This window comes from Lissotriton helveticus, chromosome 3_1 (genome assembly GCF_964261635.1).
Source record: "Lissotriton helveticus chromosome 3_1, aLisHel1.1, whole genome shotgun sequence".
Classification (NCBI taxonomy): Eukaryota; Metazoa; Chordata; class Amphibia; order Caudata; family Salamandridae; genus Lissotriton; species Lissotriton helveticus.
This window is the reverse complement of record NC_136061.1, coordinates 872,303,018-872,375,106: the sequence shown is the minus strand read 5'-3', so window position 1 is coordinate 872,375,106 and position 72,089 is coordinate 872,303,018.

Sequence of the window (72,089 nt, the reverse complement as noted above, 5' to 3'; positions counted from 1 at the left end):
TGGTGGTAGACCTTTGGGGAACAGGTCAGAATGCAGTATAAACATGATAACATCTGGTTTGTAGATCCACAGTTGGACTGACATGAACACCCACAGGCTACCTTTTTCCGGTGGTAATTAGACCGTCTTGCACTTTAAAAGCAGACATTTCATGGGACCCCCAAACGATTCTGTCCATGAAGGCACTAAACCTCCACTGCCACAGATCTAGTAAACAGGCAGCTATTTGTTTGGTGAGCTCTTACATAGCACCAATGGAATTCTCTCTTTTATATTGGGCTCACCTTATTCAAAAAAGGAAATTTCAACAATCGAATGTAAATGTTTTAATTTACCAGAGCCCTTTCATTCCATATTGCATAACATTATTATGACCAAAATATTAATCTACATCCTCTGCCGTGTAAACAGTCTGCAGCTGCACTTGTAAAGCCAGGACATATTTGATAATCACTTGAGTATCTACTGGATTTAGTAAAGACTTTCATTTTTGCAAAACATTCAAATCCACGTTGTGCTTGTTTGATGTTATTTTTAAGGTGTCTAGACACTATGTCTAGGCCACAGCAGGTCTCCAGATAATCACACCCATTTTCCAAAATGGGGATACGTTGAAATATCTGAAGGCTGTGCAGGGGGAAGAAGTGTCTGAAATCAGCATATTTCCATTTTCTGATGGCTTCTCTGGAAGGTATTTTCAGAGTGTACCTCCGAGCTATTGGAACGGATTCATTATTTTCAGGCAGATCCTCTTAATACTTGCTCACCCTGTGGCTCTTAACCAGTCCGCAACACCATATTTTAGCTTCCGCTACTCAAATAAAAAAATATAGCACCCTAATAAAACCAGGAAGTGTTACCTAATACAGAAACGTGCCAAGAATGGATCGCTAAGTATTCCTTTATGGTTCAGCCAATCAGAGCAAGACTTCTCACTGCATACTTGAGGTGCCAGTTGACAGCTTAAGTTGAATACTTAGTTCCAGAAAATTGGCATGGCCAAATAAAATGTTGTTCAGTGACGAATTCACTACACAATCAAAACATCTACTCAAGGGCATTTCCGGTTCAGTAAATATTCCCACCGAAATACCTGCCAATGTCGCAGGAGCTTTCTTTGTGCATCCGGAGAATGCCCTTGGGTCATTCCACTGAACAGGCTTCCCAGAAAATACTCGAACGAGCAAAACACTTCTGCTATTTTATGAGGTCTGGTTTTGATTTCAATACATTGTTGTTCTGTGACCTCCTTGGAAAAAGGAACAACTGAACCCATCTTTTCGGAAAGAAAGATGCTTGACAATTACCATCAAAAGGTTGGCAACAAAAGATCTGCTCTTTGGAAGATTCTCGTAAATGAGGCATTGAAGGGTTAGCAGACCAATAAAATACTGAATGACAGGAAAGAGTTACTTGGGTGGAATAAACCTCTGCATCGTAAAATGGCTGATTTCATCAGACTAATGTATTTGGGATTGTGAATTAAAACAGCCCACCAACCTGCTGTATTTTTATAGCAGGCGTGAGAGTTGAGGAATACTAAGAAATCCGGACTTGTTAAGGGAGAAGATTCATGCGCCTGCGCCTCTACTGCTCACATTTATCACTCACGCATTGTGTGGTGCTTCCTGCTAGGAATTCTTGGTTGTACCCCGAACTGATATTGCTATGTTACGACCAGAAAAGTAATTTCTTAAAAAATATGTCTTTTCTGGCATAAAAATATAAATGAGAATTTTTGGGGTTCAATTAACATTTTTATATATTTAAGATCTCTCATGCTAGGCTGCTATATCTTCCTGCATTTTTAAAGTCGACCAGATTATAAAACCTAGTCGGTGCAAAAATGCTTTTTGATTAACCCACAACTCTTCTACGACTTCAACTTCCTAAACGTATTTGATACCTAGATTATTTCACTTTTACGCAGCCAGTGCTCAAGAAATTAGGGATGTTGCTGATTTGTGCTTTACTGTTTCCATCAAGGAGATGGCCCAGAGAAACATTGCAAAATCTTGTCTCCCGATAGTGACATGGAATACATTGAAGAGCTGTTTTGAGAATTTAGAGAAGTAAACCTCTTCTTTTCTATCCGGATTTTAAAATAATTCATTTTGTTTAAATCATTGTTCGGCAGGGGATTAGCAACCTAATGCATTTTTAAAACATTGGTTGCGTCCTTCTTGAATGTCCAATTATATAATAAGAGACGATGCCCCATCTTTGCAGAGCCAATGTTCACACTTAGCTAATAATGCATGCTTGCCTGTGGGTTGCAATTGTAATTGTTTATTGTGCTTCTGTGCAGCCTCCTTTTTCACCCAGCTTTTTGTTTAGAATGATGACGCAAATTTGATATTTTTTCACTCAAAAAATCTTGAAAATGCATAAAAACGCCCTAAAACTAGTGAAAACAATGTGTTAGTTAGGCTGTGGATGACAAAAATTGCTCATGTAAGTTTCTTAAAATCCTCTGTCATTGCTGGCGAATAGAAAAAAAAGGACAGACGCTATTTCAAAGACATTCAAACTGTATAGTGCATATAGCGATCTGTCTGCTTTCTGTCGCCAGACAGGTACCGATTCACTGGAGTCCAGGACGTCATTTCATGTGTAGGTGCTATTTAGCGCACCCGAAAAATAACCTTTTACGAGTTTCTGGGAATTAACCTGCGGATTTTGATGTTTAGTGCACCAAAATTCGAATCATACGGTACATACCGTATGCTTTCCCTTGTTAAATATCGTCAGGATTGACCTGCATAAATTTAACGAAGGGTGAGGTATTTACAACATTCAATAATTATATGATGGGTTAAATGACACTACACTCATAATTCGCACCCTTGCGCAAACATGGGTATATGCAGGGGTCAGAAAATAATGACCCACTGTGAATCAAGCCCTAGGTGTTTAGAATTAATAGCACATTGTTCTCTTCTATTAAGGAGGTCTCCAGGGAAAAGAACATGCATTCAGCTTCAGCCGGATGTCACAAGGGATACTAGAAATAATAGAGGCCATATACTCCCAGAATCAAAAACACAATAGAATGAGCTGGAGGTAAGATGCCTTGCCCATATTTATTCTTATTTGTATACCAATGTAAACTATATATGCAGATGCACAGAGTTTTATAGGTTATTTATCACCTTTGTTGAGTAGGAGGTAATATCACAAATTTTGAAGTTTGCACTATAGTTATAAATGAGGTTAAGTGTGCGCATACGTTCCTTACTTTTAGATAGATGGTTTATTAATATAGCACGGATAAATCCTTTTTATCTTTGTATTGTGATGGCAGAATCTGTTACTGCATTTTTCATTCATTCATCTCTTAATTAGTCCATTTCACTCTTGTTGTAGATTTGTAAAACTTTATTGAACAAAGAACAAGGACAGCCGACACGTGGTTCACCCTGTATGGCGAATAGCGCCAGGGCTGTCTCAAGGCTGTCTAAAACTTTGATAAGGCTTTTTTACCATTTAGAGCCACCGTCTTTTCGTTCTTTTAACAATACAGAAGATTAGACATGGCACATTTCTCGTAGAAGCTCCAGCCACGAGCCAATGTCGCAAAACGTTATAGGCGTTTGAAATTCACGTCACAGGGCATATTATAATACCGGTTAGAAGACAAGTTGATTTAACTCGGATCGGATGTGCATCAACTGTATTGCAACAATTTCTATAGCAAAAAGCAAAAGAATGATGTGATAAAATTGCTTAGGTATCAAATTTTTTTTATTCAGGACCTTTTGTCCTTTTCTGGCAATTTTGAGGACAACTACATACAAAATTTCACCAACCCCTTCCTTTCAATTGTACGGTTTTGGAAGCTTTAGATAGATGACGTCATCGTGATCTGGGAAGGCACCCAGGAAAGCTTACAAAGCATTCACAGGTGGATCAACACTAGAAACCAGTGTCTACAATTTACCTACATTGCAGACAACAAGAAACTGAACTTTATAGATGTGACTATTTATATTGAAGACAACACAATCAAGACCAAGTAATTCTTTAAACCAATGTCCAAGAACAGTCTACTCTCGTAAAAATAAGGTTCCACCCCGCCCATTCAGAGACAACCTCCCGTACAGCCAATTTCTCCACCTGAAACACAACTACATCGATCTTAAAGAATACAAAACTCAAGCAAAAGATCTATGTGGAACCTTATGAAAAGAGACTACCCAGAGAAGACGATAAATAAATGCCAAAAGAGGGCAAGGAACCAAGCATAGATAGAGTCGAATAGCTACCACGCCCAAAGAACCACAACTAGACATTGTAACCAGTGTTACTACATACAGCATAGTCACCAATAAAGTCAAGAATATCATAAATAAAAATTGGAGAAACCTAACCTTAGGCTCACTCAACTGGCCCAAACCTAGGTTTGCTAATAAAAGAACAAAAAACTTCAAAGACATCCTAGTCCACACAAAACCACCACAACGGCCCACAAGAAATTTAACAACCACATTATGGAATATGCCACCCATAACTGGACATTATCCTTGTGGTTCAGTGTGCAAACTGACAACTGCAACAAAAACAATCCAACTCATGCCAGAACTAAAATGGACTATCAGACACCACACCAACTGCAACTCCACACACGTGATCAACCTCATCACGTGTCCATGCACCTTGAGATACATTGGAATGATGTTGTGCAAGGTAAAACAAAGAATATGTGGGCACAGAAGCAATGTGAAATACAAGAGTGGTAAGACTAAGATGAGTACCCATAACATTGAACTACAGCACACTCTGGATGACCTGAACTGGGTGATCCTAGAGACTCTAAAAAGGAAAAACCAAGATGCTGAACAAATACTCTTTGAAAAGGAACACCGTCTTATGACGAACACTATAGATTTGAATGACAACATTCCCTGGCTGAGTTAGCACATACGGGTTAATGGCAGAATCCACAACACTAGGGATATGTGAGCACTACTCACCCTATCTCCAGAGACATATTGTATGAAAAACTACCAAAGCAAGCCTCCACACAGTAATTACACTGAAAACCTACCCTCCTCTGTTAGAAATAATAAGATGCACTGTAACTAATAACAACGTTACTAGAGTTTAAGACCATAGTTTTTCTTAACCACCACAGTGTTCCTCATTTATAATTACCAGTGTAATTGACTTTTATTTGCAGAATGATCAAAAATAACACCAAGATAAGTATTAATATTTTCCTAACTCTTTTATAACCATGGTAAATTTCTTCTAAGATCAGTGCCGTTTACATAGTCTGTTTTCCGTGGCCACTCCCCCACGAGTATATCATGACAGTTCCAAACATGCCTGCGTCACCCGGGGCACTGAAAGGAGAGCAATCACAAGTCATGCACTGCATCCAAAATAGGTACAATACAAGGAGAATGCGTAAGTCCTTCAGCACCATCGGGAAGACACGTATCCTATAATTTTCACCCATTCATTATGACTAATGGTAACTTTTGTCCAGCAGGCCAAAACGCCCGCCGGCACCCCAACGGAGTCAGAACTTGGAGACTGAAAGGTATGCCGCCTCAGCCCGCCCGCACTTACTCACTGACCATTCCCTCTTGATACACCACAGAGGTGCGTCTAATTGAAATAACGTTGATAACTTTTAAATGTACTACACAGTCTCCAAATGTGCTGAATAATTTTTGCGCCAAACATGCGCGTACAAATATCCTTCAAATTCCCAATACAGTACGGGGGCACAGAGAGCAAAATCGTACGATCCCCACAGATATGAGATAGGCGTAACTATACAGAGCTGTTTGGCACAATATAGTGACTGCATCTCAACCACACATGGGCGCTCTCCATTCTCAGCCTACAGTGCTTTACTTTTGATAATGAGACCAAGATGTGCTCGAATCCCTATTAACATTGTCAAAACCTATGAGGGGGCATTCAACTATGTGCAACCCTTACATCTTGACTAACCAGCATACTTGGGGACCATATATGCGCCAGAATCGCCATAACAAGACTGTATACCACAATTTCAAGTCAATTTGTACACAGCTTTTAACACAGGGATGCTGACTCAGTGGCACCCCTGAGAATACTAGTAATAATAGGGGTAAAGAATTGTCATTTGTTTAGTTGTTTATCGTTTTAAATTGCACAACTCTATTAGGATTACTTTTCTTTGTATATATCTTTCTCTTGCAGACATCTTGAGCATTGTGATGGCACACATCATTCTGAGAAGTTCTTTGAAAGCAAAACAAAACTTTCTTTACCTTTGTTGTTTCTTTTTTTAACATTTACAGGTACTTATTGACCTCAACTATTTAGGTGAACAAATATCGTACCCACCGTGGTTGCAACAACCCGCAATTTCCACTTTTTTAAGGTCCTGAAGAAGGCGCCTGATCCTTCTGGGCAATTTATGGGGCTGAAACATGTTGACTCTTCACATAGACACTCCAGTGCATTAGACCGATAAGCCGTCTTCCTACGCACAACACTGTTTTTAACTGCCTACATTTGAAACTGAATAAAGGTACAGTTCAGTGAATGTGCGGCCTCCCATAAAAAAATGCACCTCACTTGATCACTTCCACTTTTTTCATCACTGATCACTACTGCAATAACGAGTGGTTACTTCTCCTGGTGGAGGATAGCATACAACATAAAGAAACCCAACGGTGATGCTGTCAAGTTTTTAACAGGGTGGAGAACCAAGATATACCGTATACTTGAATGAGAGTTTCATTGAAAGACGGCAAAAACTTTGAACTCTGGTTACTCAGGTACAAGTGATCCATTCCCCTTTGATATTTTGCATTATGACAGGGAAGCTGAATGGATCACAGCTTCTTCTTCCCCCCTCCTTCCTTATCAGATGTGATGATTCTACCTCACCTGTGCAGGTCACTGATTCTTCGATTGCAAGCTCCTGTTTTCCAATGACTCGATCAGGACGTGTGATTCAGGCACCATATCTAAGATCATCTGCGTGTTTATTCATGTATTTGTTTGCTTATTATTCTGATTTTGAAAAGTTGTAACTTTTTATTTAACAAAGCAGGAGATGTAGTGTCTTGTAAATAAAGAACGCTGGAATACTTTTCGATCCCACTGTTCACCGTAGGACTGTGTCATAAGCCATGGAGGAGCTGAAAGCAGCCTTAGAGTGTTGAGTTCTCACTTACACACAAATGAATAAAGATGTGTAAAAGTACTCTCTGTGTGTGGCATCATTATTGGCGAGTACCTAGGCTGGTAAGACACTACAGACACTGCCCTTCAAGATGAAGGGATTTTTTGAGTACAAGAACAATATTCGAAAGCAGTCTCGGAAACATATCCCTGGATACAGCCTCATTTTTAATACCTGCAATAGGAATCTCATTGGGCCCCATAGCTCCAGATGTTCAGTTTTTTATAAAACAAATAATCTTGCCTACGGAAGGAGCACCATACACTGCACACATCTCTTCATCTATACTGATTGCAACAGGATCAACTTCATCAGCATTGCTAAAATACGGCTTAGAAATATAACCCACCGAGAAAATTTCAGTGATAGAAATTGTATGCCTTGTCACCCTAGAATCACATTTTCCACAACTAAATGCCAATATTTCTTTGGGTTCCTAGTGTTAGCAGTCTGCCTTAGATTAATCCACTTGGAATCACTTTCCCACCTACTCTCTTGTTCTTTTAATCTAGATCTTATTCATTTGAGACTATCAATTTCATGATGTCTTGAAAAGGAAAAAACAGATGCTGTCTCCTTATCAGGTAGTTTGTTTCCTGGTTTAACACCTTTGAGTTTGGATTACACTTTTTCTGCTGCCAAGGGCCTTCATCCATAGAACCTAGTTTACAATACACATTCATGTGGGATTTATAAAAGGATATAGGGTTGTCCCCTAAAGGCTCATTAGAACTGATACAAACACCTTTGATTTTGGAACTTAAGATCTCAATATTGCCAGCTGTCCAAAAGATATGCCCATTTGCATTTTTAAAGCCAACATTGCCAGTTGCTAAGTTCCCAGGAACTAATTCCTGGAGTTTAAAGTACACCGTAGTACTTACTTAGCTGTGATCACTCATATCAGTTGCAGGCACAGTCAATTTCTCACAAGCCCCAAATATTTGAAATTATACTAACACATAATCAAGTAAGCTCCACATGAAAGTTGAATGGAAGGTTTAGGAGGCAGAGTTGCCAGCTGGAGATTTATTTCCATTCAAAATGAACAAATCATACTTCCTCGTGGTTTCCAATAAAAGAAAGCCATGTTTATCTGTCCTAATTATTTCTGGTGAATAGATCTCCAGAACAGACCACACTTCTTCTTTTTCAACATTAGCAAAAGTCAAGAATGCAGAATTAGAAACCTTTACATTTTTTTTAATTACCCGTGATGTTTACCAAGGAACAGTCTTCAGCCATACTAATATCATGGACAAAAGCAAATAATGAACTCTCCAAGTAGTAAGAAGATTTCCCTGGAGGTATATACATATTTACCAAAAGGAAAAAAGAAGGACAGCCTCTCAAATCTTGGAATACCAATTTTAAACAAAAGGCATACATTTGAGGGATGAATAAAAACTTTTTGATTCCAATGTATCTTGTTCTTAAGTATGGTTGCTACCCCTCCCGCTGGCATGGCCCTCTTCAAAGTGCCTTACATTACAGGAATTTAGCAAATGTACATTCTGTTCATGTCCAGGGTTCTTGTCAAAATACAATTAATGGGTTCTATAGACTCCAGAAAATTCAATTTGTTTCATCATGTCCCAGCCAAGCCATATTCCAAGGAAGAAGTAGCCCACAGGTGCTATCTCGGAGGCTCATCATTCTTTAACATGGGGCATGCACAATTCAGGTATCACCAGATTTTTAACACTCCACCTACCTGCCCTAGAGACAACTATATCCTTAGGATTCCCCTGTCCCTTGCAAAGATCATGCTTCCCCATCACAAGATCACCATGCATCACCACCAGCACCTCAAAGTCCCCGACGGCAGCTGGAACAAAGATACACAAACCCAATGGCCAGACACCCTCAACACCACCCAACCTGACCCCGCAACCGACCTGGAACAATCAGTCCAGAACTTCACCACCTGGATTACCAATGCCGCCTACTGAGTAACCCCCATCAAACGTGCCAAGACCCACAGATCCACCAAACAAGTCAGTTGGTACACGACAGAACTCAGGATAATGAAACACAGCTGCAAATAACTGGAGAGAAGATGGCGCACCAGCACAGACACCACAGACCGAGCCACTATCAAGTCGGCACTCAACAACCAGCAGAAACACCACAGACCAAGCCAATTTCAAGTCAGCACTCAACAAATACCACCAACAACTCAAAGATGAGAAAAAAGATGCTTCAGCAATCTGCATCGAAGCAAGCACCAATCAGGTGGGGGCAGTGAACTCTGCTACGCTTTTGGAGTTCGCAGAGTTTTCTGCAACTTGTGCTCAATGGAGGACACTGAGTTCCGCAAGCAGAGCAAAAAATGTTCCTCACTGATGCTCACCAACTTTAAGTTGGCGAGTGTGAGTGAGGAAACCCCAATGCTTGACTACCTCCTAGCGAGATTTCTCAATACCGGCAGTCAAAGATGGTCACGACCGCTCGCATTGAGGAAGTTACCACTTGAGTTGTACATTTATTCGAGCAGCAGAAAGAAGCAACTCCCTCTTGCACTGCACATGGTGCCATTTACACTCACTTTTCAGCGTGGGACAAACACCCTGTGTGAAAAATCTGCTTGAATGGGGTGAAATAACACACTCCGCCGCTTCATTAACTCCACGTAGAGCAGTGGAGTTTTTCAGTCACTCAGTGAACTCCGCCCAGACCTAGTGCCAATCACACAAAGGAACTCTTCAGCATCATCAGAGAATTTTCTTGTCGTATGGCCACTTAGAACACAAGCCCTCCCTCACAGGAACTCTGCGACGCTCTAGTGGACCATTTTCACAACAAGACCCACCATCTACAAGAGCTTTGGGCCCTAACCCACTGACCTCCATACCTTCCTCACTGCAACAGAAGCCTCCCTCGATCAGCCACTCATGCATGGGAACAGCTCACCACACAGAAAACCACCGCCATCATAAAGCCCACCTACTCTGGAGCACCCATGAACCCCTGCCCTCACCACCTCTTCAACCTCAGCGGCAAAGACATTAGACGCCAACTCAACATTAAAACAATTTATGCATCCATCGCCTGAATGTTTCCCGGTGCATGAAAACATGCAGAAGTCAGACCACTCTTCAAGAAATCCTCAGCTGAACCCAGCACACCACCCCATCTCACTGATCCCCTTTCCTGCCAAAATCTTTGAAAGCCCATCAACCAGCAGCTCACCAAACACCTGTGGAGAAATAGCCTTCTCAGTGCCTCGCAATCCATTATCCACACCAACCACAGCACTGAGATCATGCTGACCGCTGCCACTAACAATATACACACCCTCCTCAACAGAGGAAAATCAGCGGCCCTGATCCTCCTCGACCTCTCTGCAGCGTTCAACATCGTATCCAACCACACAATCATCAAGAGATTGCACCACAATGGAATTCAGGGAGAAGCCCTCAGATGGATTGCATCGTTCCTCACAGGACAAACTCTGAGAATCCACCTACCTCTCTTCCCCTCGGAACCCAAGAGCACCATCTAGTTCATCCCTCAGCCCTGACTCTTCAACACCTACATGACAACTCTAGACGATATTGTCAAAGCCCACATACTCAACATCCTATCCTATGCCGATGACACCCAGCTCATCCTCTCACTCTCAGCAGACCCCAACACCATGAAGGTCACATTCCACAACTGCATGAAGAACATCGCTGACTGGATGAAGCTCAATACTGACAAGATTGAAGAGCTGATCTTTGGTAACAACTCCTCTCTTTGAAATGACACATGGTGGCCTGCTGAACTAGGACCCACTCCCACATTGACAGACCACACCCGCAACCTCCGCATCATACTGGACAGCAAGCTTACCATGAAACAACAGATCAACGGAGTCTCCTCTGCCAGCTTCCACACTCTCCTCATGCTCCGAAGAAAGTTCAAATGGCTCCCCATCGGCAAGAGGAAAACTGTCACAAAAGCCCTAGTTATCAGCCGGCTGGACAATGGAAATGCACTGTATGCAGGAAACACCACCAAACTCATGAGGAGACCACAGATGATACAGAACTCAGATAAACCTGCCCAAATAGACCCACATCACCCCTCATCTTATGAACCTCCACTGCCTCCCTGTCCAGAAAAGATGCCAATTTAAGATATTGACACATGCCTAACAATACCTCCATGACCCAGGACCAGCATAAATCAACCTCCGCCTGAACTTTTACCACCCATCCAAAGACCTTCACTCCGCCTCCCTTGCTCAAACCCTGCACATCCGCTGAAGCCAGAGTAGAGGCTGTTCCTTCTCCTACCTTGTCGCCAAGACCTGGAACAACCTTCCCCTCCACCTCCAGACATCACCCTCACTGGCAAAATTCAGGAAGAGACTCAAGAACTGGCTTTTCAACTGAGCCATGCAATCCAGCATCTGGATATCCCCATGGGTGATTAGTAGTGCTATACAAATACTGTTTGATTGATTAATATCATTAGTAGAACAAGGGGAGCTTGGCCCTTAGAGGACAAGTGGGGAGGCTGGGCCTAAATATAGTAATCAAACAAGAGTGCCTCTCACTTTTCAATTACAGCCAAAATTCAGGGCAGGTTGAAGACGCTATATGTCATTTTCAACACGGTATTTTTATTTATACCAGTTACTTTTGTAGTTTGTTGAATATTTGTCGTACACAACATATGATAAGCAGAAAAAGACCTGTACAAAGCATCAATTTTAAACAGAGTTTAAATTATTCATTGTGACAAATTGCCAAAATTACACGTGGACCTAAATGTGGTCAACAGATAGAAACATTAAACATATGTGACAAAGTACATAGTGCAACACATATTTACATCAGTGCAAAATTTGATTAAAGCAAAGAACTAGCAAAAAAGGGAAAGATTAGAAAAAAGGAGCGCGAAAATGAATTCGAGACTCTATTTTATCGTCAGCAATGGCTTGAATTTGAATTGTCCTTTTCTAATTCGCCGACGCGTTTCGAATCCAGAGATTAACTGTCAGGATTCTCATCAGGGCATAGTTAATCTATCGCTTTTAGAAAAAACTGATTCCAGCAGGGAAATAAAGTGCAGACTTGCAAGTGGGTCCAAGTGTGGAGCGCCGTCATTAGTTTCAAAGTCGATCAGAACGGCTGCTTGTTGCGGGATGAAGGATCCGCTGCGTGCTCGCAGTCGAGGAGGGGGCAGTGGCGCTTTTGCGCTTGCCGCTGTGTAGGTCCACAAGGGGATCCTGTTGTCTGAGGGGACGTCTTGGCGAAGTCGACGTGTTAAGGTTTGGTGGACGGGCTCCAATTCCGCTCGTAGTGATTCTGTTGGCGGCTCACAGCATTCTGTCTGGTCTCTCCACCAAACTCATGAGGAGACCACAGATGATACAGAACTCAGATAAACCTGCCCAAATAGACCCACATCACCCCTCATCTTATGAACCTCCACTGCCTCCCTGTCCAGAAAAGATGCCAATTTAAGATATTGACACATGCCTAACAATACCTCCATGACCCAGGACCAGCATAAATCAACCTCCGCCTGAACTTTTACCACCCATCCAAAGACCTTCACTCCGCCTCCCTTGCTCAAACCCTGCACATCCGCTGAAGCCAGAGTAGAGGCTGTTCCTTCTCCTACCTTGTCGCCAAGACCTGGAACAACCTTCCCCTCCACCTCCAGACATCACCCTCACTGGCAAAATTCAGGAAGAGACTCAAGAACTGGCTTTTCAACTGAGCCATGCAATCCAGCATCTGGATATCCCCATGGGTGATTAGTAGTGCTATACAAATACTGTTTGATTGATTAATATCATTGGCAGGTCCCACTGTAGCTGCCATCATTGACTTATTTACTTTAATGTATTATTTTATTGTACGGAGGTCTGTAAGCACTCCACAACAGGTACAACATCAATCCCCCTTTTAGAAAATAATAACAGTTTTGCTAGACCAGATTTGCAAAAACCAATGAGCCAAAAGTGATTCTAGAATTTTTGATGTCTCTACTTTTTACCACCCCTAGTGCTTCTATCTCCAAAAATTAGTTAAGAATAGAACTTTTATTCACAGGAAGAGACTCACAATGTAATAATAAAATCTGTGGAGGTTGACTTTAAGTTCTGCTCCAGCTACCCTCCTTGAGAGTAACAAACTGTGCACTCCATCACAGGCTCAATGTTCGTAAAAGAAAAAGCTCATGCCCTATGATTGATGATTATCAGGAGCTGTTGTGGTTCATTGTTCTTCTTCATTTCGAATATGCAATGGTTCTTTAACTTGGCTACCTGGATTTGCCTTTACTATTAGAATACTACCCTCTTTTTGCAATTTGACAGAATTTATATGACACAAAACTTTATATTTTTATGTTTTTTTATACCGCCCATTTGAACTATCAAAGAGGACTCTTTTTTCGACTCCGTTTATCAACAACTTGCAACAGGGCCAGGATTTTTCTTTTCTAAAGAATTAATATCAACATTAGCTTCGCACCAATCTCCGCTCCTATGTGTGACATTAACCCATTCTCCTTACCGGATTTCTTGCTTCCTTTTGTAGGACCGTTTTTGAACATGGAGGAAATCTCAAGCAATGGTGCCTTTAAGGGGAATTTCTGACTATCGACTATGGTCGCCAAACAACAACCTTAAGCAAAGGTCCTCGTCAACCAGTGTATAACAATATTTTAAACGGGCACCTCATACCTCATTAGTTTGCCAACTTGCACAAAAGCGTTTCTATCCCCTCCAGGGGGCTCAGCTATTCCTGAGCCTCACAAAGACTTTACTTAATCAATAATAAAATTAGTATTAGTGTTAGTAAAGTCTCTCCTATTAATATTCTGTACCTCAAATAAAATTAATGACAGTGTTTCCAATGCATGATTAGAACCTGACACAGATTTATCTAATAAGGACAATATAGAAGATAACAATTTTCAACACAACACAAAATAAAGGATGGCATGCTACCTCCTCCTCTTCCATTATTATATATATATCATCCTGATATACATTCCGCTGTGTATTTGGTAATAGAATATGATCATGTTCTGGTCAGAAGGGGGCCCCCTAGGGGTAACGAAACTGCAGTATTGTGTCGATAGAGATGGGCAAGAAGGGCAGGTAGATGGATATATATTAGATTTACCCAAATAACAATGAGCAATCACTGGTGAAAAGCATGCAAAAGTCCTGCATCCCTGCCCCACTGGAAAGTCAAGATCAATATCTAGCAGGGTAAAAAACTCCAAAAAAGAACCTCCTCCTCGTCATTAACACAATTAGCTGTTAAGAGGATAACTTTCAAATCTACAAGTGAACATCCTTCCTGATGTGATAGTGGTGATGACATAAAACAATCTCCATTCCCCTTATCAGAGTTTTGACTCCCAAATGACTGAATGGAAGGAAAATATAACTCCTCCAGACCCTCAGGTATACCTGCATCCATCAAAAGCCCAGGGAGGTTAACATTCCCCTCCACTCCTATTTTAGCAATCCCTGGAAACTCATTTACAGATGAAGAGGAACACGTATGATTAGAACCCTTTGTACTTAACTGAACTAAAGGTGTGGAAATCACAGTCAAAGATGAAGCTGCTGGATAAGAAGATTAAAAAAAACATCTGCTTCCTCAGAAAAAACTAACAATTTTTGGAAATAGATTAATGAGATTTATAAAAGTGCTGCTGAGAGCCTCTGTTTTCATTGGCAGATTTCTTTGTTTTTAGAGTTAAGTTAGAGGAGTTAGAGGAGATTACAAACCCATCGCATAACTTCTTCAGTGTAATCTCAACCGGAGGACTCCAAGGCCACCCTCAATAGAAGGAGGAGCTAATCCAAAAAAACAACCTGCGCTGAGGACTGCTCAGAGCCAATGGGGCCCACTGCAAAACGTCCATGGGAAAAAAAAATGTACTAGGAATGCACTGGCATAATGGCACTTCAAGCCTCAGTCAGTCCTAGCTTGCTGATGCAAGAGCTCACTTTATGCTATGGACGCTAATCCACAGTTGTCCCACAGGCCACGCAGCTCACAAGGCCCTCCTTACCGGCCAATCCCCCACAGAACTTGGTTTGAGGTGTTCTTACACCTCTCACACCGCTTGCGCCTCCTACCAACCGCTCTGCCTCAGCAGAACTCAGCAAAACTCAACTCTGATATGAGAGGGCACTTCCCTTGTGCCATTGGGCATTCTATGCACCTCAGGTGACCTCTCTGTATGAGGGGGGCCCAGCAGGGTGTACTCTGCAGAGGTGTGTGGAATTTGCGTAGTCATGCTACGCAAAACTCTGCAAAACAGTAAAAAATCTCCGCAAGCACACAGAGTTCCGTGAACACGCGGAATTGCTTGTTCCGCCAGTTCATGATGCTTTTTTCCTGTTCACGAATGCTGTTTGCATGCTCTGGGGAAATATGTTGCGAACACATATTTTGAAAGCGCGAAGAAGCAAAAAATTCAGCGCAGGCACGGATCGCGGAATTTTTGGTAATGCCGCGTTCTCCGCGGAATGCAAAATGACCCTAATTCCGCAAGCGGAATGACATTTACCACCCAGACCTAGTACTCTGGGCCTTATTTATGAGGCCCTTATGCCTCGATTGTGTCCCTTTTTGTGACGCTGTGGTAAAAAATGTGCCACACTGCACCATATTTACCAAGTGAGGCATCTAGACAGTTGTGTTACTTTGTAAACCCCAGTGCTACAGTATACCTGCAACAGGTATAATGTATGCAGGGTGGGCGTTCCAGCACAGAAAGGGCTTGTCGAAGTGTCACTCTGAAATCTTACAGTTTTCACTGTAACACTTCTAGGACACCACTGCATCAAATCCTTATGCCTGCCTCACAGCAGGCGAAAGGAGTGATGCAGGCCCTTCACGTGGTGCTTTCCCCATGTAAAAGAACACATTGCTGGAGATGTGTTTGTTTTCAGACACACTCCGGTAATGCACCTCTTTTGCTCCTACAGATACATCAAGAATACTGACGTATCTGTAAATCCTTGCGACATGGAGCGCCGTTCAGCAAATAAGGTGCATCCATGGTATCGCAAGAAGGGCACATTGAAAAATGTTACATCGCTGATTTCACAGAGCTGTGCAACACTTTTAATAAACTAGGCCCTCTGTCTCTTTTGTTCATGCTCTCCACAGCACTACTGCATCACTCTGTGGGCTGCATCACTGGTGGCAGCACAGCTTAGCAGCCTCCAGCCCCTCCCTGCCACTGGCCTTGAAGCTGGAGCTCTAGCTCTCCACTTGCTCATTCATTTTGCTGTTCAGGCAGGGCTGTCCTTAGCTCACCACAGCCCCTGGGCAGCTGAACCTCAGCATGCCACTTCACTCTCATCCATCAGCTGCTCTGCCGGTTGCTCGCAGCCGGCATCGCATAACATTGACATCATCATCCTTCCTATCAGTTTCGGTGTACATTTTTTATGTATATTTCCTGCACCCTTTTCTTTGACAGCTCCCTTCCCCCTAATCCAGCCATGTGTGACCATTGTTCTGCAACTGCCATTCCCGCCTGCCCTGCATAGTTAGCTTGCTGATCCTACACACCTCCTCCCTGCCGTCTGTTGCCTGAGTTTGCACCTGACCACTCCCTTCTGCCCTGCATGTTCTGATGTGCTGCCACTGCCCACCAGTTAGCTTAATGTCCCTGCCCAATCCTCCTGCCCACCATTGCCTGAGTTTTTGCCCCAATCATTGATCTCATAATTAGCCTCCAGGATTAGCTTGCTGCCCCTTCCCTCCTAACCCTGCCCTCCAATGTCTGTGTATATGCCCCTTTATCCTACCTTTGCCCACCATGCTCCATGTATTGCCACGTCCCCTCCTGACTACTCTGAGGGGCAAATCTACCAGGAAGTGCCGCAGCGTGGCGCCACAAACCATTTGGCTGCGTCACGCAGCGGCTCTTCCGAAGCACAGGGATGCAACATATTTACAAGAATATGTCGCATCCCCATGCTTCCCCCTGCAATGGTGCACAAACTGCAGCCATGCGCTGGCACAGGCACCCGTGCAAGGATGCCTGCGTCATCGGGAGATTGTTTTTGTGCAGGAATGGGCACCTTCCTGCACAAAAACAATCACTACATGCATTTTCCTCTTCCAGTGCGTGCTGTAGAATGCAGCACACATTGAAAGAGGACAATACAAGGAGAAATGAAAACGTACTGGTGGAGCAAGGGGCTTGTAAATCTGCCCCTGAGTGTTCTGCTGAGTTGCCACTACCCCTTCACCCTGCCTTCCATTGTCCAAGTTCCATCTCACTATGCCCTCCCTCCTGTCCTCCATGGTACATTTTGCTGCCACTCTCTTCTGTCCATCATGCTCTGTTGTGATGCAGTTGCTCCTCCCACCGCCTGCATTGTCTGTTGTGAAGCTCCTGTCCCTTCCCCTGCCTTCTCTTGGCTGTGCCCAGTAACTTTCTCTCTCTTCTGCCCTTAATGGTCCTTAGTGCATAGCCCTGGCCTCCCTCTAGCACCCCATGGTGTTTTGCTGCCACTAACCTTCCTGCTTGCCATGCATGGTCTTTTGTGCTGCCATTGCCCCTCCCACCTTTCTTGTGCATCCATCTTGCTACCTGTAACCCCCACCCACCTTCTCTCTGCTGTCTGTGTGTCTGACGTTATAGTCTCCCTGTTGTCCTCCATAGTGTGTTGTGCTTCCAGTGCCCATCCCACCTGCCAAGCATGGTCAGCTTGCTGCTCCTGCCCCCTTGTCCCCTGCCCTCTGTTTTCTAAGTGCTGGCCCATCCCCTCCCTCTTGCCTTCTATGGTCCATTGGCGTGCCCCTGGCCCTCCATCCTGCCCTTCATGGTCCATTGTGCTACACTTGCCCCTCTTGTCTGTCCTGTATAGTCAGCTTGCTGCCTTTGTTTCTTTCCTCTCTGCTTTCTATTGTCCATGTGCATGGCCTTGTTCTATCCCTATTGTTTTGTATGGTCAATTGTGCTGAACTGCCCTCCTGCTTGCCCTCTGTGGTGTATTGTGCTGTTGTAACCCCTTGCTCCTGCTGTGTAAGGTCAGTTTGGTGCCCCAATCCACCCCTCTCCCCTGCCCTCTAGTGTCCGAGTCCATGACCCTACTCCATTCCTCCTGCCCTCCATTGTCCAATGTACCATGCATGCCAATATTTTGAACTTAGTAAGAGAGAGATTTTGGAAAAACAAAAATCTACAGAGTTGATTTTCACCATTGACTTACTTTCAGAAAGAGCCGATTTTAGGTGGAAAATAGATAACATAAAGCCATTTTGGGCTATAAAACTCTGGGAAACTCCTGCCTGCATTGGGTCTGTTGGAATGTATGGTTTTACTGCCTCTACCTCTCCCTTCTGCCCTTAATGGTCTGTTGCATTGCCACCGCCTCACTTGCCTGTCCTGCATAATTGGTCTGTTGCTCCTGCCACCCTTTCCTCCGCCTTCCATTTTCCTTTGGGCTGCCACTGCCCCTCCCTCCTGCACAGCATGGTCAACATACTGCCTCAGCCCCCTTCTCTCTGCCCTCAATTGTCTGAGTTCGAGCCCCTGATCTCTGCCTCCTCACAGTGTTCTAATGAACAACTAGATTGCTAACTTTCTCTATTTATTACAAAAGACTTTTGACACATCGTGACAGCCTGAACTTGTTTCCAGGTAAACTATACTTGATTTCAGAAACAACTTTGCAGGACCAATATCATACCACCTTGACACCATATACAAGGTTTATACATACAGTGTGCAAATGTGCTTATTGCTTTCGTACATATGACAAGACAGCTATCTATAACACACAAACAATGACATCCTGGTTGAGATCTTGGCTCAAGGCAAGGATGCCATTTATTATAAATAAACATCCATTTCTCTATGTTGGCAGAGGAGTACTTTTGCTGTCATTGTGAGGTCTCCACACACTGATACTTCAGCCCAGCAGTTTGCTGATATCTCCGCATGGGGTGTCCATCTCATGACCAAGACAGGGTCCTACATTCAGTCCAATCAGGTAATGGGGTTGGATCATCCAGTACAGGGATTCTTGGCAGAACACACACATACACCCTAGACACTTAGGTAAGGGAATGCATTGCAGGAGTATGGAACATTGGTATATTGTTTATATATATACATTGTCTTAGCACAATGGTGGAACTTTTTATTTGTTCACTGTCCTGATACTAACAACTTACATCGGCTTCTGTATATTGATCATGGCAGCACATATATTTTATGCAAGAAAAATATTGAAAAGGTACCTATATTTATTCCTTGTATATTTCTCTAAGTGAACTAGTGCACGAGTACCTCAGCAAAAGGGTTCTAGATCTGTTACCAAGAATCCTGGGGGATTGGTGCTTTCATGTTTAGAGGCTTCCAGATCATTTGCTCCCTGTCTAGGTTTATGGTGCCTATGGTGGCCTCTAGGACAACATATCCTGAGAAGGTGCATTGGATCAGTCTGGCACAATCCCAACGGTTATGCTTTCCACAAACGCGCAATGCCTACTGTAGGGCAGAAACTACAGAACAGGGGAGGGTGTGGCTTTATGGTCAGAGCTGCTAACTTTCCAACTGGGGAACCAAGTTCGAGTTTCGGCATCAGCCCAAAATCCTGTGATTCTTGGCAAACCACTTACTCTCCCACTTCCTAAAACCAAAATGAATGAGTCCTTCTGTTATGTAACTGATGCTCATGGAAAGCACTCCAATACCTCTGGGCCAAGCCCAGGCTATATAAAACTGCAATAAAATGAATAAATGTTCTGTACACCCCTGTCATTGGGCTTTACTTATAATAAATGTGGGTGATATTTGTGCTACATTTGGACTCCTTTGTCTCTGGTGGCTAATAGAAATGGGGGTCTCTAGTTGGCAGAGGTAGGTACCTTTGTCCAAGCAGGGGCCCTTCTTCCTAGTCAGGGTAAGGGGGATGTACTTCTAAAATTACCCCTGCTCAACCCCTTGGTAGCTTGGCATGAGCAGACAGGTTTATCTCAGAGTCAGTGTATAAAGCATTTGTGACACATACAGTAATACAGTCAAAACACTAGAAGTGGACACCACACCAGTTAATAAAATAAGTAATCTTTATCTAAACTAAAGTAAGGCCAAACAACAAAATCCACATTAGAGTAATAAAAATATGACTTTCAGATGGTAGAAATAGTTCAGTTCAAAGGAAATTGCAGATGCAACACCTTTCACACCAAGTACCAGGGATGAGTCACGCAAACAAACAAAACGGGCCACAGGGAAGGTGATGTTTTGTGTCCTTACACTCAGGTAAGGTGATGCGGCGGTTCCTTGCTCCAGGGGAGGTGATGCATTGGTTCCTTACTGCTGCACAAGGAAGGTGAATCGTCGGTTCCTTACCGGAGAGGAGGTCATGCATCAGTATCGTACTGCGTGGGGAGGTGGTGCGACAGTTTCTTACTGCGTCCCCAATGATACAACAAACTTGGTGCTAAGATGGGATGCAGCGTTCTGAGATGATGTGTGGATTCTTCCAACTCGCAGCAGAAAACAGTCTCTAGAGGTCCAAAACAACAGCAGGCACCTCTTTGCAGGTCAGAACTCCCAGCAAAGTGGCAAAGTACCCAAAACATCTAAACGAGCAAAACTGAGTCCAACACACAGCAAAAACACAGGCGGTAGGGTCATAAAATACAGGGGAAATCCACACCAATTATGCCAGGTCTGACAGTTGCCATCTTGGGAAACGTTTGCTTTATGAAGCTCCCTAGTGTCCTCATTTACAGCAGTATCTTCAGTATAAAATGTTTTCAGCTTTCCACTTAAATTCCATCAAGATGGCGTACAGATGTGCCACAATTTTGGCATAATATCACAATGTTAGCACTCAAGTTTCTCTTTAGAACACTATAGTAAAGCTGCTGTCACCAGGGAGGTAACTCTGTCTGCTGCTAGTGTTGAAAATGCATGTTTCAGTCTGCATATAGAGTGTTTTAATGAAATAAAATAGGACGATATTTGTGAACTCATTAAAATGAGTCTTCATTTTGCTTTCTAAAGCAAAAACCAGAATTTGTATGAAAAAAATGAACACCCTCATTTAGTTCATTTCTGAATGAAAAGGTTTTTTTACCAATTTGATTCAATCAAGATGGCTTCAGGTGTGCCAGAGTTTTGTCATAGAAAAGACTGTTAGCTCTCTGGTTGTTCCTTAGAACACTCTGGGAAGCTGCAGTGGAACACCAAGTGATCAACTGACAGGTGCTGATGATGCTTGAAGTACATGTTTTACCGAGACTATCAGACTTTATTCTTACATGGCTGAGAAAAATAGTTTGTAAATCTCACTTATTCCTTATTTGCGAATCGCAAATTGAGATTCGCAAATAAGGAATACCTTCTCGTTCATTCCTATGGGCTAGAAGGCCCATATGAATGAATGGAAAGACATTCTCAATTTGTGATTCTCAAATAAAGAATCGCAAATTGAGAATGCAATTTCAGAGTTGTACGGGTGTCAATAGGACACCCTTTTGCACACCTGAAATTAACATGTGTGCACATGTGGCCCACATACATGCCCTAAGGGCATGTATGTGACCCACATGGCACTTTGAAAAATGCCAAAAAGTGCATTTTTCAAAGAAATTGCAAAATACCACTTACCTGAAGTTGGTGGTATTTTGCGATTCCTTAAGCCAAAATTTGCACAACTTGGGTTGCGATTTAAGGAATCGCAATTTGCGATTCCTTAAATGCAATAGCAAAATAAGGAATCGCAAATTTTGCGATTCTTTATTTTGCATGTGGGTTTTTGTGTGCTACATACCACACTGCCCTAATTGCGATCACAAATGCTGAAATTCAGCGAATTTCAGCATTTGCGAGTGCAATTAGGCTTCCTACATATGGCCCAAGGTATACAGTGGAGTAGTGTAAAGTGGAGTGTGTAAGTACAATAAAATGTACAGTTAATTTATGGGAAAACGTGAATGGTATATCCAAAGGTATAAATTATAATATCTAAAACAATTTGTTGGCTGCATATATACATTGTGTAAGTAATTGTAAAGTTATGCATTGTAATGTTCATGGTATGAAACACATACGAGGGAGGGATGGGGAGCTTGGAGAGGGGATAGGTCCAGTTACCGTGCTCCCAAGAGTAATATAGTATTGTATTGTATTGTATTGTAAGGGGTGCTTATAGAGCGCACTGACACCATGGGTTTCCTGGCGCTGGATGGACATAGAGGGTACAGAGGGACTAACCAGATTGAGGGAAGAGCCAGGTTTTTAGAGACTTACGGAAGAGAGTCAGAGAGTTAGAGGCTTTAAGAGAAGAGGGAAAAGAGTTCCAAAGCTTGGGGGCCAGGTGTGCAAATCTCCGGCCTCCGGATCTACAAAGCTTGTAAGAAGGGACGGTCAGAAGGTGAAGATGGGAGGATCTCAAATTCCGGGGCGGGCAGTAGGGTCTGATCAGAGATTTCACAAAGGCGGGACAAGGCCCGGTTAGCGATTTGAAAATAAGGCAGCCGATCTTGAAGGCCGACCTTGCGGTAACGGGGAGCCAATGGAGTTTGGCCAGGAGGGGCCTGGCGGATTGCCACTTCGGGATCCCTAGGGCCAGTCTCGCCGCTTGATTTTGCACCACTTGCAGTCTAGCTACCGATGTTTTAGGCAGACCGTGGTAGATTGCGTTAGAAAAATCTAAGCGGGAGAGGACGAGAGCCATGATGACCTGCAGGAGGGCATCGGGTGTGAAGAGGGATGCCACTTTCCTGATCCTGCGCAGCTGGTAGATACAGGACGAGACCACCGTCCCCACCTGTGGCCCAAGGGATAAACCGGAGTCAATTGTGACCCCTAGGCTCTTCACCGAGGCCACGGGGGTGGGAGAGGGACCAAGTTCCGCCGGCCAGAATTGTGGCCCCCAGGAGGTGGCGCTCCTACCGGGAAGGAGGAGCTCCGTCTTCCCGGGGTTCAATTTTAGCTGGTTGTGGCCCATCCACTGGAGGATGTGGGACATGACTGCCTGAAAATTGGGAATAGCAGAAGGGGAGTTAAGAGAAAAAATGAGTTGCAGGTCGTCCGCGTAATTAAACACGGTAACGTCCCACTGCCTCAAGGAAAAAAGAAGGGGGCGAAGATAAAGATTGAAAAGAAGAGGGGATAGAGAAGAGCCCTGGGGGACCCCGCAGGGCGAGTGCTCCCTGGGAGCCCTGAAGGTACCCAGGCTGAGGGTCTGAGACCTGCCGGTCAAAAAGGATTTGACCCAGTCCAGCGCCAGGCCCTGGATGCCAGCCTGCTCGACACGGTGGAAAAGGATGTTATGGTCCACCGTGTCGAAGGCGGCAGACAGATCTAGTAATACCAGGGCCTGGGGGGTACCCTTGTCAACCCCGTCTCTCAAGGCATCCAGCACCGCCAGGATCACAGTCTCCGTAGAGTGGCCGGGACTGAAGCCAGCCTGGTTGGCCTCGAGGAAGTTGGAACTCTCGATAAACTGTGAGAGACAGGTGGTGACGTGGGCCTCCAGGATTTTAGAAAAGAAAGGTAAAAGGGAGATAGGACGGTAATTTGCTGGAATGGCGGGATCCGCCCCTGGCTTCTTCAAGAGGGGCACCAGAACGGCTTCCTTGAAGGAGCCAGGCACCGTGCCAGAAGAGAGAGAAGAATTTAACAGAGGGAGAATACAGTTGGGTAAAGAGTGGCAGATAGCCCGGAGTATGGACGGGGGACAACAATCGTCTGGGGATCCAGACTTGATGCGGGTGGCAAGAGTGGCCAGAGAGGTGGGGTCTAAGAGAGGGAATTGTGTAAATGAAAAAGAGTTGTGGGGGGGGGGAAACGGAGCCAGCGCCAGGAGAAGTAACTGGGATGGTGTCCTTAATCAATACAATTTTTTCGACAAAATAGGTGCTAAGAGCATTACATGCTTCCTGTGTGGCAACCTGGGTGGGGAGCGTCCTGGGGTCGGAGATAAATTCATTGAGGACTTTGAAGATTTCTTTGGATTGACATGGGGCCGATAAAATTTTTCCTGATGCATAAGTTTTTTTTGCTGTAAGAATGGCAAGTTTGTACCTATTACGGGCGGCACAAAGGGGTAACAGTTCCTAAAGATATGGCGACCTGGCCTAGTTAGGTCGCTGTGAGAAACTATGAGAACTTGACACACAGGATAGGTTGGAGATTGAATAGGGTTGAAGTGGGGGAATTCCTTCTTTTGGAAAAAGTGTCCTCACACACCCATGCAGGTGTCATGCTTCATCATTGGACATTGCTCTTCGAGAGGGCTCTTTGTCGGAGTTCATTTCAGGAGTAATGCCGCAATTGTGAAAGTGGGTGTGTGGGAGGGAAAGTGAGTGATTAAAATTACCATATTGGTACCTGAAACGACCTTTATTGAGGTGTCAAAGTGGTAAGAATGAAAATAGAAATGGTGACAACAAAGGTCTCAAGTGAGATTATATTTTAAGGGTGAATATTTTCCTTCTGTTCTTCTCTCAACTGGTGAATAAGTGGTACTGGTAAGTGAGTGTGTTAGGTCGACTTGTTTCTCACTTATAGTGGGTCCCTAATGGACCCCGTGGCATTTCTTCAGGACTGTGGAAAAGTGTAGAACAGTTAAAAATAGAAATCTGAGATGGCGACACCTAGTATCCCTATAATACGTATATTCAGGCGCCTATGTAGGTGTCAGAGCGCCTTAAGGAACGTCCACTAAGAGTCCCTCAATCCAACCTATATCAGAGAGAGAAATATAAAAATAGAAAGAACATTTCTTAATGTCTTTGGAAACAGAAAAATGGCACTTCATTACGTAGTGGTACAATGGTGCATATATTGCAAACTGTACTGGCAGTGCAATGCTTATAATCATACCTTAAAGAACCAGTGGTGCTGTGCTCATACACAGCGCGTCCTTCTGAGCCCAAATCATAACCTCTTCGCAAGATTTTCTCATATCCAGATTTTCCAAAAACCTCTTCACATGGAAGCTATGTGAATGACGCAACTTGTTGGTGTGTGTGTGACACTAGCACGCGTATCCATGTAATGAATTTTGCACAAATATGTGATGTCTGAAAAAGGCAAACATGCCATGATCAGTGATATCATCCATAGAGCTAAGTTTGTTTGCTCACATTTCAGGTGAGCAGAAACACAACTATGAGTGTCTGCTACTAGTCATGTCATGCGGGAGGTAAAGACACACACTTATGTAACACAAATGTCCTACCCCACCAATAGTAATGACTGGCCACGTCAGCATCAGTAGGGCAGTGAGGAAAACGATATCTGAGAGCGACATTGTAAGATTAATAAAGACGCACTTGTGGTAAATGTTTTACCTGTTCAGAAGCAGAGAGCCAGAAGGAAAATACTCACATAGCCTCTTCCCAGAGTGCAGCCTATTACCTGCCCTTGTCTACTCAAATGCCAGTGCGGGGCAAATGGCATTGCTTCCTGATATGTACACTGCCCGTAGTCAACCCGGAAGACGTGGGGATGAAGGGGCGGGGCTGGATGACACGCCCAGAGGTGTGCGGCTGTCAGAGGCATTGCGGCCATCTTGTGAGGGGAAGATGCCCAAGAATACAGTATTAGAACAGAAATCTCAAATGAGATGCTATTGGCTTAGAGCATTGGGCCATGTGGTTGTGTTTAAATGACGGATCTGTGTAATGGACCGATGGACATATTAAACTAGGTGAACTAAATATGTGAACATGATTAATCACAGAGGAGTGGTAGTGTGACCTCATACGGTCAGGTGCTACGAGGTACAAAAGGAAAAGGGGATAAACCCGGCGGTATATGCTTAGGCACTCTAAATGGACAGCCTAACAATATAGACCACCATTATAATGTCTGGCCAGATGGTGCATACCACCTAGTAGTGTATGCAGCACTTTACAACCACTTGTGCCAAAATTAGTTTAAGTGGTACCACGACCGGGACACTTCAGGAAGGCTCTAGTAGTAACAAGAGAGAACGGACCCCAGGGTGAGGGGGGCCCAACTCCAGACGTCAGTGTCGGAAAGTACTGATTGTGACTTCCCATGCCTACTGTCCAAAAGTGAGGACAATCAATGGGGAAAAGATGGTTAATGAAAGAATCAGGTAATGAATTCTGCCCACGGAATTTCATCATTGAGGCCAGTAGTGTTGCTCTCAAGGCGAAACACCAATCTTTCTTCTTCTATGAATATCTGGTTGGACTTGATGACAGTCCATTTGAAGCTGTCTGGTGTGTGGCCAGCCTCCAGAAAGTGACTGAGCATCCTAGTGTTTGTCTTTTAACATCGGATGGTATGTCTGTGTTCACTCATGCAGATTTTCACTGGTCTCATTGTCAAGCCTGTATGGTTGCCCTTCGTGGGTCAACCCACCCTGAAGTGGAAACTGAGAAGTGTGGCCCGAGGAGACCCCCACAATGCAACCACAGTAGGCTGGCCGGGCGTAGGCTCGGCCAGTATACAACAATGTTAATAAAAGACTCAGGGACCTGGGCGTGAGCCAGTACGAGTCTGGCCACCAACTATACTACTGGTGTGCGTGTCACAGTTATTTGTAGGCTCCTACCTAGGACTCTACATTGGTGACGAGGTGGTCTCACCACCCCGCCGTGTCATGCTGTGGCCCCTGTGCCTGCCTTCGACACCCTCATCGTGGGAGCCCCCTGCCGCAGCTCCTGCGCCGCACGCCTCACCTCCGTTGTGCTTGCCTATGCACACAAGGCCATCCTGCCTGCTGCGGCCGCCTCCTGCCTGCTGCCGCCACTGTGCCTCGCACCGAGATCCTGCTGCCTGCGGTCGTCGCCGCCTGTCCAGACTCCAGCCTCCCGGCGCTGCCCTTCACCATTCCTGCAGCCCTCGAGTCGGTGCCGACCGTGCTCATGCATGCGCGTGTGCGGCCCGCCCTAGTGCCTGACTGCAGCACGGTCATCCGCTCATCAGGAGGAGCAAAGGTGAGAGCGCCTGTGTGTGCTGCATGACTGCAGCCTACGGACAGTCCCGAGGCATCAAGCGCACAGTGTGAGTGCAAGCGCTGGGCCCGCCCCCTGCCTCCATTGCGGCCAGCATACAACGGGGAACAAAAGTGAAAGCAGCCCCTTCATGCTCGCTCCCTGCACCACGTGGCACTGGGCATCCGTTTGTTCCTGCTGATCTGAAAGACTAGGCCTCACCTGGCTCAAGCAAGCCCCCGCCCTCTCTGCGGTTGCATGCTGCATGTGCAGGCCCACCAGCCCTTCACCAGTGCCACCCTCTTTCTGTACCCCCGGCTGCCACCTCACAGAGCCTGATTTACCTGGTGCACCTCCTCTGAAACCACCAGCAAGCATCTCAACACCATTTTCACTGCACGGCTACGTCCACGCCCATGCCGGCATGACCACAGTTCCCCCGCTCGAGCCCTTCACCATCACAGGGCCCCCACCCTCCCAAGCCACGCACTGGAAAGCGTGGGTGGAGCGCCTGGAGAATTTCTTCGACGCTGCGGACATCGCGGCCCCCCTTCCCAGGCTGATGCTCCTCCATCTAGGCGGGGCAGACATCCATAAGATCTCCAAAGGGTAAGGGAGGCCGGCCCACCCAGAAACTACGCTTCAATGCGTGACGCCATCACCGCCTACTTTGAACCTTTCGCCAGCCCCGACTACGAATGTTTCCTGCTCCGCCATGCACGCCAGCTCCCAGAGAGTCGGTGGACGTGTTCTATGCCAGGCTGAAGGAGTTAGCAAGCACCTGCACCCTCCCAGATGAGGACGACGAAGTCCGAGCCCAGTTCATACAAGGCTGTGCGTCCACCAAGCTGCGCAAGCGGGTCCTGCAGGAACACAACATGCCAACGAGGGACATAATAATACTCGGCCACTCCAAAGAACTGTCAAAAGCCAGAGCGGCACACATGGACCCCAAACCTGACGCCACCGTCAAGGAAGAACCAGTGTACGCCCTTCGTACTGACGCCCAGGAATCGCGGCCACGAACTACACGGCCAAAGACAACCACGATGACGGAGCCTGCCCTGCACAAGGCAAAACCTGCAGTGCCCGCGGGAAAGTCAAGCACTTCTCTAAAGTATGCCGATCTACACCAAGAAGAAGGCAGACAGGCCTGCCCCGGAGAGTCCGTGCGATCGAACCACCGTCGGATGGTCCAGCAGGCAGCGACATGGATGACGATGTAGGTCAGGATTCTGAACACTCTGTCGGCCGCTCAACGTGCGAAGCCCATATGCAACGTCAAAGTGCAAGACCAAGCAGTGGCAGCCCTCATCGACACCGGAGCCACCATCAACCTCGTGGCAGCGAGCATTTAAAGGAATCTACCAAATCCTCCGATGCGCCGCCCCACCAGGGTACAAGCCTACGACACCAAACGCCCGCTCAGGCTGTGTGGAATATTCCAAGCCGATCTCTCTCACTAAGCTGCTCACCAGCAAGCCAAGGTGTATGTATCCCAGGAAGGCTCCGGGTTTCTGCTAGGCTGCAAAACTGCACAGAACCTCAACCTGCATCTATTTTGCATTCACCGTGCAGGCCAACGACCTGAATGCCTGTTGCAAGATTAGAGACACTGTTTGAGGGAATTGGCTGCTTGAAAGGCCCCGCAATCCACCTACACATCGACAAGTCAGTCGCCCCGATTACTCTACGCCACCAGAGAATTGCCTTCCACCTGCTACAGAAGGTTGAGGCCGAGCTGCGCCTTCTTGAGAGAGCCGGGATCCTCGAACGGGTGCGAAGCCCTACCCCATGGGTATCACCCATTGTTGTCGCGAAGAAGCCAAAGCAGCCCGACGCGGTCCGCATCTGTGTGGACATGAGAATCCCTAATCCCGCCATCAAGCGCGAGCGCCACCTGACCCCGACGGTGGACGACATCATTGGAGAACTGTCCAGCTCCAAGTGGTTTTCAAAGATGGACCTCCGCTCTGGGTACCACCAGATTCCTCTCCATCCGGACTCGCGTCCCATCACAACATTCTCCACCCATGCTGTGCACTGACGCTACACGCGCCTCAACTTTGGCATTTCCAGCGCTGCCTAGGTCTAACCAAGAAATAGTTAGAAATGTCCTCCAAGGGCTGGACAGTGTCCTCAACGTCAGCGATGACTTTCTTGTGCATGCGCCCACGCTGGAAGAGCACGTCCAACGCCTCCAGGCAGTATTCACCCAAATCCGTGACAGTGGACTCACCCTCCACCGAGAGAAGTGTGAGTTTTTAAGGAGAGACATCAGTTTTTTGGCTACCGCTTCTCCGACAAAGGCATTGGCCCAGACCAGGACAAAGTAAAAGACATTCAAGATGCTCCAGCCCCAACTTTGGTGTCGGGAGTTCGCAGCTTTCTGGGCATGGTCACGTATTGTGGCCATTTCATCAAGAATCTATCAGACCTGACTGGCCCCCTGCGAGACCTCACCAAAGCCACCAGCCACTGCATGTAGGAAGCCAAGCAACAAGAGTCATTCCGGAAGACAAAAGCTGCCCTGTCAGCTGACATGACTTTAGTGTATTTCGACCCCAGACACGAGTCCCAGCTAGTGGTGGATGCTTGTCCCACATGCCTGGGAGCAGTTCGGGCCCACCAGCAAGCTTGTGGAGAATGTGCCTCGATCACCTACGCCAGAAGGACTCTCATGCCCACGGAGCAACGCTACTCTCAAATTGAGAAGGAGGCCATTGTGATCCTGTGGGGTTGTCGCCATTTTCACATCTATCTGTACGGATACCCATTCATGGTGGTAACCGACCACAAACCCCTTGTTCCACTCTTTCAAGGGTCCTCATCCCGTCCTCCTCCAAGGATAAAGAAGTGGGTACTGCAGCTACAAGAGTTCCAATTCACTGTGCAATACAGACCGGGCACAGCAAACCCAGCTGACTTCCAATCCAGGCACGCCAGACCAGTCACAGAACCGGAAGCAGCCAAAGCAACGGCCACGTACGTATGATCATTGAACGGTCAAGGCCCCTCCCAATCTCGCTAGAAGAAGTGGTACAGGGAACCAAGAAAGACGACTGCCTCCACATTGCCATCCAAGCAATCTCCTCAGTGTCGTTCCGCACCACAGAGGCACAAGCTACACTGAAAGCCCTACACCATGAACTGTCAGTGTCCACCGATGGTTGTCTTCCGAGAGGCCCTCGCCTTGTCCTGCCAGGGCGCCTTACCCATCAACCCGCCCGCCTCGTACATGGAGCGCATCAAGGGATTGTGAAGTCAAAGAACCGCCTCAGAAGCAAGGTTAAGTTCCCGGGTCTCGATCACCCGGTCGAGTCGATAATACAGCGCTGCCCGGTATGCCTAGCTACCAGCCTTCCTAGCCGACCCGCACCAGTCATCACAGAAGCAAGTCCCACCTCCCCATGGGAAAAAGCCAGCGCAGATTATGGCAGTCTCCCCGGAGGAAAGTACATGCTAGTAATCGTGGATGATTTTTCAAGGTATCCAGAACTCGAAATCGTCCCATCCACAGCAGCCAGTGACGTCAACCCGAAACTTGAAAAGATTATGGCAACCCATGGCCTGATCGGAGAACTCTGAACAGACAACGGCCCACCTTTCACCAGCGCGGAACTTCCAGACTAACTCGCGTACCACCAAATCAGACATCGCTGAGTAACCCCCAGATGTCCCCAGGCGAATGGAGAAGTGGAACGACTAATGGGGACACTAAATTAAACGATCCAAATAGCCCTGGCCGATGGCCACAGCCTGGAGCAAGCTCTATACCAGTTCCTTCGGGAGTATCGCCTCACATCCCATTGCTCCACTGGAATCTCCCAGAGCCGCCTGCGTTTTGGTTGGACTGTGACTGACACCATCCCGCACCCCCCAGTGTGGACTGTGTCCCCGAACCCTCCAAATCAGTCGCTAACCAGGCGGACGAAAACCAACCGAGCTGCCTCACGGAGGAGAGAACGAGACGGAAAGCACCATCACGGTGGGTGACTGAGTTCTCGTGCAAGATCGCCACCCTAGTGGGAAGTTCAGGTTGCTGTTCGAACTAGATCCATGGACAGTAATAGACGTCAAAGGCACAATGGTAACAGCTTCCCGGGGCCAAGAGAAAGAAACACGGAACGTGTCATTCTTCAAGAAAGTCCCAACCGACGAGTCTGTGGAGTTTCCTGTGCTCGACGCATTTACCACCACGGAATTCGGCGACCCGCCGGAACCTGCAGAAGAAAGTGATCCTCCCGTGTCTGTCAACCGAGAAGCCAGCTGAACCACCAATGTTCTAGTGGAATTCCAAAGCCAAGGTTGCCGAAGCAGTCAGCCCGCACCAGAGACTGAGAACCAGGCAGATGGGCCTCTGACCCCCTCACCCAGGAGCAGCCAAGGCCGGTACAACCTGTGGCCTAATCCTCACCCATCCCAGAACTACCAGGACTTTGTTGCCCGCCGTCGACCCCTGTACGCGGGAGCCAGAGAAGTCCAGGCAGACAAGTAAGACTGTTCCATGAATCTGTTATCTGTCAGAGACTGATGTTCACAGTTTGGAGTTCTATTTCTTTAGACATACTAGCTTGTTTAACATCCTTGTTTGCATGCAGAAGCATATTCTCAGAGCAAACATGTGTTTTACTTTGAAAACATGCAATACTACTCTTTCAATTGTCCTTTTTAGATTGTCCAGTTTTTCCTTTTGTACATGTAGCTACCTTTTCTCTAATACCTTTGGAGTACACTTTCATTTTAAATCTTTTCTGGTAATGTTTTGAAGTGGAAACTTTAGGTGTACCTGTACATAACAGGAAGAAACAGAACAAACAGTACAAACAGTACTATTAGTATTAATTACAATTAAGTATAATGTATATTATTGCCTGTAGATTTAACATTAGTCTTACAATAAACGTAGTTCCAGTTTATTCTAACTCACCTTAGATGCAAATAATGACTGCTATTATTTAATTAACAATGGAACATGAACTCATAGAAACAAATATATGTATCTCTAAACTTCACTTCAAATACAGTTTTAATACAGCAAAAACTGTAAGGTTAATCTTGTTTGCAGCACCCTATTAGTATTGGGCTATGTTAGTAGCCTACTGGTAAATAGTTATAACAAGCCATCAAAATGGATGTTTTTCTCATGTGAATAAAGTTAGAGTTTCAGTTTATTTTTCTACAAACCACCAACTACATCCCAAATAATTAGTGTACTTTCATAAGACAATTATTTATTCTGAAGTAGCAGCACATGAGTTGTAGTATGCAAAAAGTTAACAGTCTAGTATTTCCAGGAATGAATGGGCTTCTCTTGTTCTGTTTGGGTTATGCTCGCAACCCAATGTCATATTGAACCAACTAGCCAGCTTTGTCCATAACTGTAATATGTTACAGACAAGTTAATTTGCCACTGTTGTAGGCTACTAAATAGAAAGTTCACTTTACTACTTTCACTAAGTGCTTATTTAAGGTATTTGGCTGTGTTACAAGCAAATGGTTCATGTGTGGTAATTGGACACAGTTATATTTTTTGGACTAGAGAGGAATTGAGCATAATTAAGGTTTGCTAAATCTTGATATCATATGGATGGCAAAAAAAGGTTTAAAGTGGATAAACTCCAGCTAGTAATGTAATCTCTTACTAAATGTGACAGTCAACATTTTATAATTATTAATTGAGGAGTTAATGATATTGGTTATCTCACAGGTGCAAAATAAAAATTGAGATGAAAGCAACTTTTACCTTTCTAATGACCATATTTCCTCAAATCTATTTTGTTTATTCTAATATTTGCCAAAGTATTAAGTGGACATAATCTGTTTAAAATGCAGCGAGGTATGAAAAAACGTGCAGACATAGCAGCAAAACAATGTCTGCATTCCTAAAATATCACAACATGTCCTCCATATATCACGTCATCATTTTGTTTTCAAACACTTAACTTTATCTTGCTGATGGTGTCCATTTCACTGCAGGTGGCAATAACATATTCATTAATACCAACCGCCAACTCCTACTACCACATATCTAACTTTAAAATATTCATTTATAATGAAAGACTCTTTAGAGAGACAACCTAAGACGAGCATATGAAAATATAAATACGTATGGCTTGTTCCTTAAAAAAAATCTTTAACTATACTGCGGTGCTCTCTAGAGTCTCAAGCAGCCATACGATGGTACGCTGTACATTTTTAAAGACACATTATTGCATTTCCAAACTTTATATATTACATATAGCAGTTCCATTAACCGCAGTCTAGTTATATTTACAACTCTACATCATTTTGTAACCCCCTCTTTTAAGGTGTATTCCAAGACGCAGTGCAAACGCTATATAATGCAACATGGCTGCCATGAGGTTTCGAAGAAGAGGATTAGCCAGTCAGATAATCCCTTCTCCCATGGATATAGCTAAATATATACCTTATAGCAGAGCATTTACTTACTATACTTGCTTACAGTACCACCAAAGAATCATCTACACCCCAAAGTATGCAATGCCGCCAAATTTCATAAAAATCCAGCTAATGCTTCTTGTGCTCTGCCTAATAGAAAAGTCTACAGAAAAATCATTGGATATGAAGACCATTTTGGGACTCCCTTTTTTCTGCGCCCCTGGACCAATCACTGCTAAACTTTCACTTTTCGAGTTGGGAGGGGGGCACAAGTCTGGCAAGTTTCATGCACATTCATGAAACAGGAGCTGTTTGAACTGGACTTTTTGCAGGGTAATTTTCAAACATTTTGGCTTCTTACTCCTTGCTAATCAGTACTAAAGTGCATACGCTCTCTTGTAAATTGTGATTATGATTGAGTAATCCATGATTGAGTAATCCATGATTGAAAGTGCACGGAGTGGGCAAGGGCCTGTAAATAAAATGCTACGAGTGGGCTTGCAGCACTAGTTGTGCCTCCCACATCAGTAGCCCTGTAAATATGTCTCAGACGTGCCACTGTAGAGTACAAACGCAGTTGTAAACTACCATGTTGACCTGTCAAGTGCACCCACTTGCTAGGCCCTACAACTCCCTTTTCTTACAAGTAAGGCACCCCTTAGTTAGGCCCAAGGTACCCCCATGTGCCAGGGGCAATGTAGGTGAAAGGTATGACATGTCTTGGTGTATTGTACATGTCCTGCTAGTGAAATACAGTGCATTTTAGCTTTTAAATGTTGAAAGGCTGTCTGTCCCATGTCTCATAGGTTAACATGGGAGCTGCACTGTAACATATAAATAGACAAGTGTAACTTTCCATTGGGACAAGAGAGAGTTTAGGCTCTCTGAATTTAGAATTTACTAACACATCTTTTAGTTAAGGTGGTTTTTTTCATTTTGTGTTGGAAAAATCCACTTTTAGAACATAGGCATTTTCTTGATCAACCATTCTATGTGCCTCTGCTTGTTTGTGTATTCACTGTCTGGTTTTGGAGTGACAGGTGCTGGGGATGTGTATTCACTCTAGACAGTCACACAGAGGGGGGCTACAGTGTGTCCTGTCTTGCCTGGGTGACTCATAACTAGGCTGAATAGACCTGGTCTGCATTTAGAGTGGTGGAAGAAGTGTTTACTAGCACTTGAATAGGTTGTGTCTCCTTTACACAATGCGGTCTCCACCTTCTGTAGTGAATTTGGACCAGGGAGGACATAACTGGTTTTTACTGAACTCAGAGGGCCAGATGTACAACCAGCAAAATTGTGCCTCGCAAATTGCGAGGTGAAATTTGCCATGTACAACAGTGTGTATAACACTGTTTGCAAATCCCAATGGGGTTGCAATTTGAAAGGCTCATTAATATTAATGAGTCTCTCACAATTTGGGAGCCCTTTAGGAATGACAGGCCATCCCAGGTATGGTGGCCTGCTGGGCTCAGCAGACCATCATGTCTGGAACTGCTTTTAAATAAAGTCTTTTTTTTTAAATGCAGCCCATTTCCCTGAAAGGAAAACGAGACGCATTTTTTCAAAAATTAAACGTTTTTGTTTAATTTTTTAATGGCAGGAAGTGGTCCCTGGACCACTGCCTGCTCTTAAAAAATATTTTTAAACACAGTCACAAAGTAGAAGGGGTACCCTGGGGACCCCTTCCAAATTGCAGCTGCATTACCACCCCTTGAAGAGGGTGGTAATTTGCAAGTGTTTTGCAACCGCAATTCCGGTTACAAAATATTCATACATTGATTTGCGGACGCAATTATGAACGGGAAATTAGGAAGGGAACACCCCTTTATAACTGAGACTCACAATTCCTAAATAGCAAGTCACAAATAAATTGAGATTTGCTATTTAGGAATTGTACATGGCCTTGGGCCTTTTCGCAATCGCAAACGGGTCACAAACCCATTTGCTCATGCAATTTAAGGTCATACATCTGGCCCAGAGTCTCTTGCAACAAAGACTTCAAAGACAAAATGGGAGATAAATATTAGACCGTAAACCCCAGAATGTTAGATCACTTATGGAAACAAGAGGAACCTCTGTCAAGGAGAAGAGCGGAAGAGCTGTAAAGAAGAGTACTGCCCCCTTGCTGTGTGTGCTTTGCTGGGTTGGTCTGCAGTTGTTGCTTCTGCCAAGGAGAGGACAAAGACTGGGGGCCTGATTCACAAAGGCAATTTTAACTCTCCTTACCCAGGCTGTACTCTCCATGCCCGGGCTGTACTCTTTGGCTAAGGCCATACTCTCTGGCCGTACTCTCTGGCTCAGGCTACATAAAGTGTAATCAATGGGCCAGAATGTAATTTTTACAAAAAGGAACATTAGAAACGTATGATAAATGGTAGAGGAGGTCATGAAAATCAGTTTGGGCAGGGAAAGGGGTGTGGGCAGACACTACATTATATACCAGAAGAGTTTGCTCCTTTCATCCTGGTACATGCATTCCACAATTTGCACTCCACTCAGTGTTGACTGTACTGCTACACCAAAGTTTAGGCAAAACTCTGCGAACACTGCCTGTGGGGTGGAATTCTTTCCCCCCCCCTAATAACTAAGGGTGGGTGGAATTTGCGTGGTCACGCTGTAAAAAGCATTGTGAAACGGTAAAAAATCTCCGGGAGCACACAGAGTTCTGTGGAATTGCTTGTTCGCCCGTTCGCAATGCCTTTTTTCCTGTTTGTGAACGCTGTTTGCGTGCTTAAGGGGAAATTTATTTATTTTTATTTATTTTAAAGGTTTTATATAGTGTTGGCTAGACCCGGAGGTATATGAGCGCTTTACATGAGTATCAGACCATAGTTGCAGGTTACATCGTTATAAAGGTTACACAGTTGTTAGAGCATGGCAACATAGTTACATGTAAGGTCGAGATAGACAATAAGGACATATATGTAAGGGAAGAAGCAGGCAAGGGGAGAGATTCAGGGGAGGGAGGTATGAGCAGGGGAAGTAGACATAAAGTGAAGGAGGGAAAGAGGAGGGGAGGGTGAGAGACACAGCATGGAAAGAGGGGGAGGGTGACGGGGATACAAACCGGTAGACGAGTCAAAGCTGCTATCAAAGTCCTGTAAGTTGTGATCCCAGGGGAAGTGGTAACATTTCCCCATTTCTGTTGCGAGAGGTTCCCTTTACGCAGTGGACTCTCTCAGAGGGGTCTCTGAGACTCCAAGGCCTACATATTGGATCCTTCCCCAAAAAGGGGAGAGGAGTGCTTTGGCAGGGGGGCGGGGGGGCATACAGAGACAAAGGGAACAAATCCAGACCTCTGCTAAGTGAAGAATCCCTTAACACCGTGGACTCTCTCAGAGGAGTATCTGAGATTCCAGGACAGGAATGCTAGGATCCTTCCCCAACAAGGGGAGAGGGAGTGCTTTGGCAAGGGGCACATTCAAGGAGGCCAATTAAGGCCTATTTCCGTTATGTGTGAGATCCCTAACACAGTGGACTCTCTTAGAGGGAACTCTGAGACTCTGAGGCAATAATGCTGGAACCCTCCCCAACACAGGGAGAGGGAGTGCTTTGGCAAGGGGCACAATCATGGAGGCCGATAAGCGACAGTTGGGCGGTGAGGGGGACCTGTACAGCGGACAGGGGGGATATGCAAAAATTAAAGTAGTCAACGAAAAAAACAACCATTGGTGTAAGTTTTCAGATTTAGCATTTTCTTTAGTTCTCCTATGTCAGCTTGTTTCTATGGTAAGCTTTTCTTCATAGATCTGTTGTTTGGAGATTGCCCGCTGTTGGCCCTTGTACACAGGTTTTCTAAACCCTTTCAGCTGAATGGTCGGTACTAGTTGATCCTTGTGCAATATTCTCTTCAGGACTGGGGCATTTGGTACTCAGGAGGGCCTATTAGAATCCTTCAGCTGGTGGTGCAGATCAGTCAGGTGCGGGTCAGTTAAGCGCATCCAGTCCAAGATTCTGCTTTCCGTTTTACATGTGTAGTCCTGTTCATCCCATTATGGAATCAAAATTCTTGTCACAGAACGAAATCCAGAAGTTAATGTCCACTCTTCCTTGTCCAAACCGGAGTGCATGTTGTGCCAGCTAGTTTATGCAGAGGAGGGGCATCAGTGCCTAAGAGACTGAGAAGCAGTAATTCGATCTCTTGCTCTTGTCCGATAAAGGTTTCTCCCACACCAACATGCAAACGGTCGAGAAGCGCTGAAGAAATCTTCAATACTCTAGATGTAGAGGTTGAATAAGTGCCATGTCCACTCTTGTCAATATCCTGCTGACCCACAGGTGTTGAAAGCGTGAACAAGCAAAAAATTCCACAAAGAATTTTGAGCAATTCCGAGTTCTAGGCAGAACGCAAATTTTCCCAAATTCCGCAAGCGGAACGGAATTTATAGCACCAGGCCTACTAATGACATCACTGATTACATCATCTAGTTTTTGTGAGTTTTTTCCAAATGTTTATGAATGTTAAACATGCATATTAAGGTACTACACAAGTTAAATTACTATACTTTGTGTATTACTGATGAGTGATACCAATTCTAAAACATTTTTCGTGAGTGTCTGTGTGACTGTTCAGATATATATGTGTGAGTGGATATCTGATTTGCTGTATAGGTGTGTGAGTGACTGTATGGGTAAATAAGTGGGTGTGTGAGTACCTGTATGGGTGAAAAAGTGCATGTGTGAGTAACCGCTGTGTGACTGGCTGCATCACGGAGTGAGTGGGTGTTTGAATGGTTGTATGGGTGAGTGAATAGCTGTGTGAATAGCTGTATGGGCGTGCGAGTGTCTCTATGGATGAGCGAGTGGGTGTCTGAGTGTCTGTATTGGTGAGTAAGTGTGTTTTTTTTGCTACAGGGCACAAAACAAGGTTAACTGCAGAGTGCTTTGTTTTGTCATATGATTACATGGGCACAATGGAAGATTATTTACCCATCTGCATTGCTGGGCTGTGTGGTCTGTTGTGAAGCCGCTTCCACTGCCCTCTTTTGTCTATGTCCAGCCCCTTCCCCTCCATTCTGTCCTCAATAGTCCTTTATGCATGCCCCTGCCCCCACCCTCTTGCCCACCATGGCAATTGTGCTGCCAATAACCACCCCACTTGCCATGCATATCCTTTTGTGCTGCCACAGCCCCTCCCATTTGCCCTGTGTGGTCAGCTTGCTGCCCCTGATCCCTTACCACCTTTCCACCATTGTCTACGTTTATGCCATTATAGTCTCACTTTTGCACTCCAGTACCCATCCCACCTCCCCTCCATGGTCAACTTGCTGCTCCTCTACTGCCCCTTTCCCTCCGTTTTCCATGTGCAGACCCCAATCCCCTCCCTCCCTCCAGCCTTGTTTGGTCTGTTGTCATGCCCCTGTATCCTTCCTCCTGCCTTCATGGTTGGACTACGCTAATGTAGTCTACCTGGGTGCGCCATTGGAAACTATCGGGAAACTTCAGATAGCACAGAATTGTGCGGCGCGTCTCCTGATGGGTATCCCTAGGCATAAGTCAGTTAGGTTGGCACTTGGACAACTGCATTGGCTTCCGTTTGCAGAAAGGGCCAGGTTTAAGGCAATGTGCATTGTCCATAAGTACATCTTGGGGAAAGGCCCAGCCTTGCTGCAGCCCATTGTGCATTTATATGACACCAAGAGGACTTTGAGATCTAGCAATAAACAACTGTGCTAGTCCCGAAGGTTAAACGGTCTCGGACCGGAAGACGGCTGTTCCACTATAACGCGGCCAGGCTTTGGAACCAGCTTCTTGAATCCATCCGCTTTGAAGTTGACCATCTTAGGTTCAGGAAACAGTTGAAGACTTTTCTTTTTGCTTGATCACTGTTGAATGTTTGGGGTTACCTTATGAGCTGGGATGCCCTATGGGTAGCCATGTGCTATATAAGTGCGTATTCATTCATTCATTTATTCATGGTCCGTTATGTTACAACTGTGCCTCCTGTCTGTCCTGTATAATCAGCTTGCTTCCCTGGCCTCTTTCCCTTCTGCTCTCTGTTGTCCATGTACATGGTCCTGTCTCCTCCCTATTCCTTTCCATGGTCTCTTGTGCCTCATTGCCATCCTTCTTGCCCTGTGTGCTGTATTGTACTGTTGCACATGGGTTGTATGGCATTACAACAAGGGCATTTACCCTGCATGCCATTACAATGCTGTTTTTACAACGCAAGTCGTTACAACGTCTTGCGCTGTAAGCGCTGGATAGTGGAATAGTTTAATTTTCTATTCCAACTCCAGCCCACGTTACAGTAGAGAAGGTGTTGGAATAGAAAATTAAACTATTCCCTATCCAACAGCGCCCTCCAGCGCAAGTCATTGTAATGACTTGCGTTGTAATAGCAGCGTTGTAAAGGTAGCGCGGAGTAATGCCTGCGTTGTTATGGCTGTTTACCTTGCACATGTGACACCTTCCCTGTAACATTAGTTTGGTGCCCCTGCCCATCTCCCTCCTGCCCTCTATTATTCAAGTCCACGTCCCTATCCCATTCCTCCTGCCCTCCATGATCCAATGTTTACTAGCAAACATTTTGAACTTGATAAAAGGGAGATTTTGTTGAAAAGAAAACCTGGGGAATTGATTTTCCTCATTGACTCACATTGGAAAAGAAGAAAATTCAGGCAGGAGACAGATAAAATAAAGCCCTTTAGGGCTTAAAAGCATCGGGAGGACACCGGCGAGGGCGAGGCTTGTGGAGCAGAGCGGTGCTGGCGGGTGGAGGTGTAGAAGCTGAGTCTGCTGTTAAGGTAGGCTGCTCTGGCATTGTGGAGTGCTTTGTGTGCGTGGGTGAGGAGCTTGAAGGTGATCCTCTTGTCGACGGGGAGCCAGTGTAGGTCTCTCAGGTGGGGGGTGATGTGGCTGCGGCAGGGGACGTTGACGATCAGTCAAGCGGAGGCGTTATGGATGCGTTGTAGTCGTCGTAGGTGTTTGGCTGGAATTCCTGCGTAGAGTGCGTCCTGTAGTACAGTCTGCTGCCTACGAGGGCCTGTGTCACCGTTCTTGTTTCAGTCGCGATCCGCTTGTAGATCCCGTGGAGCATGCAGAGGGTGTTGTAGCAGGGGGAGGAGACGGCGCCGACCTGTTTAGACATGGAGAGGGAGGAGTCGAGGATGAATCCCAGGTTACGTGCATGGTCGGTGGATGTCGGTGCTGTTCCCATTGTTAGTGATCTAAACAACTAAAATTAGGAAGTATTTTCCAAGTTCTCAAATACCGACAAAGCATTTATTTTCTATCTTTATATTTTTATGTTTTTTTATCCAGTTGATCAGTTGATAATATATTTCACTTAAGGGATAGAATGTGGCATAATGGCAAGCGCTGCAGACTTTGCAACTGGTGAACCAGGCTGGATTTTCTGCATCAGCTCAACATCCTGTGATTCTGGGAAAATCACTTAATCTCCCCATGCCTAAAACCAAAATGAATGTGTCCTTGTGGAAGGTAAGTGATGCTCATGCAAAACACTCCAGTACCTTCCGGTCAAGTCTTTGCTCAATAAAACTGAATAAAAAAAAAATTAAGGCCCTTATTACAAGTTTAGAGGTCCGACCGCCCTAGAACCATGTCCGTCCCTGCCGGTAGCCCACGGCAGTGGCGGCCCAAAGACAGCTGTATTATGAGATGTCCACGGGCAGGCAGTGTAAAGGTTAGTATCTTGCAGCGGTGGTGAGTACTTTTTTCCAAATATATTGATGCCTGTGTGTGCAGTTTGACTGCAAATGTGTTGGGTGTATACATATGCATGACATTTGTGGAAAAATGCCATATACCCACTGCCGGGACTCAACCCATATGTGGGCACGCCTGGCAATGGGTAGATGTTATGAAAAAGACTCACCTGTATATCGCAGCACACAGGGTCGTAATCCACGGGGTGAAGATCCTGCTGTGAAGGGGGGACCTGGAGACAGGGACCCACATCAGACTCTGCCTGGAAGAAAAAGAAATGGGGTGAGGACACACCCCAAATCCTTCATCACCGCCTCCTTGAAGCAGGAGGATCAGGCAACTCATAATATGCATGGCTGTGCAGCTCCCCCATACCACCCTATGACGGCTGCCTTTTCCCCAACCGAGAACCTGGCGGTCAGCGGTCTGATGGTTGTCTCGGCAGTTCAGCGGCAGTCTTCCCTAAGTTAATCTGCCCAACTCATGATACCGCGGTTGACCCCCAAGCTCTACACTCTTGGATCCCCACCACGATATGGCAGTCCACGAGACCGCCAAACTCGTAATAAGCCTGTAAGTGTTTTGCACACTTCTGTCATTGGGCTATACCCGTGCTACATTTGAGTGATATTTTTGCTATATTTGTGCTTGTTTTTCTTTGGTGGCCATCTTGGGAGACTTATTTGTTATGAAGCTCCCTAATTTCCTCATTTACGGCAGTAGCCTTAGTAGAACATGCTTTCAGTTTTCCACTTCAATTTCATCAATTGAATGAGGAAAGTCAATTAATGTGCCACAGTTTGAGCCACAAATCCAGAATATTAGCACTCTACTTGCTCATTAGGAACATTGTGATAAAGCTGATAATCAACAGGGAGTTAACTGGATGTCTGCTGCTGATATTGAAAGTGCATGTTTCAGTCTGCATGTCAGAATGTTTTAATGAAACAGTAGAGGAAGATATTTGAGAACTCATGTAAAATGCATCCCAATTTCTTTCGATGGCACTAACCATAATTTCTATGAAAAACCAAACCCTCTCATTTTGTTTCATTCTAAATTAAATGCATTACATTTTACCAATTTGATTCAATCAACATGGCTGCAGGTGTGCTATACTTCTGTCATAAACAACACTGTTAGGCCTGTAGTTGTTCTTTAGAACACTCTGTGTGGCTGCAGTGGAGCACAAGGGAATCAACTGAGGCTGCTCCTCTTTGAAGTACATCATTTACTGAGAATGCCAGAATTCTGTTTCAGATGGCTGCGAAAGATAGTGTGAATTTACAAAAAATATGCTTTCATTTATCTTCTGAAGGACCTTCCATAAGCTTGCTGGGAAAATCTAGAGAAAACAGTTTTCTCTCAAACATGATTCATGAAATACCAGCAAAATACTTTTTTCACAGGGTAAAACACCCCACACTTCCTAAAATTAGTACAGTTCCATCAACATATGATTTATATTGTAACTTCATTAGGAATCACCCTAGACCCAAAACTCGACATGTCCAAACACATTAAGAACTCCGCAAAGAGTGCCTTCCTCAATCTGAAGCTACTCAATAAAATAAAACCCTTCATCCCGCCCAAGGACCTGAAACAAGCAAACCAATCACTAGTGCTATCTAGACTCGACTATGGGAATGCAGTACTCACTAGTATTTCAAAATCCCACCTAGCTCCCCTCAAAACAACTCTTAATGCAGCAGCCAGAATGGTCACTGGAGTTAAGAAATACAATCACATTTCACCCGCACTCAGAGAATTAAAATGGCTCCCAGTAAAAACGCGTGCCAGCTTCAGAACTACCTGCCTCACACGCAAAGCCCTGCACACAGGGAAACCTGAGTGCCTGGCCTCAAACCTCAAGAAGGCCAGTCAGACAAGGAACCCCAGAAGCTCCAACACCCTACTTCTAAATCCTATGAAAACACGCAAACAAAAAACTGCTGCACAATCCTTCGCCGGTAACGCACCCAAAATCTGGAACTCCATCCCATCTGATAACAGGACTATCCCTCCCTTTGTAAAATTAAAAAAACTCCTGAAAGACTTCTTCCTCAACCATGCCTTCCCAAACCGATAGCTGCCGATGAAGCACACCTTCCAGAACTCTGCAGCACCATGACACTTTATCATTAATACCTCCCTTCCCCCAGCGCCCCAACTACCCTCCTCATCCCCCCTCCTTGAAAGAGGTTCAGCCCACGACAACGTGCACGCATCGAGGTTTCTCAGGACTCCCATACCTTAATGGTGCACTGCACGCTAGGACTTCCAAATCAATATGTATACATATGCCTCATTGTGTGATTCCTGCATTATAACTGTTGCAAAGCGCTCCGATACACTCAGGTCTGGCCAGCGCTATATGAAACTCCTTAATTAATAAATAAATAAAGTCTGTTATCACCTTTATACGTTCTCCTTTTTGTGACTCTAAAAACCTTCTATTTTCTACAATGCATTTCCATTGGGTTCTAGCTTGTATATTGGTCCAAAGATGAGTGCGAACATTTCCTGTTTGAAGTGTGCTCACCCTCTCAGATCCCACCATGATGCCTGTGCATAGGCTCCAACCAGCCATTCAAATTTGTTTTACCTTTAATACCTTCAAACCTACCAAACAGATTTATAAAAATAACATAAAGGTTCTTTCTGGACCCAGAGCTCACTTTCTGCCAAATTTGGAGTAATTCAGTTCTGCGGTTCGGGCTATAGTTGTGTCTAAAATCTGTATGGAGATTAACACGGAAACACTTTTTTTAGCACCCCCTTTTTCTCAGCCCCTGCTTGACAGCTCACTCTGATACTTTTCTTGCACAACTACAATCGGGAGGACACTTTAAAAAAACATATTGGAAAGCGCCAAAATATACATGAGTATAGAACAATGAATGTACTTGGGGGGTGCAGGATAAATAGGCATTTTTCCTTTCTGAAGAAGTTTTTATATGGAATGATTATTCCTCAGATTTGAAATGTCTAAATTAATTAGTTAATTAACCGTTTTTCATCATGTAATTATTAACCCCAGTATCACTTAACTAGTATTGATTTACGTTGATCTTATCACAATATGGACTGCCTCTAGACTTTCCGTAGAGTAAAAATGTTGTTTTTTAGCACTGTATGAACTATGTGAGCAATGGGAGATTTTATTGATTGTGTAGATATATCAATTGTGTATTTTTGGATACATTTATTCCTATGAAGTCTTTGCACATTTGTACAATTATCTAGCGCATAGTCAATTTGTAATTGTTATAGAAGCAATTCATGAATTGTGGAATCGATTAATTACCTGAACTAGAATGCAAACATGACACTAATATTTTGTCCATATTCGTGCTGCCTGGATGTGTATATTTTCACAGTTGGTTGGGCTTATAATCAAGTCTTGTTTTTAAGCTGAAATGCATCAGAGCAGTTAGTGTCTGTAGAGGCAACTAAAACGATTACACACACATCTGGAGTGACATCAGGGGGTGCACTGACAGTGTGCCACATTTTAGGAGACACACTGTCAGTGTGCCTCCTAACAGCTTCTTTGCCTCTGCGCAGAGTCTATAATACGGCACGAGCACAGAGGCAAAGGGATTCCCTTATTTGAATGCAAATCAGGGAACACCCTCTGGTGTTAGCTGCGGGAACCTGGTTCTGTATATACTATACCAAAGTAAGGTACAGTGTGCGCAGAGTTCAGTGGATCCCCAGAGGCTTTACAGAGTCTAAAGTGGATAATAACTTACTCTCTTTTGTTTTAGTGTGGTCAAGTTGTATTAAGCATTTGTTGTACACACACAGTCAATTAATGAGGCACACACTAAATGACTAACTCCAAGTCCAATATTTGTATAAATATGTTACTTTGTTACTTTTATTTTAGAACCAAGAAGAACTCAGTTGTAGGTGAGTACCAGTTTAAAGACGTCAATACTTTACGGCACAGTGTTGCAAATAGCAATGGGAATAGTTTATAGTAGTACTGGAAATACTTTGCAGTGTTAATCAACAGTAGCAATACCTTAGCAATGTAGAGAATAGACAGTGGCAATAGCAGGAAAAACAATGCAATCCCATGGGAGGAAAACAGTTATGTAATGTAATGTAAGTCGGAATTTGTAAAGCGCAGACTGTCACTCCGCTATTAGTATCCAGGAGCTGGTGAATTGGAGGTGAGAGGGGGTCCTAGACGTGATAGATCGTAGACATGCTAAATCTGTGTTAGACAGAGTGCATCTGAGGTGTTATATATCCATGTCTTCAAGGCCTTCCTGAATTGAGTTTCAGTTTTCTGAAATCCTAGATTGATTGGTAGTGCGTTCCAGGCTTTGTTCCCAAGCACGGCCACAGTTTTTCCTCCTTTTGTCCTGCATCTAAAAATGGCTTTTTAAGGAGGTTGCCTGTTGAGGACCGGAGAGTCCTAGTTGTGTAGTAGGAGGAGAACCGTGCTGAGAGGTACTTAGGTCCCAGTATTAGCGTGGCGCTATAGGTGATTAAAAGGATTTTAAAAAGGATTCTCTTGTGAAGCGGCAGCCAATGGAGGACTTTGAGTGCCGCTGATGCAGAAGCTCTAGGGGGAGTTTCAGGACTAGACGCGCCACAGCGTTTTTATAGTAGATTTGTTGGCTCCTGCAAAAAGACTATTGCAGTAGTCCAGGCGCGAGAGAATCAGGGCCACTGCTACTGATTTCTTTGCTGGGAGTGGAATTAGGTCAAAGAATTTTTTTAGTGATTTGATGAGGCTGAAACAAGTCCCAGCCAAAAGTGCAGTGTCAAACTGTGCCCCTAGATTTTTGGCTACCTTGACCATGTCTGGAGGGGGTGTAGTTCCTTCTGGCCACCACATGTCCAGCTGGAAAGAGACATCTTTCCCAATGGGGAGGATTTCCGTTTATTGGTGTTGCATCTAAGGTGGTTATCCGTCATCCACTGGATGACTTTCGATAGGCAGCATTTGAGATTCCGTTCGGCATCTGTATTGTTGTAATCCAGAGGTACAATCATTTGAGTATCGTCTGCATAAGACGTTACTTCAATCCCGAAGGAGCTTATGAGAGAAATGAGTGGGGTCATATAAATATTGAACAACAGTGGGCTCAATGAAGAACCTTGTGGGACTCCTGTTGTTATGTTTCTCTCCATTGAGAGGAAGGTACCAAGGGTCATTGCTTGTCTGCGGTTGGTAAGAAATGATTTGATTCAGTTCAGAGTCGTACCTGAGATGCCACCGCGTTTGAGTCTCTTCAAAAGAATACCATGCAAGATGGTATTGAACGCAGCCGACAGATCGAGTTAGATGAACGTTAACAGGTAAGTACATGACTTACTACCCAGATTTTCAAGGGTTTGAACCAATACAGGGCAAGTTTCAAATGGGCACCACGGTAGCACCACGAGCAGCATTAGGGCGGCTGGGTGCAGAGGTCAAAGTTGGTGAGGAGAGGATGTCCATTCATTGCTCCATGGAGGCGCGCACCCCACTGATGGCCTCCATTAAGTCTTTTAACGTGAGGGGTCGTGCACTCAGCAGTTCCTTCAGCAGACGATTCTGGCCTCAGAGGAGTGGATTGATGTGACGGATTGGCAGTACGGGGAGGGAATCATGGAGGCACCTCAACTAGCGGCAATCATGCTCCGCCGCGTAGCCACGCCCCCAGCAGGCTTTGTTCTTGGCCCTTGAGAGCAAAAGGCTTTCACCCCATGGGGCCAGACACCTGTCTGGTGGTAGCAGCTGGCAGAGACCGGTTAGCCACACTCTAAATAGTTGGTCGTTTTTCAGGGGATATCTCTATGATGCCTTCTGAGTGCATTTTATAATACATCCAACACTGGTTTATTATGCTGAGACGTTTGATACCAAACTTCCTAGCATTCATTCAAGCCATCAAGTAACTATGGAGTTCATGAGGGCACACTCCCCTCCCATGTACTCAATATGGCTTCACTGCACTTACAATATCTGAGAATGGACTTAGACACTGTAGGTGCTGATTGCTTGTGCAGCTGTGCCCTCACTTGTTGTAGACGGCTGAAATGCCAGAAACCGGTCCTCTGAAGCTTGTTTCCGGTCCAGGGAAGGCATGGCTTGGCATTTCGGGCTGGACTGTTCCCATGAGGCACAGGGTCAGACTGATTTGCATATAGCCATGTCTGAACTGGGGTGGCAGAGTGAGATAAAGAACGGTGATGGATCAAACCCAGATCTTTAGACTGGGTGTGAGTGTTTGATTGGTTCAGATGCTCCGTCCATCACCACCCCCTTTTGTACCGCTTTGGCCACCATAAGTGTGGCGGGGTATGCTCAGACGTGAGTCCCTTGCTCACTTTGCCACTGGATTCAAGCAAGCCGGGCTGAAGACGGCTGAAATGCCAGAAACCGGTCCTCGGAAGCTTGTTTCCGGTCCAGGGAAGGCATGGCTTAGCAGTTCGGGCTGGACTGTTCCCATGAGGCGCAGGGTCAGACTGATTTGCATATAGCCATGTCTGAACTGGGGTAGCAGAGTGGCCTAAAGAACGGTGATGGATCAAACCCAGATCTTTTGACTGGGTGTGAGTGTTTGATTGGTTCAGATGCTCCGTCCATCACCACCCCCTTTTGTACCGCTTTGGCCGCCATAAGTGTGGCAGGGTATGCTCAGACGTGAGTCCCTTTCTCACTTTGCCACTGGATTCAAGCAAGCTGGGCTGAAGACGGCTGAAATGCCAGAAACCGGTCCTCGGAAGCTTGTTTCCGGTCCAGGGAAGGCATGGCTTGGCAGTTCGGGCTGGACTGTTCCCATGAGGCACAGGGTCAGACTGATTTGCATATAGCCATGTCTGAACTGGGGTGGCAGAGTGGGCTAAAGAACGGTGATGGATCAAACCCAGATCTTTTGACTGGGTGTGAGTGTTTGATTGATTCAGATGCTCCGTCCATCACCACCCCCTTTTGTACCGCTTTGGCCGCAATAAGTGTGGCAGGGTATGCTCAGACGTGAGTCCCTTGCTCACTTTGCCACTGGATTCAAGCAAGCCGGGCTGAAGACGGCTGAAATGCCAGAAACCAGTCCTCGGAAGCTTGTTTCCGGTCCAGGGAAGGCATGGCTTGGCAGTTCGGGCTGGACTGTTCCCATGAGGCACAGGGTCAGACTGATTTGCATATAGCCATGTCGGAACTGGGGTGGCAGAGTGGGCTAAAGAACGGTGATGGATCAAACCCAGATCTTTTGACTGGATGTGAGTGTTTGATTGGTTCAGATGCTCCGTCCATCACCACCCCCTTTTGTACCGCTTTGGCCGCCATAAGTGTGGCAGGGTATGCTCAGACGTGAGTCCCTTGCTCACTTTGCCACTGGATTCAAGCAAGCCGGGCTGAAGACGGCTGAAATGCCAGAAACCGGTCCTCGGAAGCTTGTTTCCGGTCCAGGGAAGGCATGGCTTGGCAGTTCGGGCTGGACTGTTCCCATGAGGCACAGGGTCAGACTGATTTGCATATAGCCATGTCTGAACTGGGGTGGCAGAGTGGGCTAAAGAACGGTGATGGATCAAACCCAGATCTTTTGACTGGGTATGAGCGTTTGATTGGTTCAGATGCTCCGTCCATCACCACCCCCTTTTGTACCGCTTTGGCCACCATAAGTGTGGCAGGGTATGCTCAGACGTGAGTCCCTTGCTCACTTTGCCACTGGATTCAAGCAAGCCGGGCTGAAGACGGCTGAAATGCCAGAAACCGGTCCTCGGAAGCTTGTTTCCGGTCCAGGGAAGGCATGGCTTGGCAGTTCGGGCTGGACTGTTCCCATGAGGCACAGGGTCAGACTGATTTGCATATAGCCATGTCTGAACTGGGGTGGCAGAGTGGGCTAAAGAACGGTGATGGATGAAACCCAGATCTTTTGACTGGGTGTGAGTGTTTGATTGGTTCAGATGCTCCGTCCATCACCACCCCCTTTTGTACCGCTTTGGCCGCCATAAGTGTGGCAGGGTATGCTCAGACGTGAGTCCCTTGCTCACTTTGCCACTGGATTCAAGCAAGCCGGGCTGAAGACGGCTGAAATGCCAGAAACCGGTCCTCGGAAGCTTGTTTCCGGTCCAGGGAAGGCATGGCTTGGCAGTTCGTGCTGGACTGTTCCCATGAGGCACAGGGTCAGACTGATTTGCATATAGCCATGTCTGAACTGGGGTGGAAGAGTGGGCTAAAGAACGGTGATGGATCAAACCCAGATCTTTTGACTGGGTGTGAGTGTTTGATTGGTTCAGATGCTCCGTCCATCACCACCCCTTTTTGTACCGCTTTGGCCGCATAAGTGTGGCAGGGTATGCTCAGACGTGAGTCCCTTGCTCACTTTGCCACTGGATTCAAGCAATCTGGGCTGAAGACGGCTGAAATGCCAGAAACCGGACCTCGGAAGCTTGTTTCCGGTCCAGGGAAGGCATGGCTTGGCAGTTCGGGCTGGACTGTTCCCATGAGGCACAGGGTCAGACTGATTTGCATATAGCCATGTCTGAACTGGGGTGGCAGAGTGGGCTAAAGAACGTTGATGGATCAAACCCAGATCTTTTGACTGGGTGTGAGTATTTGATTGGTTCAGATGCTCCGTCCATCACCACCCCCTTTTGTACCACTTTGGCCGCCATAAGTGTGGCAGGGTATGCTCAGACGTGAGTCCCTTGCTCACTTTGCCACTGGATTCAAGCAAGCCGGGCTGAAGACGCCTGAAATGCCAGAAACCGGTCCTCGGAAGCTTGTTTCCGGTCCAGGGAAGGCATGGCTTGGCAGTTCGGGCTGGACTGTTCCCATGAGGCACAGGGGCAGACTGATTTGCACATAGCCATGTCTGAACTGGGTCGGCAGAGTGGGCTAAAGAACGGTGATGGATCGAACCCAGATCTTTTGACTGGGTGTGAGTGTTTGATTGGTTCAGATGCTCCGTCCATCACCACCCCCTTTTGTACCGCTTTGGCCGCCATAAGTGTGGCAGGGTATGCTCAGACGTGAGTCCCTTGCTCACTTTGCCACTAGATTCAAGCAAGCCGGGCTGAAGACGGCTGAAATGCCAGAAACCGGTCCTCCGAAGCTTGTTTCCGGTCCAGGGAAAGCATGGCTTGGCAGTTCGGGCTGGACTGTTCCCATGAGGCACAGGGTCAGACTGATTTGCATATAGCCATGTCTGCACTGGGGTGGCAGAGGGGGCTAAAGAACGGTGATGGATCAAACCCAGATCTTTTGACTGGGTGTGAGTGTTTGATTGGTTCAGATGCTCCGTCCATCACCACCCCCTTTTGTACCACTTTGGCCGCCATAAGTGTGGCAGGGTATGCTCAGACGTGAGTCCCTTGCTCACTTTGCCACTGGATTCAAGCAAACCGGGCTGAAGACGGCTGAAATGCCAGAAACCGGTCCTCGGAAGCTTGTTTCCGGTCCAGGGAAGGCATGGCTTGGCAGTTCGGGCTGGACTGTTCCCATGAGGCACAGGGTCAGACTGATTTGCAGATAGCCATGTCTGAACTGGGGTGGCAGAGTGGGCTAAAGAACGGTGATGGATCAAACCCAGATCTTTTGACTGGGTGTGAGTGTTTGATTGGTTCAGATGCTCCGTCCATCACCACCCCCTTTTGTACCGCTTTGGCCGCCATAAGTGTGGCAGGGTATGCTCAGACGTGAGTCCCTTGCTCACTTTGCCACTGGATTCAAGCAAGCCGGGCTGAAGACGGCTGAAATGCCAGAAACCGGTCCTCGGAAGCTTGTTTCCGGTCCAGGGAAAGCATGGCTTGGCAGTTCGGGCTGGACTGTTCCCATGAGGCACAGGGTCAGACTGATTTGCATATAGCCATGTCTGAACTGGGGTGGCAGAGTGGGCTAAAGAACGGTGATGGATCAAACCCAGATCTTTTGACTGGGTGTGAGTGTTTGATTGGTTCAGATGCTCCGTCCATCACCACCCCCTTTTGTACCACTTTGCCGCCATAAGTGTGGCAGGGTATGCTCAGACGTGAGTCCCTTGCTCACTTTGCCACTGGATTCAAGCAAGCCGGGCTGAAGACGGCTGAAATGCCAGAAACCGGTCCTCGGAAGCTTGTTTCCGGTCCAGGGAAGGCATGGCTTGGCAGTTCGGGCTGGACTGTTCCCATGAGGCACAGGGTCAGACTGATTTGCATGTAGCCATGTCTGAACTGGGGTGGCAGAGTGGGCTAAAGAACGGTGATGGATCAAACCCAGATCTTTTGACTGGGTGTGAGTGTTTGATTGGTTCAGATGCTCCGTCCATCACCACCCCCTTTTGTACCGCTTTGGCCGCCATAAGTGTGGCAGGGTATGCTCAGACTTGAGTCCCTTGCTCACTTTGCCACTGGATTCAAGCAAGCCAGGCTGAAGACGGCTGAAATGCCAGAAACCGGTCCTCGGAAGCTTGTTTCCGGTCCAGGAAAGGCATGGCTTGGCAGTTCGTACTGGACTGTTCCCATGAGGCACAGGGTCAGACTGATTTGCATATAGCCATGTCTGAACTGGGGTGGCAGAGTGGGCTAAAGAACGGTGATGGATCAAACCCAGATCTTTTGACTGGGTGTGACTGTTTGATTGGTTCAGATGCTCCGTCCATCACCACCCCCTTTTGTACCGGTTAGAGCTGTAAGGCCTGCTAGAGGGGTAATTTACCTATGCCACAGGCAGTGTTTTGTAGGCATGGCACACAGGAATGTGTGACATGTTGACTGTTAAGTTTTAGCTGCACGAATACGCACAGTCTGCAATGGCAGTGTGTATGAGTTTAGTGAGGTGTCTCTGAGGGAGGTGCAAAACATTTGCAGCCCTTAGAGATTCTCTCTGGTCACAAGGCTCTTGGTCCTACGTATACCTTTACCAAGGGGCTTATATGAGTGCCAGAGGTGTGCCCATTGTGGAAACAAACGTACAGTTTTGGGAAAGAATACGGGCCCTGGGAACCTGATGAGCAGGGACCCAGTTCATACTCAGTCAAAGTGCATCAGAATCAGATTGGGGTAACCATGCTAAAAGGGGCTCTTCCCCACAATAGCGCTGGCCCTATACATGTGCCACACTTTCTGTATTATAGAAAGGGCCACACAAACCTGTGCTGTCCTTTATGGCACACCAAAGTGCCACAGGGGTGCGCAAAGCCATCGCACCTGCCTGTTGCACCCCCAAGGCACTCTGCATAATAAGGCCCCAGGTACGCATTATTAAAGTACTTTTAAAAAACGTTCAAATTGGCAATTTTTTTACGTGATTTGACTTCAGGATGGAACTGCTCCCATCCTTTGTTTGTTCTCCTGTTTACTAAAACTTTAAGGCATACACCCGCTATCAAATAAATTGATCTCTGAATGTGTGAACAATAGTTTATTTTATGAACTCTGAATCACATGCTAATTTTAAGATAGAGGTTTGCCTGATCCAATATGCCCATAACTAATCTAACAATCTATAATTGTGAGAAAGTGGATAATTTATTGAAGTGGATGGTAGGCCTCTTCAAGTAAAAATGGAATTTATTTTTTCTTTCTAGGACTAGTTAGGTCTCAATAACTTACAACTGAGATCAATTCTTGGCAGTAATAGCACCGAGCAGACAGGCTTAACTTAGAAGAACGTGTAAAACATTTATCAGTACTAAAACAGTTAAAAAATAGAAAACACAGCACAATAAAAATCCCACTCCAATTTAGAAATCTAAAATGAAAGTTTAAATGAGCAAATAGACACCAAAACGGTGCACAAATGTGATATAGAGGGCCTGAGATTGTGTTTCTAGTGCCAAAAAGCAAAAAGTGCCAACCACAGGTATCTCATGCGAGACTAAATGTTAAGCTCAACCATGATGGAATGTGGGTAGGATACAGGGACCAGGCTCATACTGGTGGGAAGTTTACCTTCTGCCTCAGTCATTATTCTGGAAAATGTCCTCATCGACGATGTTGGCATGTTGGAGTTCCTGATGTCTCAGAAGAGGGACTTCTCAACAGAGGCCAGGTGAAGCATAAGACCTCATTGGGATCCTCAGCTCTGGTAGAAAGTTTTAGGTTGTTGATGTTGAAGGCAGAACATCTCCAAGTGGATGAATCCGCGGCTCAAGAACACCGTCAAGGTGATGGTCAGCAGTGTTACTGGTGAAGTTCTCTATGTTCGGACATAGAAACTTTTCGGGAAGTCAAGATACATTCCGTGGGTAAAATCAGCAAGTTGAATCTGACCAGCAGTTCAACGTGAGCTGTTGTGGCTTTGTAGCCATCGGTGGCAGCATGTGGTTCTTTTTTCTAAAAGTTCAGAGAAAGTTTCAAAGTGTCCAGTCTTACAATTTTGGAGAGGGAAAAGGTACACTCCAGCACCAGCCAAGGACCCAATACATGTTGGGCACTACTTGGGGGTTAATATTCAATCTCCCAAAAGCCACCAGCAGGGTCTATGGCAAATGCAGTTAGAACTGGTCAGCTGGGCTCTTGAAGTTATGGACTTCTTGCAGCTCTTTAGATCCTGGAGCTTAACACGAGGCTAGCCAAAAAGCCTTGCAGTCTGCTTTTCTATCCTAGCTACAAATAGGGAGCAGGTCTAGTTTTTGCAGTTTCTCACCACTGTTTCAACAGCAATGTAGTCCTTCTTCTGTCTGTTACATGTCTAGAGGTGGTATATTTTTTCGTTTGTATGTCTTCATATACACCATGGATGTGCCTACCTATTTTGCACCCTAACCCATACTTATACAGTCTCCTTGTGGTCCTTCTCAACCTTGTATCAGAAAAATGCTCCAGGGTGTAATCATTGAACCAACTTGATCTGCCCATCCTCCATTTCCCAAACAGTGACCATAACTCAGTCCTACTCACTTCACACCTTGTCACTTCTAATACATACGTATGTCTAACAGAGACAATCCAATCAGTGATAGTTGGGGTTTCAGATTTTATCATTTTTTACAAATCTCTCTTTGTGCTTACAGTACCGAATGCAATCTCAGTTTTTCCTCATCTTGCTTTATCACTATCCCATCTGGGACTGTTTCCACTGCTGTGAAAAAGGTTAGGGCAAGCCCAAAGGTGTTCTTAAGAGGGTACTGAGGGTGCCACTCTTATTCCCAGTGCCAGCCTGTGGATGGGGGAATCTTTTGGCTACTCCCGAACCACTGGAGTGAAAGTCCTCTGCGATGCCCCTAACAACCGTTGCAGCATTTCCTGTGCGTTTTACTGTAGACTATGAGACAGTACCCCTCTCTCCCTAAACCCAAAACGACAGAACCTTTCTTCCCTTGTGCAGAGCTCTGGGCATACCTCTGAGGTGTGTCCTCAGGAAATGAGGACCCCCCCCCCCTGAAAACCAATTTAGGAACTAGATTTCCCCCTACTGTGATTGGTGCTACCCTGTTTACTTGGAAAATGGCAGGTTCTGGCATCGATTACATATGCATTTGAGAGGGGATGCCCCTTTGAGCCTTGTGTATTTGGTTGACACATGCCCCAGGTAACTTTTGACAGGAGGAGGTTACACCTCCTCTCAGCCAAAACCCTTTTATTCTCTTTCGCTGGAGCCATTCACACCTCACAGCAGGCCAACAGGTAACAGGTGGGTGTTAAACTTGGGGATTAACTTTGCAAAGGCTACTAGAGGCTTTAATAAGGAAAACACCAACTTTCTAAAAGTAGCCTTTTCAAAATAGTAATTTAAAATCCAACTTGACCATTAGATTGAATTTAAAATTACTATTATTGTGATTCCTTGGGTCATGGTTCTAGCTATTACAAATTGAATTTAAGGATCATAATGTGTTAAAATATAACCCACTGCTTTTCTATGGGAGAACTAGCACTTTGGGAATTTTTCGCTGCCAGGACATGTAAAACCTAAGAACACGTGTCCTACTTTTTGAAATACCAGACATCCTACCCTATGGATATTTATCTTAGGAGTGACTGATGAGTTTTAGAAATGCAAGTGTATGCCTGGCAAAATGCTTTTTTACAGCTTTAAAGCTGAAAACTCAGGCTGCAGAGGCAGGCATGAAGATATGCTTTTTAGTGTCACTTTAAAACAATACGTACTGTAGTCCACTAGTTAACTTACAGACTCTGGGAACCATATACTAGGGTTGTATAGGTAAGTTAAATGTGTCATTTAGGATTTTAACCAGTTCAACAGGTTTTTAGGGGTCAGAGCACTTGTCCTGGAGCCTGGTTAGCAAGATTTAAGTGTCCAGAGTCCAAATAAATGAGGGTGATCAAGCAAAATGAGACATTTTCTTACAATAATGCAATAGAACGGAACATGATGGGACAATTTGGAGCAATGATGTGCATGCTTTAGTAGTCCTTGCCTCAATAATACGTTTTCAGATAAAATAAAAGTATCTACACCAAGGAAGATCATTTAGCCCGCTATCTTCTAAGTTTACAAAATTCTTAATCATATTGCCTTTAGGGTACATACACACAGAAGTGCCAGATTCATGTCAGTATTTCAGGATAACCATTGAATTTATAAGTTAACTCCATTTAGACCTTTAAATGTGAATTTGTTTTATTTGGCTATATGCAGCCCTCCTGAGCATACACTGGACACCTCAGTTTTAAATCTTTGTTGAAACACTGCCTGGCAGTGCACAGCACTCCTTTCATTGAAGCAGAGCTAAAACTTCCCATGATACAACCCATCTCCCATGTGCTGTCTTCGTAATGTTGTCTCTCTTCCTCGAGGCTTGCTATGCCGCTTTTTTTTAACGCTATCTTAGTCACGGAAGTCTGAAGGAGCCTTGGCCTGCTTCCACTGCATAATAACATTAACAGTTACATTAGTAACTTCACATTTTCTTGTGTCAATTTTCCCCACCATTACTTCATCACAGCCTTTAATTAATATCAATAAAATGGACAGATTAGGAACATTGAATTCATTGGAAATGTCAAACATATATTGCCCTCTTTTTTTAGGAACCAAGTTTAGTACCGGTATGCAAATGCGTGGCTGGTACCTCCTGACATTTTGAATCCTTGGCTGGAACTGAGTAATACATTTCTGTTATTGAATTTAATTTGATCAGCAGTGAAATCTGTTGGAATTTAAAGGCTATGCTGAAGCCCAATTAGTTTCTAATGAAATTACCTGAGCTCTGATAGGCTTCCACCAGAGGTTTCTCCTAGATGGTAGTGCACTGCAGTCAAAGTTCATTGAGTTATGACCTTACACTCGCAGATAGAATGGCAGAAACCCTCCTACGTTCTGCTTGGTGAGGTCCCTTTAATGAATCTATTACCAGCTGTAATACTGGGCGTGCGCCCATGATCGCAGCAGCCAGATATTCAGAAATGCTTGACACTGACTGGCAATTAATTCTCTACCCTTTGTAATAGCCAATCATTGTCCTCTCTAAATAGCCAAGAAAAATAATTAGCTATAAGAGTGACCAAATTCCCAATATAATAGAAAAAACCCTACCTTACATACATCCAGTGAAAATAAATATTTTTGTCATTGGTGTTCTGCAGCACTGCTTGGGATCCTTACTTACTATTGACTGTGGCTGGGATTTATCTAATAATATATAACATAATCTTAGCCCGCCCCTCCCCAAGCCTTATTAGGCCCCAAAGACTGCATACCCCAGGGCCGAACACAATAAAAATGGAAGGGTTCATAGAGCATTCTGATAGGCCCAGAGAACTTTTTTCCCTTGGACCAATTTGTTCCCGCTGGACTCCTGGGGCAGCGAGTACTCTGAATGGCTGCCAGCAACATGAGGAAGATGCTGATGCCAGCCAACACAGGACTTGGGACCTAGTCCCCGGTTCTGAAGTTTAAAAAAATATATGTAAGGAAGTAGGCTAGGGATACCTGACCCTCCTAGGCCCTATGAAGAGACTCCCTCGGGGTCAAAATAAAAGAAAATCTTTATGTTTTACTGCAATCTCGCAGGACACCTGTGGGATCATGTAAAAAAAAGGACTGTGACTGCCATTCTCTTTATTAAATATATGGGGGGGCGTGAGGAGGGCCCCATCCCCAAGTCTATTTTGGGATATGGGGCCCATCACCTGGGGCTGGGTATATTATTTAAGGGTAGAGATTCACATGGCCCCCCTCCTCAAGCCTTGTTAGGCCTGGGGACCCTATCTCCTGGGGCTAAAATCATAAAAAAGGGAGGGTTTGCACCCCTTCTAACCAAGCCTTGAAAGGCCTCTGGCTGATGTTAATTAAAAAGAGAAGAGTCTACACAGCCCCTATGCCTCAGCCATAAGACGGTCCCAGGGACTCCATCCACCAGGGCTGACTCACTTACTGTATCCTGGGGGGCCCACCCATGGTACATTGAAGTTTCCTTGCCACATCTATGCAGGCAGGGAAACTTCAATGTACCATGGGTGGGCCCCCCAGGATACAGTAAGTGAGTGCTCCCATCTGTGGGAGAATTTTTAAATCTCCTTCCAGACAGGAGCAAACATGTAAATCTTCTGCCAGCCAGCACAAGCTGTAAACATGCTCCTGCCAGTTAGGAGCAGATGTATTCTCTTTCCCTGTCCGCTCTCCAGCAGCCAGGGAAACACAAATATATTGCACTCACCCGGAAGACGCAAGGGTATGGGGTCCCCTAGCCCTAGTAGGCTCAGGGTGCTATGGCCAGACCCTGTGACCAATTCACCTGGAGGCAGCCAACCAACCTGTAGGCAGCCAAACACACACAGAGCACAGATTAGCAGCCAGGCCCTGCACCCAACTCCCTGCAGGCAGCCACCTGGCCTTTGGTCATGCAAGGCATGTCGTTGGCCACAGGTCCTGGCAGCAAGGCCATTTGTCCAACTCCCTGCAGACAGCCAACATTATGCTGCACATGGCCTTGGTCGTCCATGGCGAGGGGCTGGCCACAGGGCCTGGCTTCTAGCCAGGCCTTCTGTCCAACTCCATGCAGATAGCCAACACCAGGCTGTGTATGGCTTTTGGTCATATGAGCATGGGGTTGGCCACAGGGCCTGACTTGAAGCCATGCCCTGCAACCATTTCCCAGCAGGCCGCCAACCCCACGCAGTGCACGTTCTTTGGCCTTATGTCTAAGTGGGTTGGCCACAGGGCTTGGCTTGCCACCAGACCTTGTGCCCAAACCCTAAGCAGGCTGCTAATCTCAGGCAATGCACAGCCTTTGCTGTGTGTACCGTAGGGTTGGCCTTCAGGCCCCAAGGAACAATCCATGAGGCCAAAACATATATTTTAGTGGGAGTGGGGCATGAAGCCCCTTCCGTGAGACTTAATTGGTGCTGGGTACCCCATTCCCCAGAACCAAATTCCAGTAAAATGGGAGCGGGGCCTTATGGTCCCCTACTAAAGCCTTAAATGGACCCATGGACCCCAGCCCCTTTGGCCAGATGCTATTAAACAGGGGAGGGAGGCACTAGTAAGCACAGTAAGTAAGCCAGCCCCCTCCTTTCTATCTTAATTTTGGTCCCAGGGGGATGGGATCCCCAAAGCCTATAAAGGCTCAGGGAGGGGGGGCTAAGTTGACCCTCCCTGTTTTTATTGAAATTGGCCCAGGAATGGGGTCCATGGGGATTTCAAGGCTCAGGGACTGGGCCCGCATGACTCACTTCCCTTTTTTATGATTTTGGCTTTGGCTTTGGATTTTAGGATTCCAGAAGTGATTACTACTTCTGTGGAGCGCGAAGAGCATCAGCCTCTGTCTGTTTTTGTGTAAATGTCCGGATTCATGATTAATTGTATTTGTGAAATCTTTTAAAAATAATCGCCGCTTTTTAACCTGACTTGTACCCCCACTTACCCCCACTTTAAAATCATTACTGGGCACCCGCCGCTTGATCGGGAACACTCACTCCCTTCACACGGCCGCTCCATCTTGGCTGAGTGAGGCAGGCCTTTCCATAAAGGCCGCCATAGGTGGGGAGGCCCTCTAGTGGTTGGGACGGGTTTTCACCCTCGATAACTAGAACTGGAAACACTGGCGTGCAGTGACGGCGCGCAGCGGGCGCACCGACGGCGCTCCGGAGGTGCGCCAGAGGTAAGCCCATTTGCGCCCGTTCGCGCACGGTCGGGCCCAGGGACCAGGACCTCTGCCCCGGCAACTAAGTCCCAACTTACTTACTCACGCTCTACACTCCTTCAACTAAAAGTTGAAACCCCATTCCCATGCAGCCACTCTATAGACTTTGCGTACCGTCAATTCTCATGCCAGTACTGCCCCTTCAAAGTGACGAGCCCCGATGAAATCAGAGGGAAACCGGAGGTGAAACTAAATATGGCATTATTAAACTGCCGATCACTACCTAAGCATGCCACTGAAATTTCCCTCCTACTGCACAGTCTGGCACTCGACATACTCTTTATCACCGAAACTTGGTTGGGACCCAACTCTGGCCCCGATATTGTCCAGGCCCTACCACCAGGATACCTGATCCAACATATGGACAGAGTAACCAAGGTCGGAGGAGGGATTGCCATCCTTTATAAAGATCATCTAGTATGTCGTCTACTAGGCAGCCCCATCCCGGATTGTGAAAATGTACATTTCTCTATCACTTTATCCCCAGAAACCTCCTTCTCAGGACTCCTGATATATCGCCCACCTGGACCCCCAGGACAATTTTACGAGGGACTAGTGGAAGCAGTAATGGACCTGGCTAGCACAGCATCCAATTTCACGGTGCTGGGGGACATGAACCTTCATTTTAACGATCCACTAGACACCACAGCCATAGATCTGACCAAAGATCTGGGGTCTTGTGGTTTGAGCCTAAAAGTTCTGTGTCCTACCCACTCTAAAGGTATTCTCCTGGACCCAATATTTTCGAACATCCCAGGCCTAACAACTGAGGACCCGTATCCGATCCCGTGGTCGGACCACATGGTAATCCCTTTTATTTGGAAGGTTCCCTGCCCCGGCCCAACTAAACCTTTTCATAGAGCATTAGCTAGACATTGGCCCAAACTTGAGATTCACGATTGGGTAGAAATTCTGAGGACGACTGAACCCTCCACCAATTCTGATATAGATATAGCAAACAGTGAATTCAATCATTGGATAGAGCAGTCACTTGACATCGTGCTCCCAAAAAAATCTATAATTAAAAAGAAGGGCCCCACTAATCAACCGTGGTTTAGCGCGGAACTTAGGACTCTTAAACAAGAGTGTAAACGGGAGGAGAGACAGTGGCGGAAAGACTTCAACCCTGAGAAGAAAAGTAAATATAGAGCCTCCATAAAGGACTATAAATCTGCCCTAAATTCCACCAAATCCATCTTCTACGCAGATAAAATTGAGGCCTCCGCTAATGCCCCAAGAGAGATGTTCAGAATTGTTAAAACTTTGGTAAAAGCCCCTGACCCGCCGTCCACCCCAGATGAAACAGGTGCCCGCTGTGAAGAACTGGCGAATTTCTTCGCTACAAAAATCCAAAAGATCCTCCTTACCCTTCTTCCTATATCCTCTGTTGAACCTCCCCCATTCGCTAATACTCAATCGGCGCCTCCCTGGCTTTCTTTCTTTTCTCCGCTTAGTGTGGACCTCCTACCCCTTCTTCTGAATGCCATAAAGAGCGGTTCCCCGCTTGATCCTGCGCCGATGAATATCCTAAACTCAGCCCTGCCCCACATTAGTAAGCCCATTTTCAATCTGGTCAACTCCTCGATTGAGTCAGGTACGGTCCCACGAGATTGGAAAATGGCCATGGTTAAGGCCTTGATAAAGAAACCTAACCTTGACCTAACCTTGACCCTGGCAACCTTTCCAATTATCGCCCTATTTCCCTTCTCCCTGGCATCAGCAAGTTGACTGAAAAGTTTGTAAACAGTCAACTTGCCTCATTTTTAGAAACATCTAATCTGCTTCACTCATCCCAAACAGGGTTCCGCAAGGGGCAGGGAACGGAAACAGCTCTGCTGAGGATGGTTGAGGAGTCCAGGAGGATCTTGGATGCAGGTGGCAGCGTGGCCATCATCCTCCTGCACCTCAGCGCCGCCTTTGATACGGTTAATCACCATATCCTCCTATCTCGCCTTAATAACATCGGAGTCACGGGCAAAGCCCTTGCATGGCTCGAATCTTTTCTTAGGGACAGGTTTTTTAAGGTGTTTGCGGACAACAGCTGCTCCTCCCCGGTACCGTTACAGTGTGGGGTGCCGCAGGGCTCCTCCCTCAGCCCCACACTGTTTAACGTGTACATGGCTCCCTTAGCAGAGATAGTGGCCCCTTTCGGGATTCAACTAGTAAGCTACGCTGATGACACCCAGTTGGTGGTCTCTTTGATCAAGAGCTTGGGCATTTGGATCGATGTGGACCTTTCGTTTAAACCTCAAGCAAGAAAAACAGCAGCCACGTGCTTTGGGCTACTGAAGACGATCAGTAAAATCCTTCCTCAATTGCCAGAAAAAGCCAAGAAAATCCTTGTCCAGGCCCTAATCCTATCTAGGTTAGATTACGATAACGCGATCTACCTAGGAGCACCAACATCGGTGATCCGGCAACTTCAGGTCGTCCAGAATTTGGCGGCGAGACTGTTAATGGGCACCAGTCTTCGTTCCTCAGCCAAACCCGCGTTGAATGCTCTCCATTGGCTTCCGGTGAAGGAACGGATCCGTTTCAAGACTCTCTGTATGGTGCATAAAACTCTCCATGGCAGAGGCCCCCCCATTCTAGATAAGATGATCAGACCATACAAAGCACCCAGAACTCTGCGCTCTAACGATTTGAACCTTGCAGAGATCCCTATAATCAATAGGGCCCGCTCTGGCGGACGTCTTTTTTTCATATAATGCGGCAAAATTGTGGAACTCCCTGCCCCCGTCCTTTCGCCAGGAGCCCAATCTCCTCGCATTTCGAAGAAAGTTAAAAACCTGGCTTTTCCCTAGGGCCTAGATCCCCAGGCTTGCCTGGGCTCTCCGCACTCTGCCCTTTCCCTTCTGGTCACTCCTATGCGCTGGGATGCTCCAGAGTAGCCATGCGCTATATAAGAGTCTTTTTCATTTCATTTCATTTCATTTCATGGGATCCCTAAAGCCTATAAAGGCTCAGGGGGGGAGGGCTAAGTTGACCCTCCCTGTTTTTATTGAAATTGGCCCAGGAATGGGGTCCATGGGGATTTCAAGGCTCAGAGACTGGGCCCGCATGACTCCCTTCCCTTTTTTATGATTTTGGCCTTGGGGGATAGGTTCCCCCAGCGCCTAACAATTCTCAGGGAGGGGGGTTGTATGATCCCCTCCCCTAATTAATATACCAGACCCCAGGGGAGAGGGTCCCTTGGGTACAAAGTGGGATTGTGGTCCTATACACACCCCCTCCCTATATATTTCCAAAAGAGAATGATGTTCTCAATTTTCTTTTTATGTTCATGCCACAATTCCATGGGGAGTCCCACAGGATTGCAGGAAAAAAGATTTTTTATATTTTGGCACAGGGGGTCCCTCTGGGTTTCCCCATAGAGCCCAGTGCATATTTTGTTAAATTCAGGACAGGGGACTAAGTCTCTGAGTCCTGTAACGGCTTCCAGCAACATTTTTCTCATGTTTCTGGCAGGCAATCAGCATGTTCCCACCCATGGGTGTCAGACTCCTGCAAGAGCTAATTGGCCCAAGAGAAAGAAAAGATTCCGCCCTACTCATGCTCCTGTTTCTGAGACCATTTTGGGACTCTCTAACACCATCCCCAGAGACAGATATATTAATTAATGGGAGGAAGTCACACGCCCCCCTCAAAGCCTTGTTAGGTCTTGGAAACCCACCCTTGCTGCAAATATTGTTAAAAAGGTGATTGGTGCAAATATTGTTAAAAAGGTGATTGATGCTCTCTGGCCCCATTCCCCAAGCCTTGAAAGTCCCATTTTCCAGTGCCGGCTCACAAAGTTTGTCCCAGGGATCCCACCCACAGGACAAAGTAGCTTCGCTCTCTATACTGTGTGGCGAGGGAAACATATATTTGCTACCATCTGGAAAGAGCATTTTTAAATCGCCCATCAGATGGGAGCAAACATGTTAGTCTGCTCCCAAATGGCGGGAGCTTTAAACATGCGCCTGCTGGGTGGGAACAGATGTGTGTTCTATTTCCCTGCCCACACTCCTGCAGGCAGGGAAACAGAACTGGTACTTTCTCCACCTTTAGGGAGTTAGCATAATTAGCTGCTCCCACCAGGTGAGAGCAATGCTGAATCCCACAATATGCTAAGAGTCTGCTGGGGTCACAGGGGCCCTGGGGCTGCCCCTGCAACTCTAACCATGGTGGTGGGTGGGTGCCCCAGGTAGGCACCAGGGCGTCCTCCTATAATTGATGCAGATCACAGCGATAATGATCCATGGGCCGAGAAGACTCATGGAGGGGACGTGTGGAACAGTACCCCCCCCCCTTTAAATTAACATGCAGCTCAGGGGATGGGTCCCTGGGGCTTGATAAAGCTTGGGGAGGGGGACACATAGCCCCCTCTAAGTTTTCTGTATTTTACCCCAAGGGATGTGGTTCCCGGGACCTATTAAGGATCATGGAGGAGGACTGTATGCCATTCTACCCTTATAATTCGGCCCAAGGGGATGAGGTTCCAAAGACATTTTAAGGCTTGGGGAGGGGGTCATTCCTCTGTCCTCAGTTTAATTGTTTTTGGCACTAAAGGATGTGGTCCATAGCGCCTTTTAAGGCTTGGGGTGGGAGGCTGCATCACCCGCTCCCCTTTTATGGCAAGTTAGCTTGAGGGGGATGGGCTACCCATGACCAATATAGGCCAAGGGAGTGGTAGCTGCACACCTTAATATTTATGTTTGGCCTCAGTGGATGAGTCTCCAGGGCCCGAAGACCAACCATATGCCATGACATTTCAAATGTCATCATTGATGACTTAACTGATGACATCTCTGATTACATCATAAAAGCTCCTTTGTACTCATTACTCCATAAACTATTATGGCAAAAGAGCTCGGAATAATATGAAGCATCATGAATGCCATCAAAGATACACCTTCCTTAGGTTTAGCAAGTTTGTGTTTTGTGCAACAGTGACCCTAAGCCATATAAAGTGTGTTGTGCATCTGGAGTAGTTTCATTTAAATATGCTGAAAACTATGATATGGCTATAAATAGAAAATTAAAATGCCTACAGATATCTTGCCATACTATGCATAATGCCATAATACCTTTAATTTCAGTTGTCGTGGATGTTGGTTGGAGTTGGAAAACCAAAACATGTATAATGAATGAGGTAATTCGTAGTAACTCTGCTCCACTACTTTAAATAAACGTAACTAGGTACCAAGAAATAAACAGGAACAGAGGCTGAAAGGTTTGCATATGAAGGATAGCGACATGAAAGCGGGTACATTCTTTTATCTGGGTCTTTCCAGTTTCACAGGACAGCACAGCATCCAAAACATCAGAGTGAATTAGTAATCCAATCTGAGATCACTACAACTGCCTTTGTACTGTTTCTGATGAAATGCCACCCTTCAAAAATGCATGAAATCTCATAGTGTCACATATATGAGCCAAATGGATGTAAGCATATCTTTAAATATATTTTTAACCCCCTGCTCTTCCAGGACTTACTCTGCATTACAGTCCAGAGATTGAGATGAATCTGAATCAGAGTTATCCATAGAGACATCTTTAATTTGGGAATAGCCCCCATGTAGTGAATCTTTCTTTATAGCAGTGGTAGTTACTACTCTTCTTTGGCCTAATCTTTCCTCGGCATGTATTTTCTTCTTTTCTTATCAGGGAAGGGGGACCCTGGAGTAAGGTGAAGCAGATAATAAATATTGACCATGCTTTTTTCCTCTCATGCTGAGCTGCTCAAAATTAGCCCAGACGCCAGAAGTACCACTTACCTCTGAAAGACAGATTAAATACATTAGGTGATCACATAGCACACATTCACTAACAGAGAAAACAATCTTTTGCACATGTGAAGTCATGCCTGTACCATTTCCTGAAACTGCACATGTGCTTACATGTCGAAACTACTCCATCTCAAGACTTTTCCTTAAATTTCTTTTCCATCAGCTGTAAATTTCACTGCCAACCCAGCAGCTAGATTGTAATCCTGGGGGAGAAGATACTGTAGCAGACAACATCTTACATTGAAAAAGCTTTACCTGATCTTGCTATTATGTGGCAGGTATCAATTCCACTTCTCCTGAATCACCAGTCCCACAATGTGAGTGGAGATGGCACAAAGGGACTCCCTGGGGCCAAAAGAAAAAAGAAATTTAGCAATGTTTGCCACAATCCTGTGGGACTCCTCCAGGATCGTAGCAAAAGCAAAGAAAAATGGTGAACAATATTTTGTTAATAAAAATACGGGGTGTGGAGGGGAGCCTGGGCCCATTTTGTGTCTAGGGGACCCAATTCCTACGGTCAGGTTATATTGATTCTGGGAAGGGGCCCCATCCCCATGCCCTGCAAAGCCCTTGGGGCCCCATCCCCTGGCTGATTGCTTTTTAAAAAGGGAGGGGGTGCATGCAGCCCCCTCCCATGATATTAAGGCTCCTGGGACCAATACCTGGGGCCAATCAGTAAATAGAAAGGGGAGGGGGCAGCATGGTCTCCCTTCCCGAGCTTTTGTAGGACACAGGGAACCCGTTTGTGGGGCTGGCTCAGTAACTGTGTATGGGGAGCCCACCTAAGGGCACCAAGGTTTCCTTACCCCCTTAGTGTGGGTAGGGAAACATGAGTTTGCTCTCACCTGGGGGAGCATTTTTAAATCCAGCGCTAAAAGGGAGAAAACATAAGTCTGCTCCCTGCCACCTGGGGATTTAAGAATGCTCATGCTATCTGGGAGCATACTTGTGTTCTGTTTCTTTGCCCACACTGATGCAGACAGAGGGACAGAGAAACAGAACCCACAGAACGCATATTGCTCCAGCCTGGAGGGACCAAGCATAAATAATTGCTCCCTCTCAACAGGCGCAATGCTGGCTCCTGCACCATGTGGGGAGCCAGCTTGCGCCATGGGGCCCTTGGTCTCTGTCAAGAATGGGGTAGGACGCGCTACTATCTAAAGTTTGGTTTAAGTTGAAAAAGATAAGAATTTCTGGTGTGCTCCTAGGCCAACGTGTAGGGGTGTGTTCGCTGTAATACAAAAGGCTGCACATCACGATGTGAATGTGTCTCCCTGGGCACTATCTGGACCTCTAGTCCAAGGTTTCAATTTTGTCAACCAAGTTTAGCAAATAAAGTTTTAAGGAAATGCAGTTTTGAAGAATAAAGTTCATTGACGTATGATTCGTTTCCTTGTAAGAGTTTATTCACTTTTCATGGATATTCATTTCTTCATATTGCAATATTGTCCCATTTTTTCATTCCAATGCATTTCGGGTTATAAACCCTTCATCGGGGAAAATCTAAAACAACAATGATACTTTTACGAAATTAAGCATATCCAATTGGATTTATAAAAGCGTGTCATGCCAGCATGCCTTGGTGAAAAAAATGGTAATTAATTTGAGTCATAGCAACGTGTTGGCGGACGGTTTAAATCATTATGGTTTATGAATCATGCAGAGACCTTCACGAAGGGTGTTACAAGCGTGTGTTTTATCAGTGCTCTTTAGGTGAAGGTTATTCGGTGGAGTCCGTTTTTTTTTTGCGTGTTCGATCGACTGCAAGCATAACAAGCATTTACAATGCAACGGTTTCGCATTTGGAAAAGTTAAAGCTATTGGCATTGTAAATGACAACATTTTTATTTATGTGTTGGCTTTGAAAACCTAAATAAATGGCATTGTCATTTACAAAGCCAATAGCCTAATCTCTCGCAAATGCGACACCTATTGCATTTGCACCCACACACACACACAAAACTGGATCACAAAAGGGAACAGATGCACACACAAAACCGGGTCACAAGCAGGCAACAGAGGCACACACAAAACCGGGCCACAAGCAGGCAACAGAGGCACACACAAAACCGGGTCACAAGCAGGCAACAGAGGCACACACCAAACCGGGTAGCAAGCAGGCAACAGAGGCACACACAAAACCGAGGGGGCAGGGAAGCAGCTCTACTTGATAAGAATAAATCAGAGATCTGGCAACGATGGGCGTGATCATGGAGGGAATACCCAATCCACAAACAGGAGAGTAAGAAGCATTGCAACCAAATTTGCAAAGTAAGGAAAACATCAGAACCCATAAAATAAACGACAGGCTGACATTGTTTATGTAACCGCAGTCTAAATGAAGAAGTGTTTAAGTAAAATGTTTAATTCGTTAATACACAGGCCACATTATACATCTCTTATACACACAAGACATATGCCCTCCCAACTATTTTGCCTGTGGCTACCTTTTCAGCCTTGGTGGGATTCAAAAACTGGCCTGTGAGGTCTGGTGTCCCCCCGAAGTACAAGACTTCACTTCAAGCTATGGCTCCGGCTCAAGCTACCATTCTGATGCTCCTTTACATCTGGGCATCCCTCGGACCGGAACCACGCCAGCCGCAACTACAGCTCTGGTGCTTCCTAACCTACACCTGCAGCCGCCAGTGCAACTGGGAGTGGCGGCCTCTGCGAGACTCCCGGTAACTCGCCTCTGCGCACTGGTGCGGCGACTGTGATCTCGGCGCTGCTGTCCGGGATCCGGGCGCAGCGTGTGATCTCGGCGCATTTTTTTTTTTTTTGTTCGTGGTTGCAACGCAAACTGCAACACAGGGCTCGGAGAAATTAGGACCGGCCTGGCCTGTAAGGCAACATGCAACCACTGACTGCTTCTACCACACAGTACAAGAAACACAAAAGGCCGCTAAAAGATAAGAAACACGCGTGACCGGCGTTGCCGCTGTTCGGCTAATCTACAAATCCACGGACATAGTAAGGTAGCCGCCAGTGCAACTGCGCCAAACCGGGCGCTTTGACTTACAACTTTCTGTTGCCTGCAACTTAGCGGCGGGTGTTTATTGCCTGTCCTCTTGTGTTAACGCAGGAAAACGCCTTACCACCAGAAAGCGGGGTGACCCTGCGCTCTAGGTCTAACGTTAATAGACGCATAGCACTTAGATAGCACTTACCCTGGACAAGTGTAGCGACCTCCCAGCATAGTAAGAGCCCCGAATCTACAAGAGATCTGGGCATGATTTGACCTCCTCCATCAAGGCCAGGGGCTGCGGGCAATAAACGAAAGAAGATGCAGAAACGCGCAGAGAAACGAGAAGTCGACGGGCCCCGGCGCCATCTTGGGCGGAATGACAAAAACACGCCTTGCAGAAAAGAAAAAAAACAACAGCCCACCGCCGCAATGACGGCAACAAAGGGGCGGAGAGGGAAAAAATCACCGGGAACGCCCACGAATCGCCTTGCAGAATGACGAACGCCTCTCTCTTCCAATGGCTAGCCTCCATTTATGGAGCTAGCCAATGGAACAGAGAGGCGGAACAAAGCCACACAGTGTAAGACATAAGATTTCGCTCTGCGCGAAAGGCTGCTGCTCAGCTTTCGACAGGTGAAACCTAAAAACGACCCCAACTCCAGGCCCCCGCCCTGAACCCTAAACAATCCCCTACATCCCTAAACTGCCAGCCCCTACCCTGTAATCTCTCCCTTCACCCCCTGCACTGAGCTCTAAAACTTAAACCCACGCCCCAAAAACACCCCCAGCCCCGAGCCCTAAAAAGCTGTTCCCTACCTCAGTGAAGTAACCAGACTCAGCCCCCCACCCGCCCTGAGCCAAAACTGTCCCCTGCTCTGAGCCCTAAAAACTATCCCCTACATCTTTAAACTACCTCAACCCTCCCCTGTCTGTAAACTGTCCCTTCTAACCCCTGCCTTGAGCCCTAAAAATTAAACCCACGCTCCCAAAAACGACCCCAACCTCAGCCCCCCTGCCCTGAGCACTAAAAACTATCCCCTGCATCCCTAAACTACCCCAACCTCACCATGTCCTTAGCCCTAAAAACTGTCCCCCACCCTAACAAGCATTTGCAATGCAATAGGTCTTGCATTTACGTGAGTTAGAGCTATTGACATTGTACATAATAATGCCTTTTATTTTTATTTTCTAAAACAAAATAAAAAGGCTTTTTCATTTACAATGCCAATAGCTTAAAGTCGCGTAATTCCGAGACCTATCGCAATGCAAATGTTTTTTTTTTAGCCCCCATACTAACATACCGACATGGAGTAAGGACCTTCAGAGGGTTTGTGCACATGCTGCAGTGCTGTGCGCTTATAGTACAGGTCTCAGGCTCTGCCACGGCTGGCTCAACCTTTCACTTCCACCGTACAAATGATTTGTGTAAACAGCCGCATCTCAGATGCGGTACTGCTACTACAGCACTTAGAAGCCAGGCCTTGTCAGCAAGCAGTGTATATGCACGATTCAATTTTTTTTGCAGTTTTATATAGCGTGAATTCGACCCGAAAGTATTGGAGAGCTTTACACAGTTCTTTAAATGGGATGAAAAAACTGTGGAGGGTCTCTGGGGCGTGGCCAATGTAATTAAGGGCGTGGCTTAAACATAACCACAAAAAATCTGTGTATCATAGTGTGAGGCCTGTCGGGCATTTTGCGGTTTCTATCCTTGCATCCAGATATATATACTACAGCAAGTAACATTACACCTACAACAAGCCAGGACTATTGGGTTTGCCAATGGTTGTTAGTTGCACAAGATAAATAAGCAGCAACTATGGCTTCGTTGCATACAGATTATTGAAAATGCTTCCATTTTCAAATGATGAGACTGTGAAAGAACTAAAACGAGTCTCTTAGAAGTTATCTTAAAGGCAGTGAGCAGTGGCAATGCCACAGAGTTAAGATCATGGAGGGTGAGGGCAAAAATTGACAGCCCGATAGGGACCCATCTCGGCACCTATTTTTTAGAACTGCCATGCTGAGCACCGGCAATACTCGCCCCACTTAAAGCCCTGGCTTCACATGAGCACCAGTAACGTTACACAAGGACACGTTCATTTTTGGTAGGCATGGGGAGATTAAGTGATTTGCCCAGAATCAGTGGATGTTGAGCCATTGTCAGACTCGAACCTGCTTCCACCATTGCCAAAGTCAGCAACCCTTTTGTCGCATGCTCCATTAATAATGAAGGAGCTATATTTGCTTCAGGCCGAGTTACTAGCATGAGTGTATCTAAATGCGCGCCAATGTTACAGCGAGTCAGCTTGCTGTAAAGAAACATACACGTGGCGTATTCAGATGCTTTGCCGAGTTCATTTAAAAAACACACACAGCTTGCAAACTGTTGTATCTTTCCTTCTGTGTACTAGACTTCCGTCCTACTAAAACGCGATTAAATCAAATGTGAACCACTGAGCTCTGTTGCTCTTACAATGAATTGTCTTACTCAAAGAAAGTCGCAGAGTTATTTTATTACAATTGCAAGCAACTGCGACCGCGATTTTCCAAGGATCACACAGTTTGGTCGAGCGGGTTATCGGGGATCATAGTTCGCTATTTATTGTAGCCACAACTGACAGTTAGTAAACTAACTATACATCCAGTACCAGTACATAAGGTTTGGAAATAGTCATGTGTTTGTCCGTGTATTAGAGATTCTTCTTACACGCCGATGTGCGTACGTACATACGCTTTTATTTCCTCAGGTGAAGAATTCTGAACTTGCAAACATAGTCAATAGACAGTTTTTCACAGTTCGATAGTAAACGACCTGCCTACATTTAAAACAGGCGCGTAAGTATCATCCGCCTCAAATGCTACTCACTTGTATCAACCCCAGGAGGATGAAAGTCTGAGGCAGTGCGCGCGGCCAGATTACACATAGATTTCCAAGCCGTGTACATTACCCGCCTGATGTGCGATCAGATGGTCAGAAAACCTCTGAGGCTGTAACCGAGCGCTTACATTCTTATTGATCAGCGCAGACCCTTAGCACCAGCCCACGTCAGATTAAAAAATTGTTGCGTCATCTAGAAAACCCTCAGACTATTCACTCCAGAAAATTATTTGGACATCAAGCGGGCACAACCTGGTGGGCAAAGGTCAACCTGCACATTTTCAGAGTACAAAAAAATCAAACAATCAAATTCTAATGATGTGCACTCAAACTCAGAAATTGCGTAACTATATGTGGGATTCACAAAGACTGTTCATGCTGTAGAATAACCACAACAGAAAGCGAAGTTTCTTTTCCTGCGAAGCGTTAAGTGTATTCAAACAACGGAAGATGTTGAGACCACACTATGCAGTCAACACCATTCCCTACCTCCAGTTCCGGAAGGACATGGATTTCCCCATCTACTCCCTTTCAGTATTCCCGACAGCCAACCATTTCCTTCACATCTTTCTACTGATATTTTCACCAACTGATTTAACAACATAGTCTTCCTTCGCGCACGTTAGGAACCTAGTAGAGCTTGCAGCTGTGCATTAACGAGATGACATTTACTCGAACAGCGTATCTCTAGCACACTGTAAAGTACACTGTGCTCGCTGTTCCACCCCCCCCACCCCCCTTTAATGAAAATAGCGTCTTACATTGCATTACTTTCTCCCTTGAGATACAACCAAATCCTGGTTGTATTAAGTGAGTTATAGAAGTTATTCAAAACACGAAACGTGCCAACGGGATTAAAAATACTTCTTACATTAAGAAACAAGCAACGGAGAGTGAAAGGGGAGGGGGGCGGTAATGGGCACACGGGGAGGGGGGCGGAACGGACACACGGGGAGGGGGGCGGAACGGACAGCGGGAGGGGGCGGGAACGGGGCACAGGACAGCGAGGGCGGGAACGGGGCACAGGACAGCGAGGGGGGGGAGGTCGGGAACGGGGCACAGGACAGCGAGGGGGGGGGAGGGCGGGAACGGGGCACAGGACAGCGAGGGGGGGGAGGGCGGGAACGGGGCACAGGACAGCGAGGGGGGGCGGGAACAGCACACGGTCAGCGGGAGGGGGGGCGGGAAGGCAAGGAAAAGGAAAAACAAGCACTCACCCACCTGGACTTCCTCCAACGTCGGTC